The sequence below is a fragment of the Nicotiana tabacum genome, chromosome 4, assembly GCF_000715075.1.
Source record: "Nicotiana tabacum cultivar K326 chromosome 4, ASM71507v2, whole genome shotgun sequence".
In the NCBI taxonomy this organism is placed as follows: Eukaryota; Viridiplantae; Streptophyta; class Magnoliopsida; order Solanales; family Solanaceae; genus Nicotiana; species Nicotiana tabacum.
Genome location: NC_134083.1, coordinates 46,588,157 through 46,660,245, shown reverse-complemented (window position 1 = coordinate 46,660,245; position 72,089 = coordinate 46,588,157). Strand labels below are relative to the sequence as shown.

Sequence of the window (72,089 nt, the reverse complement as noted above, 5' to 3'; positions counted from 1 at the left end):
TGCCATAAGTCCATAACTAGGCAACTAGCAGTATAGATAATATAACATTAAATAATTATACATACAATAAATTGAAAGATGAACTGAAAACCACAAATAAATTGAAATAACTAGTATAACGAGCAATACATCCAGCTTCCTATAGAAGTAATGAAAAACCATATTATTTGGCTTAATTACAGTTCTCAAAAATATTGGCTAAAACTAAATAATACTCAAAACTTACATAGTTTCCTTTCCTCCTTGTGATCAAATTTCTAGTCATGAACTAGAAGGCAACTAGACTTCAACCATGTACCTTATACCTAAAATCGGTGTAAGGCAAACCTTGCATCGGTGTTCATCTTTTTTTTTTGTTTGTTGCATGTTGGTATCACTTCTTGAATTTGTTTATGTTTGTTACTAGAACTATGGAACTTCGTAACTAGCAATATAGAATTAGAATAAATTAGAATAGCTGATTTCATATACTTATGTAATTTGTAATTAATTAGAATTCACCACTTTCTCGTTCAAGACATGGTACGATACTGAAACCGTACCGAACCAAATAAGAAAATACCGAACCGTACCGAATTACTTTGGTACGCTATTTGATATACACAATTGATAAACCGAATACCAAAATACCGTACTGAAATTCTTAAATATTGTACTGATGTACCGAACGCTCACCCTTAGCGGGCGTCGATGTAGGAGATTGTGGCTTTGTCCTTGGGAAAACAGACATAGTACATATCGGGGAGACCCCAGAAGCAAGTCCCGAGGTGACTTGTTTGGAGGATACAAATATGCGTCATGTGAGGGATATGGTCTAAGGCGTGGTGAGCAGTGACGGCCTTTCTCTTCCGAGACGCGAAGAGGCCTCGTCTTCCGGGATTGCAGCAGAAGTGCCTTCTTCGACTGATGATAGAGGGAAGGTTGTTTCTGAGGAGGATGTTGGATCCGATTCTGACATGGATGTAGACGAGTTGAGGATGATTGATGAGGGGCTTGCTCAACTTGAAGTGAGGTTGGAAGGGGGTTCAAGGACTATTACGATTCTGATGGATCGTAATCTTCTTATGGATACTGAGAAGATTAGCAAGGCAAAATTCTTCTACGTCGAATTCCCCTTCCCTTGTCCGACTTTGTTATGAGATTGAGGGTATGACCCTCAAGACTATATATGACAATGCCCATCAAATAACATTGTTGTTAGTTATTTTCCTTAGGTTTTGTTCTTTCGTAGTCTCTAACTTTCTTCATTCGTTTTGTAGACGGTTGTCTTGGAGATTGAGAGTGCTCGTAGGGAGTAGAGTCATTATTGGGAAGTTAAAGGACAAGTACTTCCTATGACTTGAGAAGTATCGAGATCTTAGATGCCGATTTTGTGAAGGCAGCGATGTGCGCTGACTGAGGGAAGACTTGAAGGCAAGAGATGAGGAGTTGGTACGGGTAGTGGGAAGTGTAGCGTCCTGGAGGGGATGTTGAGGAGCAAAAAGGAAGAGCTTGAGCTTAGCAGGGGGGTCGAAGCCCAGTGCAATAATCTCCAAGCTCATGTAGTCTTGTTGCGAGGCCAGCTTAAGGAATGTCTATTAAGGGCGGAGGCTTTTAGTGGCAAAGTCGTTGAGAAGCAAGAGGAGCTAGGGAGGGCGAAGTCTGCACGGTCAGAGGCTTTGAGGAAGGTGGAGTCCCTTGAGGTGGTGATCCGGTCTCTCTATTCCGATGAGAAAATGATTTAACAACGACAAGGCTCAAAAAAAAGCGACTTGAAGTGGCTTCAGATTTTCCCAATGTTCCTCGGGAGTTATATAAGGAATGGATTCATGTCGAGGCCCAGATAGATGTATTTCAAGATTTTCATGCGGCGGGATCTGTTTTTGAGGCTGCCCTCAAAGATGCTCGTGTTAAGGCTCATAAATCTCGAGTCGCTTGTGGGTATGATCCCGCTACGCTTGAGGTCGAGGAGGAGGAGGGGGACAAGGGTGTAGACCAGCTTGAGGAGAACACCTGGTACGATACCACTTATCATGAGGGCAAAGGTGGCGATGGCGAGGGGGTAGAAATGGTAAGGGTATTGGTGGTCAGGGTAGCGACGCTGAGGACCAAGTTGGCGAGGGCACTGAAGGTCGTGATGGCGGTGACCAGTAGTTTTCTTTTGACTTTCTTGTGTATTTTTGTCGGCGTCTTCACGAGCCTTTGTAAACCGTTTAAGTACAAAATATCAAAGTTGTTCTTTACATCTTTTTCCCTTCATGTGGTGTATTTTCTATACTTGTATGTTTTTTTCTTCTATTGTTTGCTCGTTTTGCTTTTGTCTTTCTTATCGTTGTTTGTCTTTTAGTCGGTCGTGGCCTTGGAGCTGAATATTTATAGGTCGCATGTGTTTTTTTGTTGAGATATGGCCGAGAGCCGATAGGTGTTCGTTCGAGCGAGGTGGAACATAACCTTTTATTGAATCACGGTCAAGGGCCGGTAGGTGTTTGTTCGAGCTTAGTTGAACATGACCTTTCGTTAAGCCGTGGCCGAGGGCCGATAGGTGTTTGTTCGAGCGGGGTCGAACATGACCTTTTGTTAAATCGCGGTCGAGGGCCGGAAGGTGTTTGTTCGAGTGGAGTTTTGTTAAATCGTGGTCAAGGGTCGGTAGGTGTTTGTTCGAGCGGGGTCGAACACAACCTTTCATTAAATCATGATCGAGGCCGGTAGATGTTTGCTCCAGTAGGGTCGAACATAATCTTAATACGAAAAAAGTGTTTTGATAAGTGTAATTTTCTTATTGCTTTGACTTTGTTGCTTTGGTTACATACTTGGAAAAAATTACAGATTTTGGGTGTTGGCTGGTATTCCAGTCCCAAACCCACTCCCAGTCTACCTAGTCCCTTCATTGTTTGACTTGGAGAGTATTGAGAAGTCGAGCAATGAAATAGTAACAATGGTCCCACCCTCGCGTACTTCGACTCGAAGTGTTCCCCTCGCTGCCTCGTTAAAAACCTCCTTGAGAAAACCTAAATGGGACAAAACTCAAGTGAGGGAAAAAGTGTACGGCTTGGGGGACGCTTTATCTCTCAGAAGTTGAAGTATTTGAGGTGGCTGATGTTCCAGTTGTTTGGTAGTCTCTTTCCTTCCATTTTCTCTAGTTGGAATGAGCCCTTGTTCGCTTTGGCTGTGGTTTTGTACGGACCATCCCAATTTGTTCCCAGCTTGCCTTCCCGGGGGTCTTTGCTTACTTGAGTTTTGTCTTATAGTACGTAGTCTCCAAGTTTCAGCGGTTGGACCTTTTCATTCTAGTTGTAATAGTGTTCTGCTTGTTGTTTTTGGGCGACTATTATTATGTATGACATATCTCTTCGTTCGTCAATTTCGTCAAGTTCCTGCCTTCTGCTCTCATTGTTACTCATGTCGCTTTCATGGGAGTACCTTAGGCTAGGGTTTCTAACCTCGACCGGTATTACTGCCTCAGTCTCATTGACCAAAGAGTAGGGTATCTCTCTTGTGCTCGTCTTCAGAGTTGTTCGGTAGGCCATAATACTTTTGGTAGTATTTCTAGCCATATAAAAGTGAATGCTCCTGCTTCCACCTTGGGTAGGCTGAATCGGCAGATGACGTTTTTCCATATAAAAGTGATTACCTCTTGTTCCCGTATTTGGACGAATGCTCCTACTTCCACCCATTTAGAGAAATAGTCAATTAAAACCAAAAGGAATCGTACATTAACTCGCCCTGCTGGGAGGGGACCCACGATGTCCATTCCCCATTTGATGAACGGCCAAGGGGAGATGACTGAGTGGAGGTGTTCGCCTGCTTGGTGAATCATTGGGGAATATTTTTGGCACTGTTCGTATTTTCTCACGAAGTTCGCGGCATCCTTTTTCATGGTGGGCCAATAGTATCCCGCCAGTATGAGACATCTGACTAGTGCTTGATTGCCGGAGTGACTTCATGGACTTTTTTCGAGGATGCGCTGGGTTTGGTTCGGGCCCAAACACTTAGCCATAGTTCCTCTTGTATAGGTTGCTATGGAGGAGACTGTATCGGGCCGCTTGCATTCTTAGTTTCTTGGCTTCTTTTATATCTTTTGGGATAGTGTTGTGCTGCAAATATGTGATAATATGATTGCGCCAGTCCCAAGTTAAGTTTATGGTTTTTACCTCAACTTGGTCAAGTGATGAGTTAAGGAGGTGGGCCACGCTTTTATCTCCGATTGTGATATTTTTGGTAGCCGCGCCAATTTGGCAAGGCCATCTGCTTTGGCATTCTATGCTTGTGGGATATGATCGAGCTGGCATTCGTCGAACACAGGCAATAGCTTGCAGATTTCGGTCTGGTATTTTTGCAACCTTTGTTCCATGATTGGGAAAGTCCCTGTGACTTGGTTAACTACGAGCTGGGAATCACAACGGAGTTTCAACCGTTTCATCCCATACTTGAGTACTAGCCTTAACCCTGCCATTACGGCCTCATATTTATCCTTGTTGTTAGTCATATTTGGGCACCTTATAGATTGGCAAATTACTTCGCCTATTAGGACTTCGAGTACGAGTCCCAATCCGGACCTTGATACGTTGGATGCACCATCAGTATATAGGACCCAGAGGTCTTGTGTTTGGAGGGAATCTTGGATGACTTCCCTTTCGACTTCAAGCATTATTTTTGCACTGAAGTCGGCACACTTGTGAATTTATCATCGTTTGTGGATGGTATGTGATATCATGCTCGCTTAGATCGATGACCCATTTGGCCAGCCTCCCCGATATCTCGGGTTTATGCAAAATACTCCTCAGGAGAAAGGTCATGACGGCCGACATGGGGTGGCATTGGAAATAAGGTCTAAGCTTTCATGAAGCTACGACCAAGGCTATAGCCATTTTTTTGAGGTGCGAGTACCTCATCTCGGCGTCGACGAGTATTTTGCTAATGTAATAGATGGGAGATTGTGTACCTTTATTTTTATGGATCAAGACTACGCGTATCACTAACTCGGAGACAGTTAGATATACGAGGAACTGCTCCCCTAGTTCAGGGTTTGAAAGTAGGGGTGGTGATGATAGGTATGCCTTCAGTTCTCGTAGAGTCTGGACGCACTAGGAGTCCATTCGAGGCCTTTGTCCTTCTTACGTAAGCCAAAAAATTTGTGGCATCTATCCGACGACCGTGAGATGAACCTAGATAGGGTGGCGATTTGACCAGTCAACCTTTGGATTTACTTTTTGGTGGTTAAGAGTTCCGGTATCCCCTCGATAGATTTGATTTGGTTTGGGTTGACCTCAATTCCTCGCTGCGACACCAGAAAATCCAAGAACTTTGCCGAGGCTATGCCAAACGCACATTTCTCCGGGTTCAGCTTTATTTTGTACCGTCTGAGTATGTCAAAAGTTTCTTTCAAATGATCGATGTGATCCTCTGCCCTTTCGGACTTGACCAACATATCATCTATATATACTTCTATGGTCTTACCGAGCTTGTCTTTGAACATCTTTGTTACCAATCTTTGATAAGTAGCCCCCGCGTTCTTCAGTCCAAATAGCATGACCCTATAACAATATGTTCCTTAGTGGGTGATGAATGTGGTCTTCTCTTGATCTTCTTCCTCTATAATAATTTGATTATAGCCTGAGTAGGCATCCAAGAAACTCAATAGTCTGTGCCCGACTGTTGCGTCGATGAGTTGGTCGATATGGGGTAATGGGAACGAATCCTTCGGACATGCTTTGTTCAAGTCTGTGAAATCCACGCACATCCTCTATTTCCAATTTTTATTTTTGACCATCACTACGTTGGCAATCCACTTGGGGTACTTCGACTCCCTGATGGAACCGTTCTCTAACAGTTTTTTCACCTCCTCGCAGACTGCATTGTTGATGGAGAAGTTGAATTTATGCCTGACTTGTTTTACTGGGGGTGGAATGGGTCGACGTTTAATTTGTGTGTGGCGATTTCCTTTGGGATGCCCGACATATCTGCATGGCTGAAAGCAAACAAATTTGCATTAGCTATTAAGAATTGACTGAATTTACCTGGTTCCCAGAGTTTGCAGTCGATATAGGCCTTCTTGCTATGGTCTTTGAGGTTCAATTGGATGGGGTCGAGGTCTTCTATGGTCGAACCTGCATCCTCGGCCGTGTTGGGATCTATGATGACGTCCCCGGCCTCTTCTTGCTTCGACCTCGACCCTGTTAATTGCTATGCCTCTTTTTCTTTGTCTTTTTTCTGTTGGATGACCATGCAGTCCAAGGCAATGCGGTAGCATTCCCAGGATATGCGTTGTTCCTCGTGTATGCTGAATATTCTCCTTGGAGTTGGGAATTCAATTATTTGGTATAGGTTGGAGGGGATGGCTCTCATGGGATGTATCCATGGTCGCCCCACTATGGCGTTGTATGCGGTGGCCTGGTCCCTGATATGGAATGTCGTCTCCAGAGTCACGCCGCTGGCCAGGACGGGGAGTGTAATTTCCCCGAATGTTCGCTCAACTGCATTATTAAAACCGGTTAGCATGACGCAACGCTGCACTATCTTATCCTCGAGTCTCATTTGGGTAAGGACCCGGAATGGATAGTGCATGCACTGCTTCCATCGTACACCATGATGCATTTAATGTCGATATCCAAAATGCGTAAAGTAACAACGAGGGCATCATTATGAGAAAAAGTCAAATAGTAGGCATCCAACTCGTCGAAGATGATACTTTCTTAGAGTCCATCGTACCGTTCACGGGTGATAGACCTCTTGAGCTTGTGAGTGGTGGTGAACTTCACACCGTTGATAAAGGCGTCATCGTCACCGCCGATGATCATGTTGATAGTACGAACTGGCAATAACGGCTTTGGAGGGCCTTGATGTTCATGTCCTCTAGCGAAGTTGATCCTCCCCTTATCGCTTAACAACTATTTAAGGTGTCTGTCACGACCCAAACAACAGGGCCGCGATGGGTACCCGGTGCCTTACACAACCGAGTACCAACGTAGCATATCTTTCTTATCATACCGTCATGGGTAAGTGGGCCAAAAGGACCGTCATGAGATATCGGGAATAAAACATAAGGGAATACTAGACATAAGATGACCCAACATGATGTAGAAACTTATACATGTGACATACGGGCCTATAAGTCCGATATGATCATTTGTATACTCAAAACGTAGGCCGATATGGCCATACAAGTATCCATATATATATGATATTTGTCTACAAGCCTCTAAGAGTACATAAATATCATAAAGATCGGGACATGGCCCCACCATACCAATCAATACATATTCAAATCATACTGACCAAATATGCAGCTCCGGAGCAAGTGGAGTGCACAAACACCTTCCGCTGAGCCGATAGCCTACTAGGAGAACTCTCAACCTGTCTATTGGGACCTGCGGGCATGAAACGCAGCGTCCCTAGGCAAAAGGGTCGTCAATACAAATAAAGTACCGAGTATGTAAGGCATGAAAGTAGTATATAAAAGACATAAAAGAAACATGGAGTAAAGAAGTCAACCTGTAATTCTGGATAGCTCTGTGAATTATGAAAAATTTATAATGTCATGCATGTGCGTAAAAATGTCATACCATGCATAGGTATATGCGTACATAACATCATCAAGCCTCTGAGGGCATCCCATCATATCATCTCAGCCACTCTGGCGAAATCATCAACGTATATTAGCTGATCAGGTGGTGGTGCGTATATAACGCCATAACCTTTTCCCATATCCCATATACATATAATATACGTGTATATAATGTCAGCTGGTCATGGGTCAATATACATGTATAAATGAATCCAATGCATAATGAAGTAAGTCAATAAGATTTCTCGGAATGTCATAAGATCAATATGCCTTCGGATAAACTTTAGCAACTTATGTATTTTGCTAATACCCATGACCAGAAGATATAATAATATAACACATGGGGAATCAAGAACATAGTCACTCCTAGTAGTTCTATGAATAGAGTCATTTATGAAAGTTCTGTGTTTGCACGTTTTATTTGTATCATATGGATCATGCTAAAACGAAAGAATGGATAGCCTTAACATACCTCAAGTCATCAATGCAACTCGACAACAAGATTATGACAACTAGCATGCCAACCCTATAACAAAGAAATACGTGTACAACTTAGATGGTGGTGGTATATCACGTATCTCAAATGATAACTCGATTCTAAAATAAAATGGGCAGCATTTTCCCTGATTTCACTGCTCCCTCAAGCCTACTATAGGCGAGATACAGACATAATACAATTAGAAACTTAAAAACAACCCAACTACAATTCGGTATCTTCAATACAACAAAAACCTCAAATATACCATAACATAGCCAATCAATAAGTTATCAATTAGCCTGAAATTCCAACGACGAGCGGCAGCCTACTATCCTATCACATGTGGCGTTTCTCCATGCCCTTCATACTTCCAAACTTCATAATTAGCAGCACAATAGGCCAACACGAGTGGACTCAAAACAGTCTACTAAAAGTAAAATAAATCAAACTCACGGCTTTCGATCACCGTCACGTGAGTTCTAAATATTAGGAAACCAATTTATCAACTTTTATTGATATTTAAACACTTAAATACATAAGTGATACATTTATTAACTATGACGTACCTTACAAAACTCGAACTACAAAGAAAGAAAGAGAGAGGCGGTCTAATGATAGTTACATCGTGGGGATCGTTCTGATGTTATCGCTTCTCGATTTCGTATCCGGGATGTTAGTATTCTTTGAAACCCTATTAGAGAGCTCAAGGATAGGTTTTATGGTGTTCTCTGGTCTGGTTATATGTAAAAATGAAGATAGAGACGAGTTAAGACCTATATATCAACTTTTGAAAAGTCAAAGAGGTGCTAGCTTGGCACCCTCTCATTGGCCCATCTTCCGACGCTTATATTTTTTTATCTGGATGTCGTATGAATAAATGGTTAAGAGCATTGGAAACTACATTCAAAGACCTTCAATTTTTTATATAATATGTCACAAAAAAATCTCATTTAGCACACGAAATATATTTCTCAAAAAGCTCTGTTACAAGGCAAATCCTTAGTCGGTTTTTCCGCAACTTAAATCTGATTTTTCCCAAACTTTATATTTCATATAAAAACATCATATATATTCATATAATTAATTTTAAATCATTTAAATTATGATTAATAAGTCTCATATTCATCTTAACATACTTAAGACTTCGGTAAACCTTTATTATCCTTGTAGAAAGATTTCGTCCTTTTTGAGCTTACATTAGATAATCCTATAATGACAGTGATGTCTGAAGTACGGGGCATAAAAATATGTCCCCTTATAAACATTTGTCCCCAAATGATAATTCTTAAAGGCTTGTGAAAATGGGAGGTAACAGCATTAAATCACTTTATATACTTTCAAAGAGGATCTCATTTTCAAGCTTACATCAATTGACTTACGACGTACTTTCATGTACAAAAACATGGGGTGTAACATCATTTCCCCCTTTGGAACATTCGTCCTCGATTGTTGAGTGATGTATTTATCATTCTCATAACCTATGGCTCTTATGAATACTTTAATATTGTCATTTGCCATCTAGGCAACTGTTCTATGAATAAATCCAAAGGCCAGGGAATTCCGCCCTTTAGTCCTCTTTCTCACGCCACAACTCGTGGTAAGAATTATTCCAATCTCGTAACTATTGCTACCTTCTATCATGCAGTTTGTACGACTTTGTCCTTGCATGTGCACCTATACGACTCTTCTCTCATTTGCCTCCAGCTTTTAGCCAATCTCTAGGCCTCACTTTGTGAACATATACAAGACTACAACAAGATGTCCCTCTAGGCATCTATAGGTATACTGAAGTTCTTCGCTTGGTACTTTGTTGAATGCACCACTATTGCTATATTTTATTTTCTAGCCTTGGTTATCTGTCTTTATGGCTTTAGTTCATCTAGGTAGGTCATAACGTACTATAATACTTACTTCGGTTTATTATTACCGAGGTCTGCTACCCAACTTCGAGTTACTCTCCCAGGATCTGGTAATCTAAGCCTTGCTTCTTCTGGTCGGCTCGTATTAACCTGTGCTTTATTTCAGGTAGTCATTCCTTTGAAGCAGTTGCATGGTACTGGCATTTTGTAGACGTGGTTTGGTTATTCCTATTTGTCTCTATCTATTGTTGGGGAGGTATATGAAGGAAGGAATCAGTGGATTGAGGAATGAAAGCTCGAAGACTTTTCATTTCCACGATAAACTTTTAACTCGTACATTTTATGCTTCCTCATCAGCGTTTGGAATACTGCACACTCCAACCATTCAGTTCTATGGCCATCGAGAGCTTTTTCCCATGTTGACTTGCTTTGCCTTGCTTACCGGCTCGGAATGTTTCTCCAAACAAGGGATGCCTCATTATGCAAGAACCCGAGCTAAGAGCGGGGCAGTTCAATTAAGGTATAGAGAAAGCTCCAAGCAGCTACCATTGATCAACCTTATTCAGGCACATCAATCAAAGATCTTGCTTACCGGATAACTTTCCTGGTGAAGGAGAGAAAGTTTGACAAGCTAAGAAAGTCTCGTTGAAAGCAGGAACTCAGACTGTGACGACTATTTTCACTAGTTTCAAAGGCTTGATTGACCCTTGGGATTGAATTTTGCTAGGGGTGCCCTCGTAAAGACTAAAACCTCGTTACGCCAAAAATAGTAGAGGTGCGACAGCGCTTTGGTAGTGAGTAGAAACTTACTTTCTGTCTGGTTAGTAGGAATTTCTTGCCTGCTAAGGGATTAGTCCAAGTTAGACCGAGAAGTAAGAGTTTGTAATTGAAGTCGGGGGGGCTGAATAGAGAAATTCTCTTCCCACGTAGCGCTAAGAAGCAAGTTCTGATAGCATATGATGAAATAGCACAAAAAAAGTGTTACACGAATAATAGTGTTAGTAGTTCGTGAGGCTAATTTTGAGCTAGATAGTGGATTGATATTCACTGTAGCACTATCTGGCCTTGAAGATTAAGTTAGTGTACCATGAACTTCATCCCACATATTAGCCAATTTGAGTTTTACTCACATCTCGAATAAATTCAAGAACATATTCAAAGAAATTATGACCCCCAGTCGGAATGGTTTTTGGAGGGGAAGAAAAGTGCTATTTTGTCGCAACAACTATTGGGATTGGTCGAGTTCCAGCGGATTTCTCCCGAGATGAAAGAAAAATTGGCAATTTGTCTTTTCAGAGCTATCGCCTCAATAAAAAAATATTCTTGTGATAGGCCCCGTCCCTGGTCAAAAATATAGTGAAATAACCTTCCCTATTCTTTCCCCGGACCCTGCTACTAAAAAGGATGTTCACTTCTTAAAATATCCTATATACGTAGGCGGGAACAGGGGAAGGGGTCAGATTTATCCCGACGGAGCAAGAGTAACAATACTGTTTATAATGCTACAACAGCAGGTATAGTAAGCAAAATCAACGAAAGAAAAAAGTAGAGATATAGTAATATGGAGAAAACAAAATTGTATCAAGCACCGACAGAACCGGAAGCGCCCCTTCTTTCAAAGAGAGGAGGACGGGTTATTCACATTTCATTTGATGGTCAGAGGCAAACTGAAAGTTAAGCAGTGGGAATTCTAAAGATTCCCCGGAGGAAAAATAGAGATGTCTCCTACGTTACCCATAATATGTGGAAGTATCGATAAAAGCTCTTTTCATCATCAGAAACAACATAATTTCCGACCTCTTGCATTGCATTACCATAACGAAAAGAAAAAAGAATTCAAAAAAAAGAGATTGCTCTTGTGACTCAGGATGAACCTTTATCGACGGAGGAAAGGAATAGCGATGAATTCCTATAGAGCATCTAGGAAAAATCAGATTCAATCGGATGTGCCTTGAAGAGGACTCGAACCTTCACGCTATTTAACACGAGATTTTGAGCCTCGTGCTAAAGAGCCTGAAGTAGAGAAACCTACAAATAAATAAAAGAATACCTGTCAAAAGCTTCACCTCGGTAAGCCTTTGGAATAAAGATCGTCGAGCCGCCGACAACTCCCAGGGTTCACTAAAACAAGGGACACTCTGCCCCCTCGCTCCGCTTCATTTCGCTCGTTTTCTCTTTCCTTCTGCCTGCAAAAAAAGTTATGAGATTGTTTTTGTGTGCATTAGCGATCAGAAATCTCACTCACAGGCCTAAACGACGAGCAAACACTGCTTATCCCATATGTATAAATCTAAGCCCTTTAATGCTTCCTTATTACTGTTCATCTAAAGAATGGCATCATAACTTCCTCTTATACTTTGGAATTTTTATCCATCTATTGTTGAATCACCTTAATGTTGATCTATATATACCACTGATAGCTTGAGACCTCTTACGTAATACATTGTCACTAGGGCTCACGTCTCATCGGGAAACATCTGAAGTGATTTTCCTGATAAACCTAGGGGTGATACTATACTTCAATAACCGTATTTCATAGCATCCCGGCGTGATTCATCATATATGGGTATTCTAATCCCATGCAATTCATGAAATCCCTTTTCTTAAAATCATTACTCATTCAAAAGCCTAAACGTCATCCTCTTATCTATCACCATTATACCCTTATTCTACTACCAGGGCAGCATTTCATCTCTTTTAATTGCTCGTATTCATAGACTCCTCTGAGTTCCTTTAGACTGTACCGATCTTCCTATAACTTATGGAAACCATCAACTTTCTTTTTTTGATAGGCTTAATCTCGAGGCCTTACCTGTTCTCGTCACCTTCTCACTCACCTTTTCATAATCTTACTCTTGTCTACTTAAAACCTTGTCACTCTATCATACTTTATCTTGTGACCTACACATATCTATTTATACTACTCACAATTTTCCTTCAAATTGCTAGCACCATAGGTCCCCTTTCGTGCCTTCTCGATTGTCTTTAAATGTAAGCAATTACTTTTTCTGGTCATTATGCCACTTGTTGCATGAATACTTGGCTTATCTTGTTGCCCACGAATACTGGAATTTCATGTAACTCATATGATCTCAAATATCATCTTTTGATTTTTTTTTCTTTTCATTCAATAGCCACGATAGGTGCCACTTTCTTATGGAGTGCATACAATGTTGTTGTGAAACTGTTGTTACAAGACCATTTCTTCTTTATGTCACTATGCTTAAGTTGAAACCTTCTTCCTTATTTCCTCAGCTAGTCTTTCGGGGTAGTACATAGTGGAGACCCTATGACTCCTGTAATGCTTACGAGCTTATCACATCGCATACCCAAAAGAATTTTTGATGTTCTTACTCGCCTATAATTATCCTTAGTTACATACCTTCGCGCCATTGTGCTCGTAGGGTTACTTCTGAATTGAAATTTTGAATGTCTCCCCAGTGTCACTCTCTTTTATTTTGGGAACACTTATACAGTACCTTTAACTACCCCAACTATTATCTGAAAAATTTTCAACAATTGCAATCTCGTGTCTGCGAGACTAGATTCCCTATATTGGGGTTAACTATATTTATCTTGCACGATCTATTGATTTATTTGTATCCTCTGGTCTAGCCATAACCAGACTCTTCCTGAATCCACTACAGACTACTCATTGGTCCATTCTCATATCTATATTCTGTGGAACCCCTCTTGGGTTATGTCCTTTGTCTTAACTTACCTCTCGTACGAGCTCCTTATGTATCGAGTATTCATTCCCACGTATTTATCAGTATCATCTGGTGCAGATCCCTTACTGCCTCTCCCCGGCATCATGCTTGCATAATGTTCTGGAGTCGTATCATATCTGTAGGATCTGAATAAATGCAATCTCATTCCTTTTACCTTTTTACCGCACTCTTTCTTTAATATTCCATATTTACCTCTTCATCGTTGGCATCTTTTCACATCTTTATTGACATCTTACCCGCCTTGCGGTAACTCTTCTGTACCAAGGATAACTAAATTTCTTACGCACGAGGGTGACACCTAGTGTAACTGGCACACTTGGTCCCTTAAGCTTAACTTTGCTCACAGTGCTCACTTTAGGGAAGCGTCTTCCTAAATGACCTTTAAAGGTTATTCTTCTGTTGTCCATTCTACTATCGTCGGAACGTGATCTCTAAAATTCTCATGATGTCGGCTATTGTCAAATCATTTTATCCCTAATTCATAATCATTTTATCTTGTTCACTAGCTCATACTAATTTCTATTACTCTGAGGTCTAATGTTTCCTTCTGGTAATCATGTTGGAGTCACCAACTTATTTCTCGAAAGAAGGATATGACTTTATGGCTTATACTCTTCTATTGTTTCAAGCCATGTCTCCTATTGTCTTTTCCTTCACTTGACTATAGACTTTGTCATCGTGTCATATTTTGATTTACCGTTATCACTCATATATCACATCTTAATCATGATGCTTCATTTACTCTCTTTTTATTCTCCGGATAATATTTTTGTCTATCACTTTATTCTGAAAACTTCAACAAAATGTTCTTTCACTTTTAGCTCCCCTTGCTTCATCTCGCCGGCTCTTCAGAATGCCTAAGATTCTCCCTTTTTATTACTCGGGGAAGCCCTCATCCTAAGGTAATTATTTATCCCTTCTAGGATTCCACTGCCTATCTTCTGAAATTTCTGAACATTCTAGTATCCATATCTGACTGTACTATTCTAGAGTTCACCATCTAGGTGTCTCACAAGGAGATCTATTACCACATTTGCACTATCTTCGAAAATGTTATCTAATGATAATAATCCATCCACAATTTTGGGTTACTCTAACCCCAGCTGGATGCTGATATCTCATCATTCTCTTAAATTATATTTGTTAGCTCCCACCGGGCATAACTGAAATTAGAGTTGTCAAGTGAATATATCTTTGTTATTGTTAAAAGTAACTCAGAATGCTTATATTTCTTTGCCTGAATTGTAAATATTGATAATCTTCACTAATTGGGTACCTCGTATCCTTATTCACATTGCTTCTTTTACTTATTGAAACTTGTATCTACCTCCTCTCTTCTCTCATTGCTTTTTGCCATATGGGTGGATAGATATGCATGCCTTAGGACTCCTTATCAAGAAGCTTACACGTCTTAGTACACACATGATTTGCAGAAGACCTTACATTTACTCATCATAAGCATGATGCAAAATCGAGTTCCTCTGACTCAACTCTTCCACAGCCACATTCAATCTCTTACCAACTGTCTTTCTGGATGTAGATATCGTTGTATAACGAATAAAATAGAATTAAGGAGTTTGAATTTCTTACAACTGAGCTCTACCACACGATCTAGAGTAAGAAGAAAGAGTGACAATCCTAAATGCCCTGTAGCCTCCTGCTTATAAGTGTAGTGCACAACACACCCATAAACAAGACTCTACTAGATACGGCTTGTTGACTCCCTACAACGGAACTGCTCTGATACTAATTCTGTCACGACCCAAACAGCAGGGCCGCGACGGGCACCCGGTGCCTAACTCAACCGAGTACCAACGTAACGTATCATTCTTATCATACTATCATGAGTAAATGAATCGAAAAGGCCGTCATGAGATAACTAGAATAAAACATAAGAGAATACTAGACATAGGACGACCCAACATGATATAGAAACTTATACATGTGACATACGGGCCTATAAGTTCGACATGATCATTTGTATACTCAAAACGTAGGCCGATATGGCCATACAAGTATACATATACATGACATTTGTCTACAAGACTCTAAGAGTACATAAATGTCATAAAGGTCGGGACAGGGCCCCACCATACCAATCAATACATATTCAAATCATACTGACCAAATAGGCAACTCCGGAACAAATGGAGTGCACAAACACCCTCCGTTGAGCTGATAGCCTACTAGGAGAACTCTCAACCTGTCTATCGGGACCTGCGGGCAAGAAACACATTATCCCCAGGCAAAAGAGACGTCAATACAAATAAAGTATCGAGTATGTAAGGCATGAAAGTAGTAAGATCAATATGCCTTCGGATAAACTTTAGCAACTTACGTATTTTGCTAATACCCATGAACAAAAGATATAATAATATGACACATGGGAAATCAAGAATATAGGCACCCCTAGTACTTCAATGAATAGAGTCATTTATGAAAGTTCTGCGTTTGCACGTTTCATTTGTATCATATGGATTATGCTAAAACAAAAGAATGGATAGCCTTAACATACCTCAAGTCGTCAATGCAACTCAACAACTAGCGTGTCAACCCTATAACAAAAAAATACGTGTACAACTTAGATGGCGGTGGTATATCACGTATCTCAAGTGATAACTCGATTCTAAAATAAAACGGGCAGCATTTCCCCTAATTTCACTGCTCCCTCAAGCCTACTATAGGCGAGATACAAACACAATACAATCAGCAACTCAAAAATAACCCAACTACAATTCAGGATCTTCAATACAGCAAACCCCCCCCCCCCAAAAAAAATATTCCATAACATACCCAATCAATAATTTATCAATTAGCATGAAATTGCAACGACGAGCGGCCAGCCTACTATCCTACCACATGTGGAGTTTATCCATTCCCTTCATCCTTCCAAACTCCATAAATCAGCAGCACAATAGGCCAACATGAGTGGACTACAAAACAGTCCACTAAAAGTAAAATAAATCGAACTCATGGCTTCCGATCACCGTCCTGTGAGTTCTAAATATTAGGAAACCAATTTATCAACCTTCCTTGATATTTAAATACTTAAATGCAGAAATTAGACGTTTTTTAACTATGAAGTACCTTACAAAACTCTAACTACAAAGAAAAACAAAGAGAGGCGGTCTAATGATACTTACATTGTGGGGATCGTTATGATGTTATCGCTTCTCGATTTCGTACCCGGGATATTAGTATTCTTTGAAACCCTATTAGAGAGCTTAAGGATAGGTTTTATGGTGTTCTCTGGTCTGGTTCTATGTAAAACTGAAGAGATAGACGAGTTAAGACCTATATATCAACTTTTGAAAAGTCAAAGAGGTGTTATCTTGGCACCCTCTCATTTGCCCATCTTCCAATGCTTATATCTTTTTATTCGGATGTCGTATGAACGAACGGTTAAGAGCATTGGAAACTACATTCCAAGACCTTCAATTTGGTATATAATATGTCCAAAAATACCTCATATAGCATACGGAATTTATTTCTCAAAAAGCTATGTTACAAGGCAAATCCTTAGGCGGTTTTTCCGCAACTTAAATCCAATTTTCCCAAACTTTATATTTCATATACAAACATCACATATAGTAATATCATGACTTTTTAACTCATTTAAATCATTATTAACATGTTTCATATTCATCTTAACTTACTTAATACTTCGGTAAACCTTTTTTATAATTGTAGAAGGATTTCGTCCTTTTTGAGCTTACATTAGCTAATCCTATAATGACAGTGACGTCTGAAGTACGAGGTGTAACAACATGTCCCCTTATAAATATTTGTCCCCGAATGATAACTCTTAAAGGCTTGCGAAAATGGGACGTAACATAAATCACTTTATATACTTTCAAAGAGGATCTCATTTTCAAGCTTACATCAATTGACTTGCGGCGTACTTTCACGTACAAAAATATGGGGTGTAACAGTACTTTTGCCATTACATGTTTATGACTTCTTGTCCGAGGAAGATGTAATCTTCTATTTTGTGCCCGCGTTCCTGGTGGAACTCACAGAGGGTGTCAGATTTTCTAGTGTTCGTGTATAATCTCATCTCCGGCGGCCACTTCACTTTTGTTTCGAGTTTCTCAAGAGCGTAGATTATTTCTGTAGGAGGAACACAAAAATTGTGAGTAGATAATAAATAAGGCATGCCTCTTTCGTTCTGATGAGTCCCTGTGCTTGGCCTGGACGGTTCTTCATAGCGGAGGGAGGGTGCAGCAGCCGCCCTGACATATGGTTGGTGTCGTACCGTTTTAGGTCGCAGAATCGGGTGATCTCTTCTGGTAATATCTCTTCATTCTTTTCTGGATTTGGCTTGTACCGAGGTTAGCCTGTGAGTTGGTCTGTTGAGGTAGTCCTTGTCTGCTCGAACCTCGGTACAATAAGCATTGTGGATTTCGTCCCAAGTGGTTGGAGGATACTTCATCAATCGGCTCAACAGTTTTCTAGTTGCTCATGAACCATCTCTACTTAGCCCATTCTGGAAAGTTGGGACTGTCATCCCTTCAGATACGTTCAGTAGAGCCATCCTTACTCTATTGAATCGGGAGAGGAAGTCCCCCAGTCCCTCTCCCAAGGTATGCTTAATAGCAAATATGTCATTTACTCTTGCTCCGGCCTTCTTGGCTCCGGCATAGGCGGTAACGAAATTATCGGCCATTTCCTCGAAAGTTTATATGGAACGGGCTGGTAGATGTGAATACCATGTTAATATCCCTCCCGTAAGGGTTTTGCCAAACTTTTTCAGCAAAATAGAGGACACTTGTTCCTTAGCGAGGTTGTTTCCTTTCACGGCGGTGACGTAGTGAGTCACATGATCTTCAGGATCGGTCGTTCTGTCGCATATCCTGAGGTAGGGCGACATTTTGAAGGTCTTTGGTATGGCATACAGGGCTTTGTCATCGTTGTATAGCTACTCTACGAACCTACCGGCGTCCCTTTTCGGCAGCAGTTTAACAGCGCCCAGTATCTTGTCAACTCGTTCTTGGTGTTCTTTCATCTGGTCTCACATTGTATTTTTTCATTCTCCATTTCCTCCATCCTCTTTAGAATGGCAGCAAGGGCGTTGTCACCTACACTGTCAGTAATATTGTGAGTTATACCTGTTGTTAGAGGGAGGGGTCGGTTGCACTGCTCGTTTGTTTGTTGTACCATGCAAGCCCTTGTGGTTTCTACAGTCATGCCTGGAGTGGGCTTGTTGAGGACGCTCGCTAGCATGTGAGTTAGCCATGCTTCGAGGAGTTTTTTCACAGCTGGGGGCGTCCTTTTTTCTGCAGACGTGGAGGCCTATTTTCCGTTAGGTTTGTGATCCACGTCCAATCCGCACTCAAGAGTCGAATGATTGGAAACAGTTGTTGGAAGAATAGTATCCAAAAAGAGTCGGGGTTGATTTTCACAGGGAGTTTAATATGGGTGTTAGGGTATACACTTGATTAGAGCAAATGAAATAACTAAATTGAGCTTCCAAACAAAGAATTTTGTTTTCTACTTCTAAATTATCACTAACAATTATAAACTAATGAGAAGAAACTAGAAAATGAATGATTGCTTTTGTTATTTTTTACCAAATGGTTAAAAATCCTAGGGATGTGACCTTCACCTAGGTGTTCGCTTAATGGGTTAAGTACGTTAACACTTGTTTTATTGATCAGGGTGTATTATAGCTCTTAGCTCTATATTACCCACTCAATAGCTCACGGTCATAGAGTGATTTTGCCCAATTTGGCTTTCTCAAGCCCAAATGGGTATCAAGCTAAATAGTTGATAAGAGCTCAAGTCAGGTTTTCCCTATCTTTAGTTCCAGCCTTTTAATTAGGCTAATCAAATCCTTAATTAGTCTAATTTCTTGTTAACTAAGTTTTCCTAGACTAGGTCTCTCTTTCTAAAGTAAAAACCAAGTTAAAAAGGCATGAATCAATATTTGCAACCATTAATTCTAAAATTAAAGCATAAACAAGGCTAAATAATCAACGTCCAATCATAAACAAGCATTAAATTAAATACCCATAAGGTTTACACGCTAGGGTTGAGTCATAACCCTAGTAAAAGTCTAGCTACTCATAGTAGAAAAAAAAGAAAACAAAGAAGAAATACTAATTAAATTCATAATATAAGATTAAAATGATAAACTATGATGTTTAAATCTCAAAATGATCACAAATTTCCTAAAATGAAAAATTACAATGATTACGGCTGCTTGAACTTCAAAACTTGACCTAAAAATGTGATTCCCGTCTATTTATAGTGGCACAAAATTCGGGAGGTTCTGTGGCCGCACATTGCTTGGACTTGGATTCTGCAGCCGCATAATTTGGTCTGCGGCTGCAAGTCAGCTTCTGCGGCCGCACAATTCTTGTGTGGTCCGCACTTCAAGCAAGGCTTTAAGTTTTGGTCATTTGCATACTCTCTGAACATTTGAATTCTTGTCAGTGCGGACCCTGTTCTGTGGCCACACAATTCGTGTACGGTACGCACTTCTACTTAAAGTCTGCTGGGCTTCTTCACTAATTCTGCGGCCGTAGAGGGAATTCTACGGTTCGCACTTTCTTCTGCGGCCGCAGAAATACCTATGCAGATCGCACTTCTTGTGTACTGTGCCCCTTCTTGCCTTGTGAGTCGGAACACTCCTTTTTGAGTCGGATTTCTTCATGAGAGTCCAAATTTCTAACATTCCTGCAATTTGCACACTTTCATTAGTGTTGGGAACATAAATCAATACTTTCGAACTAAAACAAAAGCAAAAAGGTGCTAATAAGTGATCAAAATCTACACTTATCATTTTGTTATTCTGCAGTGTGGGGGAGGCGACCTCTCTCACCTAGAGGATGCGTTGGGCGTTATATCCTCACCTACTGTTTCACAACTTTCGTTGATGGCATTCACGAGGTTGGTTGGGAAGTCACTTGTTATTTTTTTCCTTTCTCCTTGGTTACCTGCCATGTAGGGTTTTGTATACGCAAAGAAAGAAGATCTCGGGGTTTTTGACGTTAGTGATTTGCATTAATTGTAGATCTAGAAGAAACTAAAAATTTAACTAAGAAATTCCCACAGACGGCGCTAAATGGTTTGACCAAAAAATATAGATAAGTTCAAATAATTAAATTTATATAAATGGGGGTTAATCTTAGCTAACAATAATATCCCTAAGATGGAGTTCTCGAAAGTGCAACAAATACTATGTAAGTATATTTGGATAACGACGGCAGTATGCAATAAATATTCGAGAAATCAAAGGCAATAATGTAGCATTCAATATCAATGAATAGCAATAAATGACATTTAAGTACATAGAATGAATGAGTCACCTAAGAAAGGATGGAATCGGTGAATGTTATTTCTGACAATGATGAGTGATGGATAATCCTTTGAATATCTGAGTTATTCTCGGATCTAGTGGAAAAGTGTAGACGAGAATCTTAGTGAAAAGGTGATGTTTGTATACTTGCAATGAGATATGATTCTCTTTCTCAAGTCAAAGTGTATTTTTACAAATGAATATCATATGTTCCCTATCATTGTGTCTCTTTCTATTTATAGGGAATATGTTCCTAAAAAACCTAACAGTACAAGTGCAAAGAATATTCACTAGAATATTCTCTTTTGTATCCTATTTCGAAACTAGTCGTTACAGCTCTGTTAAGGGTACTCGACCTCGGCCTCGATGACAACTCCTCGACTTCGGTCTTGCTGACTCTTTGACCGTGGCCTTCGCTGATATTTAGATTAATTCGACGCGTGGCATCCCAATGTTTTACTTATACCAATTCATACTAAAAATGAATTTTGACCCATACAATTATAACACAAATAAGATCCCTGAGTTGGTTGGTGCTATCTGTTTAGTTAGAATGGAGGATTACAATTTTAACTATAAATCTTAACTATAATTGACGTTTTCTATTTCACGTACATGAAAGTTTGTATAACGTTGTACTACTATTATTTGCCTTTTTTGTTAGCACAAATACTCTTTATGCCATCATAGAAATAATATTCTGGCATTGTCTATAATATATAATAACATGATTTAATTCGTCCAATCCACTTACAACTTATCAAAGGATGGATGACAATTTTCATTTTTACGTTTTCTCTATATCTTTTTTCATGGGAGCCTGGTAATCACAAGTTTAAGATGAAACATATTTGTTTCTTGTGTCCTCTTCTTTTTTCTAGTTCCTCTACTTGTTTGTAGCTGGAACTTTTCAACTTAATGTCTAATTATATTAAAACTACTACTTAGAGAGAAAGACCATCCCGTAATTATATTGTGATGATGAAGAATAAACCCAAATTAAAAGAGAACATTTTATTTTAAAAAACGTTGATTTTAGTTCTGCATATCATATATGCCCATCAAATCAAAGGAGTAAAGAAGAAGAAGAATTGTTCTTTGGAAGCATCATTACTTAGGACCTTCGCGTTATTAGCATTGCTTAATAATCATTGAAATATCCAGTAAACTATCTTTGAGTTCTAACCAAGTTTCATACGCAGGGCGGCTCTAAGGCTTTTGGGCCCCCAAAAATTTAAAAGCCCCGAATTTATTTTAAATTATTCTTCTTCTTCTTCTTATTATTATTATTATTATTATTATTATTATTATTATTATTATTATATACTAATAATTTATATAATTAATTAGTATAAAGAAAAGTGTTACAATATATTTTTTTGTTACTTGATTGGGGTTATTTTATACCAATAAATTTATAAATTATGATAATTTTTCTCCTCATTAATTAGTATATTTGCTTCATTCTTCAATTCTAATTTTTAGTGTAATTCGACATATTATATTAGGTTATTTATAATTTATTTTAGATATTCACTAAAAAGTGCTACTTAATCGAATGAACTATAATTATCGTTTAAATTGATGAGAAGGAGTAAATATTTTTTATACCGTCAATGCTCAAAACTTAAGCTATTACGTTATGTACGTTTATTTCTTTTTCTTGTTGATGTGATGATAGCTAAATCAAAATTTTCACTTTGAGTTCTCGACCTCAACATCCAATAGTCCACCACTTTTTTTGTGCTCTTCTTCCTTTTTTTTTTTGAAATTCGTTTTTTTGTCTAAAATAATTAATTTATTATTTAAAAAGCAAATTTTATTGTTAGTTGTCACGACGCGAAATTTTTCACCGATGGGACCGTGATGGCGCCTAACATTTCACTTGCCAGGCAAGCTAACGTTAGAGAATCATTAAACCAATTCCTTATTTCTATTCAGTAAATAACAATAATTAACTAAAATGAAATATAATAAGTGTAAAATATCATAAAACTGTATTAATTACTATCACCCGGATCTGGAGTCACAATTCACGAGCATTCTAGAATTTACTACAAGTAATAGTCTGAAAGAAATACAACTGTCTGAATGAAAGAAAACAGTAGGACATAAAAAGATAGACGGGGACTTCAAGGTCTATGAACGCCGACAGATCTACCTTGAGTCTCCGGACAGCGGACCAATAGCAAATCTCGATCAACCTGAGTCGGTATCAAAATCTGCATAGAAAGTGCAGAGTACAGTATCAGTACAACCGACCCCATATACTGGTAAGTGTCAAGCCTAACCTCGACGAAGTAGTGACGAGGCTAAGGCAAGGCACCTACAATCAACCTGTACAATTTAACAGTGTAAACGCAAATAACAGGAATGAAGAACTAAACAGGAAATGTCGGGAGGGGAGATATACTGAGGGGAATACATATAAAGAACTACAACAGAATGATCACCGGAGCAGTCAATATACCATGAATCAACAGGAATAGTGACTACAGTAAAGAAAAATGCACGGCATCACCCTTCGTGCTTTTACTCTCAATCTCACCATAAAATTAATAGAAACAGCATGGCATCACCCTTCGTGCTTTTACTCTCATATCAAGGCACGGCATCACCCTTCATGCATTAACACTCACAATATGGCACGACATCACCCTTCGTGCATTAACACTCACAATATGGTACGGCATCACCCTTCGTGCATTAACACTCTCCCTTACTATAATACAATGCATAAATAACAACAGGGAGATAGAATAACAAGTACAAACCTAACTTCAACATTTGATTTCATAATATCAATCTCAACTTTGAAATAAAAACTCAATTATCACCAGAAAATTTCGTAAACATGATAAAAACGATAATTTGAACAGCACCAGTATAACACGTAGCAATTGGGCATAGGAATAAGACAATATAAGAAAAACAGAGAAACATGGAAAACAAGTAAATTGGCGGCGCATAAGTACTCGTCACCTCACATATACGCTGCTCACATAAATTTCACTTAGCAAATAATCTAAAGTTCCCAATTCCCTCAAGTCAGGGTTAGACACAACACTTACCTCGCTCCGAAGGCTACTTAATTCTCAATCACAGCTTTTCTTTTGGAATTCACCTCCAAACCACTCGTATCTATTCAAAAATGACTCAATAATATCAAATATTTCTAAAGTAATCAATTATATTGCATAAATTAAATTTTTCAATTTTTTCTCCAAAAAGTCGAAAAATCGACTCCGAACCCGCTTGGTCAAAACCCGAGGTTCGGACCAAAATTCTTTTACCCATTCATCCCCGAGCCCGAATATGTAATTAGTTTTGGAATCCGACCTCAAATTGAGGTCTAAATCCCCAAATTTCCGAAATTTCTATTTTCTACCCTAACCCCTAATTCTACCATGAAAACGCTAGATTTTAGGTTGAAAATTCAAGATATGTAATGGGTAATCGAAAAAAAATGGTTTAGAATCACTTACCAACAATTTGGGGAAGGAATGACTCTTGAAAAATCGCCCCTCACCGTTTGGTTTTTGAGAAAAATGAGTTTTTTGGCAAAAATCCCGTTTTGGATTCTGTTAAGTGCTGGGCAACAGTGTTCATCGCGTTCGCGAGAGCACTATCGCGTTCGCGAAGTGTATGGGCTGCCAAGACTTCGCGTTCGCGAGGCAGTGCTCGCGTTCGTGTAGGCTACCCTTCCCTGGTCTTTGCGTTAGCGAGACATTGCTCGCGTTCGCGATGAAGAAAAGGTTGACTCCCCCTCCCAGTGCCTAACACTACGCGTTCGCGATGGGCTTGTCGCGTTTGCGAAGGGTAACGCCCCCATCGCTTTGCGTTCGTGAAGAAGAAATCCTCAGCTGCCCAGTTTACTCTTCGCCTTCGCGAGAGTACCTTCGCGAACGCGAAGAAGGACATGCCAGAACACAAACTCTGCAGAAAAACCAGATTTCCAAAGTCCAAAACATCCCGTTGCCTATTCGAAACTCACCCGAGCCCTCGAGGCTCCAAACCAAACATGCACACAAGTCTAAAAATATCATACGAAATTGCTCGCATGAGCAAATCGCCAAAATAACACCTAGAACTCTATATTTAGCACCAAATCAAATGAAATTCTCAAGAACACTTTAAAACTTCTATTTTCTCAACTGGTCGTCCGAATCACGTCAAATCAACTTTGTTTCTCACCAAATTTTACAGACATGTCTTAAATATCATAATGAACCTGTACTGGAATCCGGAACCAAAATACGGACCCGGTACTAATAATGCCAAATATCAATCAATTCTTAAAAACAATTAATTTTCAGACTTTTAATTTTCATCAAAAATTCATAACTTGAGCTAGGGACCTTCGAATTCGATTCCGGGCATACGCTCAAGTCTCATAATTTGATACGGACCTACCGCGACTATCAAAGCACAGATCCGGGCCCGTTTACCAACAATGTTGACCGAAGTCAACTAAAATCAACTTTTAAGGTAAAAATTCTTATTTTCATCAGTTTTCAACATAAAAGCTTTTCGGAAACCTGCCTGGACTGCGCACGTAAATCGAGGAGGGTAAAAATGAGATTTTTAAGGCTTAAGAGCGTAGATTCGAGTTCTAAAATATAAGATGACCCTTTTGGGTCATCATATTCTCCACCTCTAAAACAACCGTTTGTCCTCGAACGGACGTAGAAAAATACCTGGGCTGGTGAAAAAGTGGGGATATCTACTCCGCATATCGGACTCGGACTCCCATGTAGCTGCCTCAATAGGATGACCTCTCCACTGCACTCGAACTGAAGGGTAACTCTTTGACCTCAACTGACGAACCTGACGGTCTAGAATGGCTACCGGCTCCTCCTCATAAGTCAAATCCTTGTCCAACTGGACAGAGCTGAAATCTAACACGTGGGACGGGTCACTATGATATTTCAGGAGCATAGATACATGGAATACCGGATGAACTAAGGATAACCCTGGAGGCAACGCAAGTCGATAAGCTACCTCCCCCACTCTCTCGAGGATCTCAACTTGCCCGATATACCTAGGGCTCAACTTGCCCTTCTTCCCAAATCTCATAACACCCTTCATGGGCGATACCCGAAGCAATATTATTTCTCTAACCATGAATGCAATATCACGAACTTTACGGTCAGCATAACTCTTTTGCCTGGACTGAGCTGCACGAAGCTGATCCTGTATAATCTTGACCTTGTCCAAGGCCTCCTGAACTAAATCTGTACCCAATAACCGAGCCTCCCCTGGCTCGAACCACCCAACTGGCGACCTGCACCGTCTACCATATAATGCCTCATAGGGAGCCATCTGAATGCTCGACTCGTAGCTGTTATTGTAGGCAAACTTCTCTAATGGCAAAAATTGGTCCCAAGAACCTCCAAAGTCAATAACACATGCGCAGAGCATATCCTCCAAGATCTGAATAGTACGCTCGGACTGCCCGTCCATCTGAGGATGAAATGTTGTGCTCAACTCAACTCGCATACCCAACTCACGCTGAACTGCCCTCCAAAAGTGCGAGGTAAACTGCATACCTGGTTAGAAATGATAGACATGGGCACACCATGAAGACGGACGATCTCATGAATATAAATCAATGTCAACCGCTCCGAGGAATAAGTAACTGCCACAGGAATGAAATGCGCTGACTTAGTCAGCCTGTCCACAATGATCCAAGCTACATCGAACTTCCTCTGAGTCCGTGGGAGTTCAACAACAAAGTCCATAGTAATACGCTCCCACTTCCACTCAGGAATATCTAACCTCTGAAGTAAACCACCATGTCTCTGATGCTGACACTTTACCTGCTGGAAATTTAGGCACCGAGCTACATAGGCAACTATGTCCTTCTTCATTCGCCTCCACCAATAATGCTGCCTCAAGTCTTGATACATCTTGGCGGCGCCCGGATGAATAGAATACCGGGAACTGTGGGACTTCTCAAGGATCAACTCACGAAGTCCATCCACATTAGGCACACAGATACGACCTTGCATCCTCAAAACTTCATCGTCTCCAACAGTAACCTGCTTGGCACCACCGTGCCGCACTGTGTCTCTAAGGACAAGTAAATGAGGATCGTCATCCTGCCGATCTCTTATGCGCTCAAATAAAGAAGATCGAGTAACTGTACAAGCTAGAACACAGTTGGGCTCAGAAACATCTAACCTCACTAACTGGTTGGCCAATGCCTGAACATCCAATGCAAGGGGTCTCTCCCCAACTGGAATATATACAAGGCTACCCATACTGACTGACTTCCTACTCAAAGTGTCGGCCACCACGTTGGCCTTTTCGGGATGATACAATATGATGATATCATAGTCTTTCAATAGCTCCAGCCACCTCATCTGCCTCAAATTGAGTTCCTTCTGCTTGAACAAATACTGCAAGCTCCCATGATCAGTGAATACCTCACATGGCACGCCGTAAAGATAGTGCCTCCAAATCTTCAGCGCGTGAACAATGGCTGCCAGCTCTAGATCATGAACAGGGTAATTCTTCTCGTGAACCTTCAGCTGCCGCGAAGCATATGCAATAACCTTGCCACCCTGCATCAATACCACACCCAAACCAATACGAGATGCGTCATAATATACTGTATAAAATCCTGAACTTGTGGATAACACCAATACCGGTGCTGTAGTCAAAGCTATCTTGAGCTTCTGAAAGCTCGCTTCACACTCGTCTGACCACCTGAACGGGGCACCCTTCTGGGTCAATCTGGTCAACGAGGCTTCTATGGATGAAAACCCCTTCACAAATCGATGGTAATAGCCCGCCAAACCCAGGAAACTACGGATCTCTATAGTTGATGTGAGTCTAGGCCAATTATGGACTGCCTCAATCTTCTTGGGATCCACCTGAATACCCTCTACTGATACAACATGACCTAAGAAAGCAACTGAACTCAACCAAAACTCGCATTTTGAGAACTTAGCATATAATTGGCTGTCTTTCAGAGTCTGAAGAATGATCTGAAGATGCTGCTCATGCTCCTCTCGATTGTGGGAGTAGATCAAGATATCATCAATAAACATAACCACAAAGGAATCCATGTAGGGTTTGAACACCCAGTTCATCAAATCCATGAATGCTGTTAGGGAATTTGTCAGCCCAAATAATATCACTAGAAACTCATAATGCCCATACCGAGCCCGAAAAGCTGTCTTAGGAACATCGGATGCCCTAATCCTCAACTGGTGGTAGCTAGATCTCAAATCAATCTTTGAAAACACCTTGGCACCCTGAAGCTGATCAAATAAATCATCAATCCTCGGTAATGGATACTTGTTCTTGATGGTGACTTTGTTCAACTGCCGATAATCTATACACATCCTCATCGATCCATCTTTCTTCTTCACAAATAACACAGGTGCACCCCAGGGCGAGACACTAGGTCTAATGAAGCCCTTATCAAGCAAATCTTGCAACTGCTCTTTCAATTCTTTCAACTCTGGCGGGGCCATACGGTATGGCGGAATGGAAATGGGCTGAGTGCCCGGAGCCAAATCAATGCAAAAATCAATATCCCTATCGGGTGGCATCCCCGGCAGGTCTGCAGGAAACACCTCTGGAAACTCACGAACAACCGTCACTGAATCCATGGAAGGAACCTCCGCACTAGAATCGCGGACATAAGCCAAATAAGCTAGACACCCCTTCTCGACCATATGCTGAGCCTTCATATAAGAGATAAACCTGCTGGCAGAATGGCCAAGATTCCCTCTCCACTCTAATCGAGGCAACCCCTGCAAGGCTAAGGTCACCGTCTTGGCGTGACAATCTAATATAGCATGATAAGGTGACAGCCAATCCATACTCAGTATGACATCAAAATCAACCATGTCGAGAAGTATAAGATCTACACGAGTCTCAAGACTCTCAATGGTGACCACACATGAACGATAAACACGATATACCATAATAGCATCTCCCACCGGTGTGGACACATACACAGGAGCACTTAAAGAATCACAGGGCACAACCAAATAGGAAGCAAAATAGGATGACACATAGGAGTAAGTAGATCCTGGATCAAATAGAACTGAAGCATCCCTACTGCAAACTGAAACAATACCTGTGATAACAACGTTAGATGACTCAGCTTCAGGCCTGGTTGGGAAAGCATAACACCGGGGCTGGGCCCCACCACCCTGAACTACGTCCCTGGGGCGACCTCTAGCTGGCTGGCCTCCACCTCTAACGGTCTGACCTTCACCTCTAACTGTCTGGCCCCTACCTATGGCTGCCTGACCCCTGCCTCTGGCTGGCTGAGCAGGTGGTGCAGCAACTGGTACCGGAACCATGGCACGAGAACTCTGATGTTGTGAGCTGCCCGTTGCCCGAGGGAAAAATCTGGCAATGTGCCTCGGATTACCACAAGTATAACATAACCTCGGCTGCTGTGACTGCTGACCTTGAAACTAACCCTGTCAACCTGAATAACCACCATGATAACTCTAGAGTGGAGGTGCACTAATAGGATCTGGTGGTGCACTATAGGCTAGCTGGTCGGAATAATGCATCTGAGGGCCACGACCACCTGAGGCACCGTGGGATACCTGGAGCACTGAATGAAACGGCCTGGGAGGATGGCCTCTACCGAAAGTACTCCTGCCTCTAGATGAGGCACTGCTGAACTCACCGGAATGACGAGGCCTCTTTTCAGACCCCTGACCTCCCTGAGTAAGAACCATCTCGACCCGTCTGGCGACATTAGCAGCCGCCTGAAAAGAAATCTCACTCCCAGTCTCCTTAGCCATCTGCAATCTGATAGGCTGAGCAAGTCCATCAATAAACCTTCTCACCCTATCTCTCTCTCGATGGGAAGCAGAAGAATAGCATGACGGGCCAAATCTAAAAAATGGGTCTCATACTGAGTAACCGTCATACTGCCCTGTTGGAGACGCTCAAACTGACGGCGACGCTGCTCTCTCAATGTGATAGGCAGAAACTTCTCTATGAAGAGCTGAGAGAACTAGTCCCAAGTAAGAGCAGGCGACCCAGCTGGTCTGGTCAACAAGTAATCTCTCCACCATTTCTTGCCAGAACCAGTCATCTGAAATGCAGCAAAATCGACCCCATTGGTCTCCACTATACCCATGTTCCGTAGAACCTCGTGACAGCTGTCAAGATACTCCTGGGGGTCCTCTGAAGGAGCACCACTGAAGTGAACAGGAAAGAGCTTGGTAAACCTGTCCAATCTCCATAAAGCCTCAGAAGACAAAACTGGCCCATCTCCGACCTGTGCCGCAATAACCGGTTGAACTAACCCGATTGGCTGAGCTGCTGGAGCCTGATACTGGGGAGCTATCTGCTCCGGAGCGAGAGTGGTTGGAGTCTGGGCTCCTCCTCCAGCCTGAGATACTGCTGGTGCCATAGGAAATGCGTTAGTCTGGGCCACACTCTCCATAAGGCCCACCAAACGGACCAAAGCGTCCTGAAGTACTGGGGTAGCAATGAACCCCTCCGGAACCTCAGCTGGTCCGACAGGAACAGTTTGGGCTGGAACCTCCTCATCAATCTCTATCTGAGGCTCCACTGCTGGAGCTGCTGCTCGGGCCCTAGGCTGAGCCCTACCTCTGCCTCGGCCTCTGGCACGGCCTCGATCTCGACCTCTGCCCCGCGTAGGAGCTTTCACTGGAGGCTCTTGCTACTGCTCAGCTGAGGAAGCGGTACGTGTTCTCGCCATATGCGAGAGAATAAGAATAGAAGAGTTCAATCAGTATTGAGAAAGCAAAATTGCATGACAAGGAAAAATAGATGTGAAATTTGTTCCTAAACTTCATAGCCTCTAGAAGATAAGCACAGATGTCTTCGTACCGATCCTTCAGACTCTACTAAGCTTGCTCGTGAATCGTGAGACCTAGGCAACCTAGTGCTCTGATATATGTCACGACCCGAAATTTCCCACCGACGGGACCGTGATGGCGCCTAACATTTCACTTGCCAGGCAAGCCAACGTTAGAGAATCATTAAACCAATTCCTTATTTCCATTCAATAAATAATAATAATTAACTAAAATAAAATATAATAAGTGCGGAATATCATAAAACTATATTAATTATTACCACCCGAATTTGGAGTCACAATTCACGAGCATTCTAGAATTTACTACAAGTAATAGTCTGAAAGAAATACAACTGTCTGAATGAAAGAAAACAGTAGGACATAAAAAGATAGACGGGGACTTCAAGGTCTGTGAACGCCGGCAAATCTACCTTGAGCCTCCGGACAGTGGACCAATAGCAAATCTCGATCAACCTGAGTCGGTATCAAAATCTGCACAGAAAGTGCAGAGTGCAGCATCAGTACAACCGACCCCATGTAATGGTAAGTGTCGAGCCTAACCTTGACGAAGTAGTGACGAGGCTAAGGCAAGGCACCTACAATCAACATGTACAATTTAATAGTGTATACGCAAATAACAGGAATGAAGAACTAAACAGGAAATGTCGGGAGGGAGACATACTAAGGGGAATACAAGATAAAGAACTACAACAGAATGATCACCGGAGCAGTCAATATACCATGAATCAACAGGAATAGTGAATATAGTAAAGAAAAATGCATGGCATCACCCTTCGTGCTTTTACTCTCAATCTCACCATAAAATTAATAGAAACGGCACGACATCACCCTTCGTGCTTTTACTCTCATATCATGGCACGACATCACCCTTCGTGCATTAACACTCACAATATGGCACGACATCACTCTTCGTGTATTAACACTCATAATATGGCACGACATCACCCTCCGGGCATTAACACTCACAATATGGCACATCATCACCCTTCATACATTAACACTCTCCCTTACCATAATGCAATGTATAAATAACAACAGAGAGATAGAATAAGAAGTACAAACCTTACTTCAACATTTGGTTCCATAATATCAATCTCAACTTTGAAACAAAAACTCAATTATCACCAGAAAATTCCGTAAACATGATAAGAACGATAATTTGAACAGCACCAGTATAACACGTAGCAATTTGGCATAGGAATAAGACAATATAAGAAAAATAGAGAAACATGGAAAATAAGTAAATAGGCGGCGCATAAGTATTCGTCACCTCACATATACGTCGCTCACATGAATTTCACTTAGCAAATAATCTAAGGTTCCTAATTCCCTCAAGTCAGGGTTAGACACAATACTTACCTCGCTCCGAAGGCCACTTAATTCTCAATCACAGCTTTCCTTTCGGAATTCACCTCCAACCCACTCGTATCTATTCAAAAATGACTCAATAATATCAAATATTGCTAAAGGAATCAATTATATTGCATAAATTTAATTTCCCAATTTTCCTCCCAAAAGTCAAAAAATCGACCCTGTGCCCGCTTGGTCAAAACCCGAGGTTCGGACCAAAATCCTTTTACTCGTTCACCCCCGAGCCCAAATATGTAATTAGTTTTGGAATCCGACCTCAAATTGAGGTCTAAATCCCCAAATTCCCGAAATCCCTATTTTTCACCCTAACCCCTAATTCTACCATGAAAACTCTAGATTTTAGGTTGAAAATTCAAGAAATGTAATGGGTAATCGAAAGAAAATGGTTTAGAATCACTTACCAACAATTTGGGGAAGGAATGACTCTTGAAAAATCGCCCCTCACCATTTGATTTTTGAGAAAAATGAGTTTTTTTGGCAAAAATCCCGTTTTGGATTCTGTTAAGTGTTGGGCGATAGTGTTCATCGCATTCGCGAGAGTACTGTCGCGTTCGCGAAGTGTATGGGCTGCCAAGCCTTCGCGTTCGCGAGGCAGTGCTCGCATTCGCGTAGGCTACCCTTCCCTGGTCTTCGCGTTCGCGATGAAGAAAAGGCTGACTCCCCCTCCCCAGTGCCTAACACTATGCGTTCGCGATGGGCTTGTCGCGTTCGCGAAGGGTAACGCCCCCATCGCTTCGCGTTCGCGACCAAGCCTTCGCGTTCGCGAAGAAAAAATCTTCAGATGCCCAGTTTACTCTTCGCGTTCGCGAGAGTACCTTTGCGAACGCAAAGAAGGACATGCCAGGACACAAACTCTGCAGAAAAACCAGATTTTTAAAGTCCAAAACATCCCGTGGCCTATCTGAAACTCACCCGAGCCCTCGGGGCTCCAAACCAAACATGCACACAAGTCTGCTAAACATCATACGAACTTGCTCGCGCGATCAAATCGCCAAAATAACACCTAGAACTCTAAATTCAACACCAAATCAAATGAAATTCTCAAGAACACTTTAAAACTTCTATTTTCTCAATTGGACGTCCGAATCACGTCAAATCAACTCCGTTTCTCACCAAATTTTATAGACATGTCTTAAATATCATAATGAACCTGTACCGGGCTCCGGAACCAAAATACGGACCCGGTGCTAACAATGCCAAACATCAATCAATTCTTAAAAACAATTAATTTTCAGACGTTTAATTTTCATCAAAAATTCATAACTTGAGCTAGGGACCTCCGAATTCGATTCCGGGCATACGCCCAGGTCCCATAATTCGATACGGACCTACCGGAACTGTCAAAGCACGGATTCGGGCCCGTTTACCAAAAATTTTGACCGAAATCAACTAAAATCAACTTTTAAGATAAAAGTTTTTATTTTCATCAGTTTTCAACATAAAAACTTTCCGGAAACCTGTCCGGACTGCGCACGCAAATCGTAGAGGGTAAAAAATAAGATTTTTAAGGCTTAAGAACGCAGATTCGAGTTCTAAAACATAAGATGACCCTTTTGGGTCATCACATTAGTGTAAGTATTTTATAGAATAAATTTAAGGGCCTCTCAACATAGTTTCGCCTTAAGCCACGAGATCCGTTGAGTCGCCCCTGTTCATACGGCGCCGTCAATACTTATTACAATTAGGAGTTTAGAACTACGATTATACCTAAGGTTATATTTTTATACGCTTATATTTATGTATAATTTGATGTTTAAATCAAAGCTTGTTGGATTGTGAGAGTAGTACAAAAATCTCGACAAACTCTGAATACTCTATATGGCATCCAAACAGCAAAAGTCAAAGTCGGCTTGTTCAGATGATGGAGGATAAAATTTCATCTTTGAGAGGGAATAAATGACTTTAATTTTGATTATATACTATTCAACTAAAATACATAGTTTTTGAAAATGTTCTAGGCTCATCAACTGAAAGAAAGTTACTGAAGAAAACGCGTCATGATTGTGAAGTTCTCGTTGAAATGAATTTCTCGAGCAGAATAAAATTAGCTTTTTACATATTACTTATATTTTACATAATTAACAGAGAAGTAAGGAACAAAGCTCGTGATTATAGGATTCGAATTGTTACTTATTATCCACCGAGTAATGAGTTATTTTATTAGGAAAACCTTGAAATGGAGTTCGTGATTTATAGCGTGTTTGACCAAGCTTCTCCAAATTAAAAAATATTTTTTTTTTCAAAAAAAAGGTATTTTTTTCCCAAAGTTGAAGTGTTTGGTCAAGCTTTTAGAGGAAAAAAAGTGTTTTTGAGTAGAAGCAGAAAAAAGTAGTTTCTCTCCAAAAACTCTTTTTTTGAAAAACACTTATAAGAAAAATACACTTAGAAGCAGTTTTTAAAATCTTGGTCAAACACTAATTGCTGCTTAGAAATGCTTTTCAAATAAATTAGCTAAACACAAATTGCTTCTCACAAAAAGTACTTTTGAAAAAAAATATCTCTCAAAATAAGTTGATTTTTGCAGCTTGGGCAAACAACTCCTACATTGTCATTAACAAATAGTCACTTTTCAACTCCTTTAATTAAAAAATAGCTACTATTCTCGAGTGTCAAATTTCATTAGTGGAACTCCATGATATTATCCTTGTAATTTTAGTTGTGAAGTTTTAAAGTCCAGGACAATAGCTATTTTTCCAAGGAAGTTTTATAACTTTATCCACAAAAACTAAACTAATTACCCTTGCCTACCCATTGATTTTTCTATCTACCAAACCCTTCCTACCCATTGCAGCTTTTGTGGGTAATTGTTTCTTTTTCTTTTTTCTCATTTTCTTTTTTATTTCTTTACCTTTTTTTCTTTTCTTTCTTTTCTCCTTTTATTTTTTCTTGTTTTTTTTTCTTCCGTTCATATGTTTTTTTCTGGAATTATATTATTCTTTATTTTCTTTTTTCACCATAATCTGGTTTTATACTCAATTTGGCTCGTTTCTTTTCATTTTTTTATTTTTATTTTTCTTTCCTTTTGTTTATTTTTTTAATTTCCCGTTCCTTTTCTAATTTCATTCAACTTTTTCTAAAAAATTTCCTTTCTTTCCCATATTACTATTTTATGTCTTCTGACACCTATTTCTTATACAATGAATATTATTTTTATGGAACTCTATCAAAAAGTTCATTAAAGAAAACATTTGCAAGGACCTAGTTGGAAGAATAAAAAAAATTAAAAAATGACTTATTTATTATGGTATACTGTTATATTATATTGTATACTATAACAGTATAATGTTACTATAACCATGACTTTAACTTTGCATAATAGCACCTAGATGATTTAACAAGTAGCAGTCGAAGTATACAATTATGGTATATTATATACTATTACTACATAGTATATTGCATAATTCTTATAGTATTTTGTTATGGTATATTGTATATTATAAAGTATATTGTTGTAGTATAGCTATATACTCCTACAATATATTGTATACTGTAGCGGTATACTATTAGGTAACTATGTTCCTCTTCGATTATTATAGTAAACTATTGCAGTATATTGTATAATATAACAGTATACTGTTGCAGTATAGCTATATAATCCTACATCATATTGTATACCGTAGCGGTATATTGTTGGGTAACTACGATCAAATTTCAGTATGAAATTCCAAAAGGTACTATAAGCAATATTTAATAACACCCACTTTGAATTAAACAAGGAATCTTCAAAATAAAAATTTTAAATTCAAAAGTTTCAAGCCCAATAATATTGGATATTCAAATACATATAAAAATGCAGATCCGGGAAGTTTACTCGAAGGTACTATAAATAATATTTTATACCACCCACATAAAATCAAACAATAAATCTTCAAAATAAACTTTCAAATTAAGGAGCTTCAAGCTCAACGATGGTGGGTCTTCATACACACATAAAAATCAGATCTGGTAAACTTAATATATTAAGTAATCGCATGTGCTACTTAAAATAAAGAAAGACCAAATTATTTAGTTATCAAATTGTAATAGCTACTAAGTAACCTTGTAAAAATTAAGCAGGTTGTTTTAATATTTTGTACTTCAATGCGAAGGCAAATAGCTAAAGGGTAGGCGGGGTAAATAGTCTGGACCGCACAAACAGTAAAAGTAAATAGTTTAGGCTTGAGTATTAAAAATAAATAATTTGGGATTAATGAGTACAAAGTAAGATTGTTTCCTTTTCAAATGCATGGCTGAAAGTTGCCAGTTGATACTATTTCTCAAAAGGCCTTTACATAAATACCCGGCAAGACTTCTATTTGTACCTCGTAATTTTTATTTTTTATTTTGTGGAATGAACCATATTTCTTCTTTTCGTAGAAACAAATTATCATCAGGTAAGCAAATATGTCATGATTCCAAGAATCTATCTATTGACTTTAAGGGCGTGGTTGGCCACCATCAAAGTGAAGTCGGGACCTAAAAGATCGAATGGAACAATATATAAACAAGTAAATCTCTTATGGGTTCCAAGGTATTTCTTTATTTATTAGGAGTTAAGGAATTTAGGTCTTGACTCAGGAGGAAGAACTGATAATAGAAACAAAACCATCCATTTTAGCTCTATATTTGTTTTAATAAAATGCTTAGCCAATTCCACGCGTCTAACCAAAAAGTCCTTTCTTCTTCTAATTTTTCAATAAGCTATACACTAACTATATATTTTTATACATAAATTATATATACACTTAATATTTTTAATTTAAACGATTGTGTATATATCTATTTAAGTTAATTCTTCTTAAAATAACAAGCAACTACCGGTGAGAATCGAATCATTAGGGTACAGAAGGCAGCAAAGCCCAGGCCCATCAGGAAAGCCTGAAAGCCAAGCCCAAACAAAGAGCCTTTTTAACGGCGCTACGATCAGAGAGGAGTTTCTCTATTGCCGCAGTGAAACCCTAGAAGCAGAGGAAAAAGCAAAGGGAGAGAAGAGAACAAGCAGTAACAATGGCGGCTACACATGAAGTAAGAACACTGACGACGAAGGAGGCTGACATACAGATGATGTTGGCTGCTGAAGTCCACCTCGGCACTAAGAACTGCGACTTCCAAATGGAGCGTTACGTTTTCAAGCGCCGCAACGACGGTAATACTCTTTACCTCCGTTATATAATATTCTCTTTTTCACTCTATCTAGATCCATGATGTTAATCCACTACCTCTTAGCTATATCTAAATAGTTGGTGTTTGCATAAGGTATAATTCTCCAATATTGTTTTGGTGCTGGTATCAGAGGATTTGGTTATTGAGATACACTTGGTTAAGCTGCTACATTTGTAAAATAGGATAATAGTACTTATTTAGCGGTTTGAAGAAAAATATTAGATCCATATACCTAGAGGAAACTAGTACCTATGCTTGAATGAAGTAAACAATATTCGGCTTGATAGTAAGCGATATGTTTTTTCTTAGTTATGCTCAGAAAACAAATACTTTGACCTTAGAGTACTAGCACATTCTGGCCATCAGTGGGCGTTGCAATCTGCTTATTATTTATATTTATTTTTGTTTATGGACTATACTATGATGATTTTCATTTCTAGAAAGATAGCTTGCGTGATTAAATGATACAGAATGAAATTATTTTGTAATGCTATCTTAGATCACTTGTGATTCTTATATCTTTTTATTGATTTATTAAGATTAAAAGATTAATTAGACTTCATAATCATGGTATTAGCAAAGTGATTTATTCACTGTGTTTATCAATCTCTCTATATACCTTTGACTGATCTTTATTTCTTAGGTATCTACATTATTAACCTTGGAAAGACATGGGAGAAGCTGCAAATGGCTGCTAGGGTTATTGTTGCTATTGAGAATCCAAAGGACATAATTGTGCAATCAGCCAGGCCCTATGGACAGAGAGCTGTCTTGAAGTTTGCTCAATACACTGGTGCAAATGCCATTGCTGGCCGTCACACTCCCGGTACTTTTACCAACCAGCTTCAGACTTCATACAGTGAGCCACGACTGCTCATTCTCACTGACCCAAGAACTGATCACCAGGTTGATATTAATTCTGTAGCATCGCTTGTTTCCTTTTTGGCGTGTGGACTATTTATAACCAGTTTGAGTCCTTTGCTTTTGCAGCCTATCAAGGAAGCTGCACTCGGGAACATCCCAACTATTGCTTTCTGTGACACTGATTCACCAATGCGCTATGTTGACATCGGTATCCCTGCCAATAACAAAGGGAAGCACAGTATCGGTGTACTTTTCTGGCTTTTAGGAAGGATGGTACTGCAGATGCGCGGTAGCATTCCTCAGGGGCACAAGTGGGATGTCATGGTAAGGACTAACTGGAAGCATTTCTATTTTCTCATAAAAAAATTCCTAACTAGTGTACTGATTTTAGTTGCTCTTCTGAAGTTAAAATAATAAATTCAAGTTTCATTTGCATTAATTTTGTATTTTGTAGCAGTTAAACATCTATTTTTCTCATATTTAATTTCTTTCTGCTGTAGGTGGATCTCTTCTTCTACAGAGAACCTGAAGAGGCAAAGGAGCAACAAGAAGAGGAAGCACCTGCCATTGCAGATTATGCAGAGTACGGTGGTGCTGCGCTTGGTGGTGATTGGTCTAGCAACCAAATCCCTGATGCTCAATGGGCTGCAGATGGCGCACCTGCTGTTCCTGCAGTTGCTAGTGGCTGGTCTGGAGATGGAGGTTAGTGTCATATTTTGTGGTATTAGTTTTTAAATCCATTGGTCACAGGTGCTTTGGGAGGACGTGGCTTTGTATTCTTTCATCTTATTTTTTGTTTTCCAATGTTTTAATGTCTCTGCTTTTTATGGGAACCTAATTGATGTTCGAGTTTCCGAGATTCTCTTGTGCTAGCATCTGCTGATGATTTTATGTACTTTTTCTTCCATTATAACTCCATATTGTCATATTTTTCAGGGGTAGAGGGAGGCTGGGACGCTGCAGCTCCTCCTCCTGCTCAAGTTGCTCAAGTTCCTGGAGCAGAAGTGATCCCTGCTCCAGCTCCTACTGGCTGGGAATGAGACTTGCTTCCTTTAGAAAGTTCTTTTTGATTAAGATTAGATAATGTGAGTTTCTATGACAGACGGTTTTGTTCACAATGCAAGTTATAAAATTTTGGATTTGGTGATGTACTAAATTATTTTAATCATTTGTAGCATGTCTTTCCAGTTAACTTTTCTTGAGAACCTTTTCTTGTGATCAAGCTTTTGGATAATCGTAGGGGTGGGCAAAAGTTCTAATCGGTTCTGCAATTTGAATTACTCAAAAACTATTTTGAGCGAGTTAGAACTGTGATTGATGCAGTAAAACGGTGTGATGGTTTGGTATTTGAGTTTGTTAGCTGGCGAGAAGTATATCCCAGCTATAATTTTCATTCGCGATGAGGGTAAGAAGTTCCCTAAATCTATATTGCCCATAGCCGTTTGCTTAAGGCCCTTTTTTTTTTCCACTTAAAGCTTTTATTACCTTAGCATATGCGATACCGAAAACTCGCGACGAGCCATTTATTACCTTAGCATATGCGATACCGAAAACTCAATATTATGAACGTGCAACATGAAAGTGCTACGCTTATTGCTAAGCAAAAAGAAAATGATAATCTTGCATTTCCATTGTTACGTGTTTCTTTGATGACCTCTTTGTATCAATTAAGAGCAAACGTGGGCAACCGGAATCATTGGCATTTTTCTGACCAAAGAGTTTAAAGCAAGTAAACTTGTGTGACTGTGTGGTTGAGATGGGTCCCTATTGGGGTTAGACCTTTTACAATTGAAAACATATCTTGGTCCAACGGGATCAGGCCCCACGACTGAGTATGGAGCCTTACTTTCCTCAAGCTGTTTCACATGGTCATGAGCTATTGAATTGGTGCAACTGAAACTGTGTATAGCCTAACAAAACAGCCCTTTGGAAACACTGACCTATGTTTTCCCTTGTGCAATCAAACTGAACTGAGGAAACTGCAAATTTACGAATATTCCTTGTGGCTTCTCATCCTTTCCACTAAGTGTCTCCCCTTCTCTTCTATGTGACGCTTCTTCTCTTCAAGTTTTTCCCCCATTTTTTTCCGCAAACCATGCATCCTAGCCCTTGTCCCTGTTCTTTTTGGTTTCATATCATCTTCTGTAAAATGATTTTGTTCCTCTAGATGAGAAGGTGACATGCTCTCTGAGCTCATGCGATGAGTCACTCTCTGTTCTTCATCGTGCTTCAGCAAGGGGGCATGCAATTCTGATGAAGATTGGCTCTTATGAACTGATAAATATGCCTGTGGATCTGACAACCTGCCTTGTTGTGTATCTCCGTGAAGTTTCTTGGGATTTACGTGCTTTCTTTCTGGACTACTAGTGAGGCTTCTGCTATTGAAACTAGGCTTACCCCTAGGAACTGAGCAGAATATGTGGGGATCCAGTGACTTACTTTTTTTACTAGCCCATCCAACTCCGTTAAGTCCTCTTTCAGCATTACTTCTCCTATCGGCTTCAGCTACTTGGGTTGGGTCGATGCGTGCTTCTGGTTTGTTGGCATTACCTGCAGATTTGTTATTAATCCATATATATGGAGCATCTTTTACGGGAACCCAGTCATCCTTTTCTGCTATCATCCAAGGGATGCATACATTCTCACAGTGTGGAAGTACGACAGTTTCACGAATAGCAGCCTGCATCAGTTGTAAAAAGCACCAGCTCAACCTCTAAAGAAAATTTAACCAATGTTTTCATAGAATATCCAAATTTAAGAAAAATAACAATATATATGGAAACATTGCCGACATGTCCACTGATATAGAATCTAGAAATTGATTCCTCTATTAAGTTTTTCTATAGTAGTCAGCATGGTGCAAAAATTTCTAGTCATTTCAATACATAAGTGCTACAGAAAGGTAGAAGGAAAAAGAACTAAAAATAATAGAATAGTTAACCACGCTTGGTGTATTCTACCTGCAGGCTGCACACTCTCTATTGGTGCATATAAAGTGCCATCATTCTCTCTCCTACCTAAAATAAAGTAATTGGATCACTCTCCTATGCTTCCGATAACTCGAAGTAGCTTCTTTTTCTGTAGTTCTCTGACTAGACACCGTAATTATCTATACAACAACAACAACAACGACCCAGTGTAATCCCACAAGTAGGGGTCTGGGGGTAGTGTGTACGCAGCCTTACCCCTACCTTGTGCAGGTAGAGACGCTATTTCCGATGGACCCTCGGCTCCAAGCAAGCATGCAAATCACGACAATATAGAGAAGAAATGCAGTAGTGTAAAACTGTAATTATCTATCTGAGACCAATTTAAATTTTTGCCTAGACAATTATCAACTTGTAGATCTTTTGAGGTGGATATTTCGATTGTGCCAGTTACCGCCAAACAGCTGTTATGGTGCTTTAAGTTGAAGGAGATAGGAGAAAAATAAAAGATGGGGAATAACACTCTCTTGTATGAGATTTTTGGTCGGTTGTCGGGAGTGGGGAATGAACAATTGTCTCCTAAATTTCAGCCCATTTTTACGTACATTGTGCCTTTGGCATTCACAGCAGTCGTCACAAGCTTGTGTAGCTGACTGGCAACCTCAATTTACTTTATGAAGGGCATTCAAATAATAGAACAGATTAGTTTCAAACTAACCTTAATTCGACTGATTAGGAACAGAGAAAGGTGTCCACTTGAGATCTTACGATCCCCAACAGAAGAGTTCAAATGGATGTCAATATCTGGCATCGATGTGAATCCAAACCATATCTGATCTGAAGGTGGTGGCTTTACATACAACCTCAATGTTCCTCGTAGAGATGCAACCCTAATCCCCAGTGAGAGTGGAACCTGAAATGTTGAAAATACAATTGGTTAGAAAACGACAAGCTTATTCCACTTGTTACAGCAGATGAACAAAAGACATATAAGATAAGATTTTCCATTCACTGCTGCAATAGGAAAAAATCAGTGAAGCACAAGTTTCATGATTGTACAATGAATCGATCCCATTTTCATTTGTGATCCATTTCACCACATTTTATTTCCCACCTTGCGTCCCCATTTTAACTGCCGTTTTCTATTCTCATCAACTAACAAAGAGAAGATAAAAGCCAACTGAATGACATGAGTTTAGTTCCCTTCTCTCAGTAGCAAAATAAGGAAGCCATTATTATAGAAAATATGCGCAAAAGCTCAAGAAAGCACAAAATAGTTATATTGCTATACCCTAACCGTGGACAGCTAACATTTTCATCCAAATATACCAAAAGTAAAGCATTAATTTTCTTCTCGTGTGCATTACCTCTTAAGCACTATTCAGAGAATTATGCAATCGGTTCAGAAGTATCGTAAGAACTCTAGTCTGCTTCAGCTATTGACATCTACCAACGAGATAGATATTTAAACAGAGCAGAGCTAGGAAGTCAATTTCAGGGAAAAGCAAGGTTGAATTGCTAGAGATAAGCAGAATATTGTAACCAACCTGTGAAACCTGCTTGGCCACAGAATGTAAAATTGATTTCCATTTAGATCCAGGAGGTGAGCCACTAGGTAAGGCATTAGAGCTTCTGCTTGCATTTGAAATACCTGATTGATATACTCTAGATTAGTAACTGATTAAAACAAAATTATTTTCCCAAAAGGAAATATTTAAAAATAATAGATTAGTTAACAAATTTACTTTTTCTATAAAAAAAAATAAAAATAACAGGCAACTACTACACCCGAACATTGAATTATTCAGAATAACTAACCAAAATTTCAGAACATAAACAAGATAAAGAGGTTTTGCTACATACGTGCTGGTGTATCACCTCCATCTCTTTGGTCCATCTTATCCACGTGGTCGTTCGAGTGCTTAAATTGTTCATCAAATTCCTCAAAACCTTCTAACAAGTCTGATTTGACATCATCAACAGCTCTTGAATCTATACTTGCATCGTCCCCTTCATGTAAATCAAGGTCCTGAACTTCAAGCCTTGTCTCAAGATCCAATATTGCACCACCAGAGTACTGAACATCTATTTCAAAAGCCCAGACCTCGTTCATGTCTGAGGGAAGAACCCTCATTGCATGTATATACGGAGGGAGGTTACCAACATCAACAGCTGCGCAGGTTACTTCACCTATGTAACTGGGGCTACGGATATTGGAGAGAGTTCTCTACAAGTAAAGACCACACTGAGTTATAGCTTATTTAGACAAAGAAAATTTCTCTTCAAGTGATCGTAAAACTTTATCGCATTAAAATATACACATGAAGCTTCAAAGTAAAATGCATTAACAACTTCTCGTCCTAAACTGATGACTTCTCTCAGTGTCATACCAAAGTTCATTTTCTTACACACAAAACATGCAGCTTGACTTCAAATGCTTTAGGATTGAGGCATAGTAGTAATGCTAGTAATTTTGGTTAATGTCCGCGAAAGGCAAACACAAGTAAACAAGTCAATCTCTACCTTAGTCAACAAAAAAGGTTTTAAAGTATGACAGCAAATAAGTTACTTTACATCTCACAATGAAGTAAAAGAAGGACATCACAAACCTGAATCCGTTCTTGCAAAGAACTTTTCATCTGCTCATTTCTTTTAGCATCAAAGAACAACCGTGATATTAGCAAATTCCAACAAAGGGATCCTTCGTCACAAAAAACCCTGTCATCAGAATCTGCATCAGAAATGACAGAGCCAGTAGAGGATACAATGGACGAAGGCGCTATAACATCCTCATTGCAAAAATCAAGAGGCTTTCTTGTTGAAGCAACTTTCATAACACCACTGGCCAAGTCAAGATCTTGGAACGAATGAGTTTTCTCACTCATCTTACGTTCTTCATAACCTGATTTTGTACTGCAGTTTGCCTTATTTTCTGGAGCATTCTTGGTAGTTTTCTTGGCAAATTTTTTCAGAAATTGACGAACTTTTGACGAGGAACCATCAGGCTTGCTTGATTTATCAACTAATTCAGCACCAAAACTAGAAGATGGTTTCATAAATGAAGGATATCCTGCATTTAATCTTGTCAAGTAATTCCCGAACTCTAAGTTTAACTTCGCCAACCACTTTAGTTTTTCTTCATCCTCGCAAGAAGCAAGACGAAGGGCTTTGCACCATGATTCCTTCTCCCAAGACGTCTCAAGGTAAATGTAAAACATACTACTTCCTTTATATATAGCAGATGCCCCATTCTCAATTTTAATTGGGTATTTTTTTGCCCTGTAACAAAAATTGAAGCACTAAGCTATGTTAGTTTATCCTTTCTGATAAATAATTAGAGAAGCATTTTACTTAACGCGTGGCAGATTTTTTTTAATAAGATATAGAAGATAATTTTCTAAGTAAAAGGTTTTCCTTAATTACCTTTTCTAATGAAGTTAAAACCTGTTTGAATATTGGTTACAGCTTGGAATTCTAAGATAAAATTGCTAGAACAAAGGAGTACTCTGTAAATATTTCAACCTTCTGAGCTTGAGGCGAGTAACTCAAAAGTACCTAGCATCTATGTTGCTCTCACTCTCTAAAAATGTTTCTGGGTGAGTGTTGCGGCATCATTTTGGAGAGTCTGGGCAACATAGCCTAGCATAACAACACACAATTCAAAAAGGTAAAGTCAATCATGTCTCAACTTACCATTTTCTAGAGGACAAGCTTGAAGCAGAAACAGCCGCAACCATGCAACCTTTGAGTGGAATTTCAGTACGGGAACCATCTGATTCTGTTAGAATGAGAGAGTGATCCTTGATTTTACCAAATTTCTGAACAGGTATTACCTCTAAGATCTCTTTCTGGGCCTTTTGCTGCTTTGTAGCTTTGTCCACATTTGAAACTTTTGGGATTCTTTCAGATTCTAGAACCCATACTTTCCCCTAGGAGATGAAATATACATAATATACTATAAGTTAAATTTATCAAGTCCATTGAGGAAAGGACAGGTGCTTGAATAGGAAAAGAAAACTCAATCTGAATGATACAATACTAATAAACATGAGCATTTGGACCAGACATGTTCCCGGACAAATATCCGCACAGAATTATAAATTCTAATTGCAAATCATTGCTGATTAAATACTAATCTTCTCACTAATTGTGTAAGTTCATTTAGCAGTAACTATAAGATGATATCTTCATTGTTTTCTACTGTAGTGCATGATTAGAGTGGTCTTTACTGTTTATGAGATTATATTTGGAATACTCTCAGAACTTGAGAAGCACAAAATTTACTTTGAAGTATTAGTGGTACAACATTGGGATGGTCTCCACCTAGAAATGATAATTTTCAAAAAATAAGTATTGTGCGACAAAAATGTGCAGTTTGTGTGTTGCAAGTTTGGTTCCTTATACAACAACTAGCACACCTCAATCCTAAGCTAGTTGGGGTCAGCTATATGAATCCTTGATCTTGGCCTAATTCTGCAGACTCTTTGATGAAATAATGACAAGTAATTATTCAATACCAGAGACCAAGTCCTTGTGACCAGTGACCGCCCAACGGAGCCTCAATTCAAGCCCTAGACCGCTCGACAATCGTTACATTCACAGTCCAGATACTCAATTCAGACAACAATATGAAGAGAATAAACCATCTTGAAATGGGGGCATAGTGAAAGAAGTACCAAGTAAAGGGTGCGCGATCAACAAATCACATACTCCCAATTTACGTGACACATTTTCTTTTTTAATTTGTCTAACAAAATGACATCTTTTTAGGTTTGAAAACAATTAACTTTAAACTTTTTATTCTACACAAATGTCTTAACTTATTTTAGAACAAAAGTTTCAAAAGTCTTTTTTTTTTCCAAAATTAGGCGATAAGCGAAAAAAAGTGATACCTGCCTGCTTCTTATAGAAAGAGGGATCAATATCTCCAGCAAAAGGCAATGACTCTTCAGTTGGTTTTCCTTTACCTCCTTGACGAGAAAGTCTTCTCATAAAACACCATATCAACATTACAATTCCAACAGCTTCCACTGCAAGAACCGTTACCCCTCCAAGAACAAACACTGTTAACATCAGCATCATCCTTTTTTGTCTGAAATTCCCCCCTCAGACAAGAACAAGAAATTTCACCAAATTTTGCAATGTCAGTACAAACCCATTTTTTAGACGAATCTCCAATTCTATAGGGGGGAAAAGCCAAAAAGGAGAGGTAAATCAGTTATTGGAGACACGATTCCTCATGCAGGGCAAGAGAGAAATGGGCGCTTAAGCTTTGCTGTAATTAGAAGCAACCGTTAACAATATTTGGCGGAAGTTACGCTTATATTTTACTATGTTTTATTTTATTGAAATAGAAAATAGTAAGATCGATCAACCTTGGACTTGCACGCCAAACGGAGTTGCGGTATTCGATGTTCTATATATAAACCAAAAAACAATCATCGTAATTTCAAAGTACATATTATTTTTTTATTATGCTTCCAAAAAGAAAGGAGTCAGCGTTCAATGATAACTTGCTAAGCAAAACTGACACTTGGCTGTTGAGAAAAGAATTGCTATTTTGGTCCCCAGATCATATTATTCCTTTGGGAAAAATTGCTATTTTGATCCCTGAATTATTATGTTATTTCAATTTTGTTTCTCTAAATTATTGACTATGTACCTTTAACCTTTGATTAATTTAAATGTGTAATTTTGATCCTTAAAATTAACTGGAGTTAAATAATAGACATCAGAAGATTATTATAAAAAACATCAAATAAATAGTTTTAAAAAGTCAAAAGATTTATACTTTAAACATATAATTTTGATCCTTAAAACTAACGAAAGTTAAATACTTAAGAAAAATATTATGAAAAATAGCAAATAAATAGTTAAGAAAAAGTCGAAAGGGAAGGAAAATAAAATTTTCATCTGAATTCTTTATTTCTAAACTATCCAAAATTAGCTCCATTAAATCGTATGGGGTAAGGTAATTCAAAAGACAAAACTCCCAAATGTCCAAGAACTATACAAAAATAACAATAAGAGACGAATAGCTATAAAATAAATAGAAACATGCAAACCTTGTTGCCTAGTATGTACATGAAAATATGTAAAATTTGGGAGTTGGTTTAGGTAGTCATTGCTGGTAACCCTACCTTGAATGTCTTCTCAGTCGATATCTTTTACTTATGCTAGGATTGTATATACTAAGTAGAGGTGGCAAAATGATTAAAAGAAAATAGTTATCTATCTATATTATTTATTAAAAAATGGGGTGGATAATGAAAATTTTAACAACGGGTCGAATATGGATAAGAACCATATTATTCACTTAGAAAATGGATAAAATTGATAACTAATGAGTTAACTTTTACATTTGTAAAGACTCAAATTGGGGGTTCCTCAAGTTTCGAAGACTAGGAATTCTCCCAAAAGTAATTATATTCAAGAAGCCATGGATAATATGGATATCCATATTATTCGCCGGATAATCTATTTTTTTATCCGTATTAAATATTGATCGGGTCGGATAATTTATCCATTTTTAAAAATTACCTATTTTCGACACGTTCATATCCAATCTGACCCACCCGTTTGCTACCCCTAATACTAAGAGAGTCAAAATATGTGTTAATAATTTCTAATAGCATAATTATCTTTTCTACCAAAAAAGCGGCAATTACTAGGCCTATTGGGAGAATATATCCAAGTTATTTAAGAGCAATTTATGCAAATACTCATTGAGCTTAAAATAATTACCCTTCTCTACCCAATTGAAAACTATTTACAATATGTATCTACCCAGTTAAAACTAATTATCTAACCTAGTTTAGCTTGGTTCGGCTTGGCTTAGCTAAAAAAAAAGGTAGGAAGAAAACTTTATGGGTAGGGGTGGGTATTTGCAAAAGATCCCCATTATTTAAAGCTCTTGTTTTCCTTTCTAATTGAAGTCAACAACAGCAGGAAAGTTACAATAAGTTTTTGGTATGGGCATAACCAAGCCCACTTTTATTACTCCACTATAATAGACTGAGGACCATAGATAGAAATAAAATGTGAATTTTATTAAATATCATATAAGGGACCAAAAGAGGAATGTACTCATTTAATTGGTACTACTACTCTTACTGAGTGTGGCCCAAATACAATATCTGACAATGGCCTTGGCCCAGCCTAATGAAAAAGCCCAAATGTATTTGCTAACTTGTTGGCAAGGACTATGTGTATACACGTTTTACATGAGCATGGCTCAATCTCCATAAAAATAGCATGGACCGACCATTTTTTAAATCGGTAATTAAAAAATAAATAATTAAACTAAATAGCCGTCTACCTAATCTCATAAATAAAAGATAGCCAGAAAATATATAATATATGTATATTCATGTATAATATATGTAATATTGTATATAATCAAGGTATAATATATGTATATTGGTTAGAAAAAGTAAATATTGAATCTGGTAGGCTATTTGTGTAACAATCCCGCTAATAATTCTAAAATTAATGAAAGTTAGCCATTTTGTAGTAAGTTGGACAAATTTATCCCTAAACTATCTATATCTATATCTATATCTATACTATATTAAAAGCACGAATGCTCTTAGTGAAATGTCGTTCGCCTTTTTTACCCTTAAAAAATAGATTTCACATTAGACAAATTTGGCATTTCATTATATTTCTAATTTTTAGGATTTTTAAATTAACTATTTTTTTTATTAAATATTTCCTTATTTAAATTATGTAAGAACTCCTAATATTTAGGACTTTAAATCTTTCCATAATATTTTTTATAAATAAGGAATCATATTACTTCTAAAAGAATTAGAGGAAAAAGATTATTCCAGAAAGAAATACATATCCTTTAGGATTCCTTTACGAATATTGCCGTAAGAAAATTATACTTCCTTTTTTAAAAACACATAATATTATATTCGTTAACAACACATAAACTTATATAATTGTATTATATTATACTAGTAGTCGTACCCGCGCGATGCGCAGTTAATATTAATTAAAATAAATTGTGATCGGGTTGGTTTGAACATATTAGATCATATTACTTTAATAAATTTCAATTGTCATCTTATTTGTCAATATGATATACCCAGTAATAAAATTTCTATTAAATTAAAGGGACTTATATAGTCATTGAATAACTTTTTTATTCTATATTTTTCTTTGTTTAGTATTTTTACATTGTTAATAGAAATTTTTATTAACAAATTACTTTGTTTAATATTTTTGTCTGATCGCTCTCTTTTTGTAATATAAGAGAAGATATATATTTTATTAACCTTGACATATTTTTTATTTAAAATTTTATTCTGTTGTTGTCAATAATATTATTATAAAATATTTTATTTTATTATTTTATAGATATTTAAATTCAAAAATAATAACCAATAACTAATTATTAACTACCTATGCCATGTGGTTTTTTTTTAGGCTGCCACTTGGCTTAAGGAGATGGCTTTTTCCTCTCCTTTTAATAATAGATAGATAATTTAAAAACTCCAACTTGAGACTACTCTCCAATTTGAATGCATATTTTTTTTTAAATTTTTGTTTTTTTATTATAAAATATTTTATTTTATTATTTTATAGATATTTAAATTCAAAAATAATAACCAATAACTAATTATTAACTACTTATGCCATGTGACTTTTTTTTTAGGCTGCCACTTGGCTGCCTTTTTTCTCTCCTTTTAATAATAGATAGATGATTATCTTTATTCTTAACTCAAGCGGATAATAAGAATAAGTACAAATATTATGTGTTCTTGGCTCTTGGGTAGGAAAAAGAAATTTACTCTGTTTTGTGAAGAACGTGCAATAAGCAAGCAACTCCTTCTATGACTAAAATATTTATAACAAATAATATCTCAGTAATTTAATATTACTTTAAATTTAAAATTCTTTTATCAAAATTGTAAAGAACACGTAATAAGCAGGCAACTTTAATTTATATATATATATGATATACTAAAAGGATGAAGTCACTTAGCGAAATATTGTTCATCTTTTTTACACTTAAATTAATGTTGCGCTAGACAAAATAGTCATTTAATTTTTCTCCTAATATTTAGAGAAAAATATTTAATTATTTTTTTAATATTTAGAAAGAAGTTTTCTATTATAATCTAATATTTAGGACTTCTTTCCATCCTTTTCCTAAAATCACAATGCGTAAGAAGAAAATTGATGTTTATCGAAAACTTTGAAGAAAAAAAAAAACTTTGACCACTTTCCTCTTCCTTTTTGACAACCCATGGATAGCCTTAAGTTACATATGTACTTGCATCTCACACCACTACAAAATTATATAGCTTGAAAATATAATTCCTACGAGTAATTTAATTTTCTCAAATTATCCCTAAAGTGTTTAACAATTCATATTTAAATAGAAACTAAATATACGGAGTTCAAATAGTCCAATATGAAATGTAAAGTAAAATAATTGATCTACATGTTGAAAAAGAAAATTGAATATTCCTAAAATATCTAACGTAAATAAAGAAAAAGTAAAAAACAAATTCCTAAATTTCCAGTCATAAATAAATGAGAAAAATACTTTTTTCAAGAAGGAACCAAATTTTCGTCAATTCCTAAAATCCTAAGTTAAATAAAATAGAAAAATATCTTTTCAATTCCTAAAATCCTAAGTTAGTAGACTAATCTAGTGTCATTGTTATAAGATTGTTTTATTTTGTCAATCTTCATCAGAGACCGACAACCAAAGTTACTGGTCATAAAGCCCATAGGCAGTTCACCTTACTCTAGGTGTTCAATGGTGGAGCACTGGTAAAAATGCTGGACTTCAACAAAAAGCTGCTGGAGTTTGAAGCAAAAAATATTGGAGTCTATTAAAAAATGCTGGAAAGTTCAGAAAAAAAAAACTGAAGTTTATGAAATACAAGCTAGAGTTCATGAAAAAATGTTGGAGTTCACGAATAAATACTGAAATGCAAAAAAAAATAAAAAATACTTGAGTTCATGAAAAAATGGTGGAGTTAATACTGGAATATGCTGGAATTAAAAAAAAAATGTTGGAGTAGATGAAAAATACTGGAGTTTAAACTTAAACAAGTGAAACTCAGGATAAAACACTGGAGTTTGAGAAAGCAAAACAGTTAAAAAAGTGGGTCTCTGCCATTTTTTAGTCAGAATTTGTGGCTTATTTTTTTAGTTAAAAAAGTTAATTACTTTTGAATTTGTGGCTTATTTTCAAACACCAGCGATAAAAATTTGTCTATTTCTGAATTTTACCCTCCATCTCTATATTCTTCCATTCTGGGTTCATAAGATGCCAGCATGTACTATTGTACCCACGGCATAATATTAGTAAAAATTGATATAATAGCAAAACAATTAAATATCTTTTATTAAAATTACACCATATTAAATATTATAGTTGCCGTTCTCGGTTCATAAGATGCCAGCATGCACCCAATGCAAAATATTATAAGATCAATATAATAGAAAAATTATTAAATTGTTAAGAAACTAAGCTCAAAGTAACAATATAAAACAAGAAAATAGATAAAAAATGTAGAGAGGAAAGAGATAACTTTCTTATTTCATCAAGTATTTTTCAAATGTGTACAATACATCCTCTATTTATAGTATTACATAGAGGTATACAAAAAAATGTCATAAACATGACATTAAACATTTGAGATCATGGAGGAAGATCATGGGGAGATTATAGAGGTATGAGAGTTACAACCATAACTCCATAAGTATTGGAGTAGTGAGAGTTATGGAGATAATGGAGAAGAGTATTGTGTTACTCATTTATGAGTTATGGATATCCATCATTATAAAATTATTTATAACACTCCCCCTAGGATTTCCATAGATAATGTGCCTCATTAAAATTTTACTAAGAAAAATCATGTGGAAAAAATCTTGGTTAAGGAAAAAGAGTACACATATCTTGTAATACGCATTGTTTGCTGTCTCGTTAAAAACTTTGCTAGGAAAACCTAGTGGGATAAAACATCAGCTAAGGAAAAAAGAGTGCAGCACGTATCTTACTCCTCCTGATGAAAATATCACTTTACTTTTCGAAGATAACGCATTTCAATCCCGTATATCAGCTTCTCAAATTCTCGGGTTGGAAATGATTCATTGAACAAATCCAACAATCTGTCGAAGATCATGACTGAAAAGTACTTTGGTGAAATGTGTTTTATTTTGTCGCATTCAATGTATCCTTCTTCCAATTGAGTTAAACAAGCAACATTATCTTCAATATTATTGAAGTCTTCTTTTTCAAAGAAAAATCACACATCTGTTGTTTGTTGAGTCACTTGCTTTATAAGTTACTAATATCTTGGTATGACTTGAATCAATTATTGACAGCCTTTGTAGAATATCATAATATTATAATACCCTCACATGCAAATAGATTGCTTAAAGAACTTCAGCCCTACATTTGCTTAATCAACAAAACCTTGGTAATATTTGTTAGAATAAACAAATCTATATCAAGAATTCTTTTTGCAATATAATACTAATCGTATTCCAATATCTCCACATAGGAATAAAACTATATCTGACTAGCATATTATTACACTCTTGATTCTAGCAAGATACATTAGTGCACCAATTACAATAGACACAAAAATAAATTATGTACACCATGATTTCTTTAATCCACATAAGGATTTGCTGAAACTTTATTTAATAAATTTCTTGGGAACCTTAATATGCTTCATAACAATTTAAATCCTTCAATGATTTTTATATATGCATATCAATTTTTTCCAGACCAAAACCTGAAATGACTGCATCCACCATAAGAGAACATGTTTCCATATAATCAATGCCAGGATATTTACAAATCTTCATGTGCCACAAGTCGACTTTATGTCTATCGACTTGATTTTTCATTTAACTTTTCGCACAAGAGCACATTTATACCTTTAATGGCTTTATACTTTCAGGTGTTGGGACTATCCGTCCAACTTCATATTTTTCAAGTGAAGTCAATTTTAATTACGTATTTCATTGACCAGTCATTTATCTGTCCATATTCTATGATATATTTGAGCTCAAGATCCTCGTCAATATTAATAAAACTAAGCGCTACATTATATCAACAATATCGTCAACGATCATTTTACATCGGTTCCGTCATCACTCAATAAAGACATAACTTATCGAGATCTCATTATTTTCAGGTACCTTAGCCTCTCCCATGAGGTCTTATAAAGTGTTATGTCGTGGTGCTCTTATAGAGCACTTGCCTCCTTAGTATGACCATCTTGATCATTTGCTCCACTTCTTCTTCAAGGAGTTTTATCTTTGGAACAAATTAGTCTATTATGCTTTATGCATGTCATAGACTCTGTCCATCATGGACATTATTTTAGTTGGAGCATTAGTAGCTAAAATATGATATTTAGCTTTGGGTCAGCAAATGCCCCTAGTAATATTTTGCAAATGAATTATCACTTGAACTTCAAGTTCACATTTTCTTGTACGAGGATCCAGATGTACTCATAATAATTCATTCCACGTATCACTTTTTCAGCTTTCCATTTTCTCTACCTAATGTTGGGATCACCAACACATTTTCCAACCTTTTTTGGGAACCCACCTTTGTGCATTGTGGTGGGATAATTAAATCATATAGCACATCTATATTTCTAGATGGAAATTATTTGGTTCCTGACATTGAACCAATTGTGATAGGGATAATTTATCATAACTTATTGGTTAGATGCGTACAAGTGCTGATATATATTAAATAACACATATCATACCAAAATTTTATTTGGGAGTTTTGTTCCATAACCAATGGTTTAGCTATAATTGGAGGTATACAATTTCTGCTAAACCAACTTGGATTTAAACCAGCATTATCAAGATAAATTATTATAATTTATATTCAGGAATTGTGCTATAATAATTTGAGCAAGCAACCTTGCAAAATCCAAACTGCAAGTTGATAACAAATGCACATATGACCATAGAATAGATGCATCTATTAAAATTATATAATAATAAACGATCCACATGGCAGGTGACTGAGCCCATATATTTATCACCTTTTATTTATTCCAGAAATTAATGGATTCAATCCCAACCTTTTAATCCCAACCTTAGCTGGTATATCATGAGAATAAGTAGCTCAAGAGAATTCTTGAAGAATCTTCTATTTCTTCAATATATGCTAATGTGAATTCTCAATTAATTTTTGCATCATAATTGAATCGGGATAGCCAACCGGTCATGCCAACTGATATTTGTTTCAGTAAACCTCTAGTTTACTTTTGGCATGTGATTGCATCATCATGCCTATACTTATGTAGTACAAATATGTCACGACCCAATTTTACCTATAGGTCGTGATGGCGCCCAACACTACAACTAGACAAGCTAACTTAATAAATTAAGCATATATTGACAAAATTTAAAACCAAGAAAATAATAAAACCCAAATTCTACCAATGTGTGTGCCAAGAGCTCATGTCACAAGTGTATGAGCATCTAGTAGATTATACAAAACTTCAAATACTATTTGAAATAAAAATAGACAGAATGAAAAATATAAGAAGAGACACTAGTAGCTGCAGAACGGCTCAGAAAGGCAGCTCACCTGTCACGACCTAAAATCCATTAAAGGTCGTGATGGCGCCAGACACCGCTGTCAGACAAGCCAACAATACATACTTAGCTTAATTACCCATTTTAGTATTTTTGAAATCAAAATTTCTCCAATGAAATAATAAAGATAAAACTCATAGAGTAAATGATAAATACTTTTAACAACTAAATTTCTAAACAATTCACAACCATTACCAAAACCCGATGTCATAAGTGCATGAGCATTTACTAGGGAGTTAAAATAAAATACAGCATCTGTCCGGAATACAAATTAGACAGGAAAAATATAATAACTCTGAAAGAGACTCTGTTGGCTGCGGATCGTAATACATAATGCAGCTCACCTATGTCCCCACAATGTTTAACCACACCTCTAGGCCGCTAGAAATATATGCATCTGCACAATAAAATGTGCAGCAAGTATAGTATGAGTACGTAAACAATGTGTACCCAGTAAGTATCAAGCCTAATCTCGAAGTGGTAGAGACGAGATGGCCGACTTTGATACCCACTAAGGGTCAACAATAATAAATGGAATAAATAATAATTATTCAACTCAACATGATTCACAGAGTTAACAATAATTTTATTCAACTAGCAGAAATAATAAAAATCCTTAAAATGCAATAATTTTCAATCTATTAATTAAATCCTTCAATTTCAATAAAAAAATTCTAATTTATCAAATAGCTTTACAAGCTGCAATTCAATTTCAATAAATTTTTAATTTATCAAATAGCTTTACAAGCTGCAATTCAATCTCAATAAATTTCCAATTTATCAAATAGCTTTACAAGCTGCAATTCAATCTTAATAAATTTCCAATTTATCAAATAGCTTTACAAGCTGCAACAAACTGTCCAAGTATCGTGTGATTATTATTATTATTAAGCACGATTTCTGCCGAGGTCGTACGGCCTGATCCAGAGTTTCGTGTACACTGCCGAGGGACGTGCGGCACGATCCATAGATGCATCTATCCTGCCGAGGCGTTCGGCCCGCTCCACAAGAAAGGAGGACATTTTTTTATGTACCTACAGAAAGAGAGTATATTCATTACAAGATAAATTCGGGAGAATGAACAATTCCTTTTAATAATTAATTAATTTAAACAGAAAATTCAAGCATATGAGATTTCCATCCTTTAATATTTTTATCTAACAATTCACAACATATATATAAATATATCAAATAATTTAATTAAGTAAAGACTACCATTTACACAAGTAATTCATGCTTTTGAGTCCTAAACTACCCGGACTTTAGCATTAATAGTAGCTACGCACGGACTCTCGTCACCTCGTGCGTACGTAGCCCCCATAATTAGCAATAAATATTTAATTTAATCATTTATGCGGTAATTTTCCCCTCATAAAATTAGACAAGAGACTTACCTCGTCTTGCTCCAATTTAATCTACTAGTAGGCCTTTTTCTCGATTATCCAACTTCGATTGACTCGAATCTAACTAAAAATAATTCGATACAATCACTTAAAATTATAGGAATCAATTCTATAAGGAAATACTACATTTTCAATAAAAATCCCAAAATTAATTTAAAATTCGTCTGTGGGGCCCATATTTCGGAATCTAGTGAAAGTTATGAAATCCGACAACCCATTCAATTACGAGTCCACCCATACCAATTTCACTCAAATCCGACTCCGAATCGATACCGAAATCTCAAAAATTCGTTTCTATGAGATTTCTAAAAATTTCCCAAATTTCAATCTCAAAACACTAATTAAATGATGAGAACAATGATATATTTATATTTATAGACCAAATCTAAGTTAGAATCACTTACCCCAATATCTTTTTCTTGAAAATCTATCAAAAATCGCCTCTACTCAAGCTCCAATTTGTTAAAAATGGCGATTGAGACGAATGCCCTCTTTTATAATTCTGCCTAGGCAGCCCTCGATTATGACCTTGATCCATGGCCTCGATCATGGACTCGATCCTCGGCCTCGACCGTGGCCTCGGTCATGGGTCTCGATTTTTGGGAGCTCGATCTTGGAGGAGCTCGATCTTGGGAGCTCGATTTTGGGCCAGGATTTCCAGCAGAAAGGAAAAATTGCAGCAGCTGTTTTAAGTCCAACTTTTGATCCGTTAACCATTCGAAACTCACCTGAGGCCCTCGGGACCTCAACCAAATATACCAACAAGTCCTAAAACATCATACGAACTTATTTGAAACCTCAAATCACATAAAACGACGCTAAAACCATGAATTATGCTCCCATTCAAGCTTAATGAAACTTAAAATTTCCAACTTCTACATTCGATGTCGAAACCTATCAAATCAACTCCGATTGACCTCAAATTTTACACACAGGTCATAAATGACATAACGGAGCTATGAAAATTTTTGGAACTGGATTCCGACTCCAGTATCAAAAAGTCAACTCCCCGGTCAAACTTCCAAAATTAAATTCTTGTTTTTAGCCATTTCAAGCCTAATTTCACTATGGACTTCCAAGTAAAATTACGATCACTCTCCTAAGTCCAAAATCACCATACGGAGCTGTTGGAATTATCAAAATTCTATTCCGGGGTCGTTTGCACATAATTCGACATCCGATCACTATTTGAACTTAAACTTTTAATTTTTCATCAAAATTCTATATCTCGGACTAGGGACCTCGGAATTTGATTCTGGGCATACGCCCAAGTCCCAAATCACGATACGGACCTACCGAAACTGTCAAAATACTTATCCGAATCCGTTTGCTCAAAATATTGACCAAAGTCAAACTTGGCCTTTTAAAGCCAAGTTAAGGAACCAAGTGTTCCGATTTCAACCCAAACACTTCCAAATCCAGAACCGATCATCCCCGCAAGTCATAAATTATTAAAAGCACATACGGGAAGTTTTATTTAGGGGAACAGGGTTCTAAAAGTCAAAACGACCGATTGGGTCGTTACATTCTCTCCCACTTAAATATACGTTCGTCCTCGAACGTGCTAAGGAGTGTTCAGGAGTTATCCAAAATTACTGTTTAACACCTCGTGCACCTACCCGTGCTACCACACCCAGTTGAGCACATTAACTCGAGCCATTATGAAAATTCTCTCCTTTATTTAGGCAAATAAGCCTTAGAGCCCAATTCTAACATCCAGAATTCTCCACCATGCCTGTTTCCCACCTATGAACGTCGTATCAATCACTACACGATGCACCAATACAGGATTGCATACCTTTGTTGAATTTAGACCATGCACCGCATCATTCACATGACTATAATAACATCCTCCGATAACAATAGCCAAAATTCCACGAATATGATATTCACAACACACCTCATAATACATATAAGTCATGTTCCAACTCTTGAAATGCTTCCGCGGTGGAAGAAATGTGTAGAAATTCATAACTAACTGTCGAGTCAACAATTATTGAGTTTCTCCTTTTGACAAGAACCATTGCCTCATTATAACCAAATAATGGTATTTGCTCTTTATTATACTTCATATAACCTGATCGCACTGATCCCAGATCCAATAATTTCGTCTCCCCCAGCATGAGCTACTCAAGCAATAAGCCACCTCAGACACGGAAAAAGCCTCATATGACGCCACAATGAGCTAATAAGTTACGGACTCGATTGAGATATATAAGGAAATCAAACTCCGGGAAGGATTTCTCAACCCACATGACTAATTAGACAACTGAAATGGTGTCATGAACCTTCCTCAAAATATTTAGGACACAAACACCAAAAATAGAATATAGGGGCCTGTACTCAACATCACACTATTGCGGCGTGCAACCCGATCCACACATGGCACCGTTGCGGCGTGCAACCCGATCCAAACAACATACCCGTGGCGGCGTGCCATCCGATCCGCATAAAAAGAATCTGTAAGGAAATACTTACCGAGCTAGAATGCTCATCACAACAAAACATCTAAATATCGGACACAAGCACGCTAAGTGCATAATACCATCCCTGGAAGGACCGACAACACCATACGCTACAAAACTCAAGCACAACTAAGGTGCGATATATGATCTGAATCTCGAGAGCCATCCTGCTCACATAACACCATCGCTACGCGGAACCTCAACACATAAGAAATTTATCAAGCCGTTTCATAACTCACACGGCACAATATAGTATTACATGAAATAACCGACGACAAAACGATATCCAACGTCCGAATACTCCTCCATAGGGAGCTTTTATGCTGAAATGAACACATCCGGCCTGATATAGAGCCCGTATTCATATTTAAATCCATCCACAGACCTCAAGCCAATTCTGATCGCACCGTACTAGGCTAATAACCTTTCAAGGATCCATAATAACCCCTTTTCCCATAACAAACAAGAATAGCCATCATAAGCGGAACAAACTTCCACAGTCCATAACCAAATGAACCGAGCGCCCTCCAGGCATAAATTCTCGAATCAGCGATATTACCACAATCTTCATACTTGGTTTCAATCTTCACTCAATCAAGTGACTACATGTCACTCTTACACAATCTTTCCGTGAGACACGCTCCCACGACCTTCCGCACCAGGTAACAAGTCTGCACATCCATGCTACCGGTTACACTAATGCTGTAAATCATATCAAGAATCCACAAATCAATACACAAGGTCTCTTACACCTGACTTCGACCTTAGATGATGCCAAAAACAATACCATCTTAATTTAAACATCTAAATCCCTTTCCTGCTCATCCGAGCTCATGACATCCTTGTCAACACCGAAGCGAAATCTTAAATCCTCAACTTTCGAATCCCATGCTACTTAGTGCACTTAACCACGCCAATGCTCAGGAGTACAAGAATTCCATGATAACTCCCGAACCACTAATAGGGTAAACACTTCATCATATAGAAACCTTCTTCTTAACTCATTTCAAGAGAACCATTGCAACACGTGACTGAATTCCCATATCCATAGAAAATACCGGCCTCAAGAAGTGGTCTAAACCACCATAACTCTTCTAGGATCCCTCTACACATAAGATGTCATAATACTTGAATTTCTCCAAATAAAATCAATTACAGCGACCGACAAGCCTCGCACGTACCGCCACAAATCACATGCATAATTCAATGCGCTGAAGGAACTGATCATTGCCACCATCGTGTCGATTCAACCATTGTTAGCCGATCCGTCTTTTCTCAATTTACTCTCAACTTGCCTTAGAAATAATAATAGCTCCATTCATTACATCACGAACTCAAATCCGCACTCATCCCAAGTGACCTTATTTCACGAGACTATGCTATTTCAAAACCTACTAATTATCTCATATCCCTTCTTGTGCGCACTTTTTACATCTTCAACTAGTACGCCCATTATGATACTTCTTTTATGAATCCGAAGTTATTTTCTTCCGTTTATCTAATGCTACACCACAACCTGAAGATAACGCAGAGTACTCTAATCCCCGTTTCATAATCTACTGCAAAAGCTCGATACTCAACCATACTACAGACTCGAGATCCTTAGACACCACACTTTAAATTTTTAAATCCACTAGGACCGTTATTGAGAGTCACTTGCTCTGACTTGTTCCCAAACATGATCAATTCCAAGGCCCTGCTAGCACATGGACACTTTATCAAGGAAACATCCGACTATTTCACTTTCCTGTGCATTACATCTATACGAAGCATAAACTCTAAGTCTTCCAAAAACCTGAATATGAATTGATAAGGCCAAATATGGCACACCTTCCCCAAATCCTTTGTTCAAATTACCACCGATATTTTCTTTTCTTAGTTGCAATGAACCACTAATACACTGATAACCAGAAACCGCACAAGTTGACACTACGCAATCCAATCATAGACGGTGGGGCTCTCCCACTTAGCTTAAAGCTACAATTACAAAATTTTGGAATCCACCGAGATTCTTTCTTCATCGTTGACATGATCCTGCACACGCAACTTTCCAAATTTCTCGAAATCCTTCTATTAACCTTTAATAAACACTCCGAACCACTAGCCATATTTATATATTAAATCTCTTACCGGGTAGCCAGTAAAATTCTTCGCAGAAACTTCGTCAACACCACGCGACCGCTAATCTGCTCACAGGAGATAACCCACCTGTAGAAATTACATGCCGACATATTCCAACGTCGTTGCACTAGGTGAAATTACTATGAAATCAGTAGATCATCCTGAGTTCAAGTTCATTCACCAGCTGCACCAGTCCGTTCACTCCTCATGGACGTCAACTAAAGGTGCGGCAATACATTCCAATCCAAAGTCATGTTGTAGCCTTCTTCATATCAAGCAACTCCCTCATGTTGTATCCAATCTCCCTCGATATAGCAGCTAATATTACAACTTAAGTCCGTAGACCTAGTCACTGCCCATTCTACATCCCAAATCACTCCAAACTTTCCTCAAGACGTGTAATCATCCTACCACGTAACCCATATACTACCTTGCCACTCTCCCACTTTGGTCAACCATCTCCTTTAAGCAACTACTCAACTTCTGTTTTCTTACATTTGGCCTTCTTGGAACCTAACCACCACACGAGACCTTCCACATGTCCTTCCTCATCCTTCGCTGCCCAGTTGTTGCCTTAACTAAAAATCAGTCTCTATAGCACTCGAACCAATGGGTCGTTACCAGCTTTAAACCTTTTCGAGGATCATCCTTCTCGAGACATCAATACTAGGAACATTGCTTCGACCCTGAACCACTGCATACCGCGATCTCTAACAACTGTTTCCCCTATACCAATTCCTAACACCCCGCCGTGAAGGCGGGTTGAAGAAAACTATAACACCGGCAAACCTTAATGCATTTAACAAGGCGATGACACCACATCAAAATTGAGAACTCTACTACGCTAAAAAATATCAGGCTTCGTTACTCCATCAACCTCAAACCTGAACATTCATAGTCTGATTGCCTTTTCTCTGCTGGAAATAAAACATGGAACCTCTGAATCATGTACTGGGAAAAATATTCTTTCAAGTCGTTTACTGCCCTGACACATAGACAGACATTCTACCATTACATAAACACTGTGCGATAACAACGCATGAATCATCATAACAATTAATGCCAAATCTCAAAACATTAGGTAGTATTGATACTGAACTGAAATGATAGAGCGGCCTTCCGTAAGGCGATGACAATAGCCCAATTAATTATATAGGAAGAAGCATCCTACACTACATCTGTAGTACCATTAAAAATTTCCTCGATCCCCAATTTATAACAAGCGCTTCACATTGCATAAGATTGAATAGGAAGGAAATGTAGGCATAAGACTCAAAGGAAATCGAATCGCACGATGAGGAATCAAAAAGGGAAGTATTCCTAACCGCCATGTAGCCTCTTGAAGATAAACACAGACGTCTCCGTACCGATCCGCAAGACTCTACTAGACTTGCTCATGACTCGTGAGACCTAATTGAACCTAGTTCTCTGATACCATGTTGTCATGACCCAAAATCCATTAAAGGTCGTGATGGCACCAGACACCGCTGTCAGACAAGCCAACAATACATACTTAGCTTAATTACTGTAACGACCCGACTTGTCGTTTTAAGAATTTATGCCCCGTTTAGTGACTTAAGGTCTCGAGCAGCTTCGCAATATATATTATGACCCATGGGTGTGGTCGAGTTTGATTTACTAAAGATTCGGAATTAAATTAAAAGAACAATCCTTGATTTGAAGCTTAAATGGAAAGAGTTGACCGGAGAGTCGACTTATGAGCAAACGACTCCGGAATGAAATTTTGATGATGTCAATAGCTCTGTATGATGATTTTGGACTTATGAGCGTGTCCGAAAAATTATTTGGAGGTCCGTAGTGGAATTAAGCTTGAAATGCCGAAAATTGAATTTTTGGGAAGTTTGACCGGGGGGTTGACTTTTTGATATCGAGGTCGGAATCCGATTCTGGAAATTTGAATAGGTCCGTTATGTCATTTATGACTTGTGTGCAAAATTTGAAGTCATTCCAGATTGATTTGATGTGTTTCGGCACAAGTTATATAATTTTAAAGTTCAAAGTTCATGGATTTTTTATTTGAAGTGTGATTCATCATTTTGATATTGTTCGATGCGATTTGAGACCTCGAACAAGTTTGTAATGTGTTATGGGACTGGTTGGTATGATTGGTTGAGGTCCCGGGGGCCTCGGGTGTGTTTTGGGATGGTTTCAGATTATTTGGAGCTGTTTTGGAACTGCTGATTCTGGTGTCTGGTTTCCTTCTTCGCGAACGCAAAGAAAGTCCCGCATTCGCGAAGAAGAAATTTTGGGGTTGCTGGATTTGACCTTCGCGAACGCGAGGCAAGGTCTGGTCAAGCTTACGTGAACGCGACGCAGTGGTCGCGAACGCGAAGAAGGAAGGGGAGCCGGGACCTTGAGCCATTAACCCTTCGCGAACGCGACGCATGGACTCCGAACGCGAAGAAGGAGGGCAGTTGGCTACCGCAAACGTGAGAGCTCGAACGCGAACGTGATGCTGTGCATGGTCAGGCCTTTGCGAACGCGACACTGGTCACGCGAACACGAAGAAGAAAAGCCTGGGCAGTGAGTTTAAGTTCAGAAACTGGGACTTCATCCCATTTTCCATTTTTGACGGATTGGAGCTCGGGATGAGGCGATATTTGGGATATTTTCAGAGGAAACAACGAGGTAAGTGTTCTTGACTCAATATTGGTTAAATTACCCGAATCCATGATTGTTTTTAACATTTAATCGGTGAATTAAGTTGGAAAAAATTGTGAAAACCCTTTTGATTCAATTTAAGATTTGGAGGTTGAGTTGTTATCAGAATTGAATAAAATTGGTATGGTTGAACTCGTATCAGAATGGGCGTTCATATTTTGTATCCTTTGTTGGGTTCCGAGATGTGGTCCCCACGGGCGATTTTTGTGTTAAATTTTGGATTTTTGTAGAAAATTTGTATTTTCATATGAAATTTATTCCTACAATTTTTATTGATTGAATCTAATTAATCATGACCAGATTCGAGCCGATCGGAGTCAGAAAATCGAGGAAAGGGCATACTACTTGACTGATTGAGCGCAGTTTGAGGTAAGTATCTTGCCTAACCTTGTGTGGGGGATTTTCCCCTTAGGATTTGAGTGATCTATGCCGATTGTAGTCTGTGTACGTGAGGTGGCGAGTTCGTGCTCAGACTTATTTGTGGAAAGTTGGCCTTTTAGGGTTCTTATGTTCTTATATTCACCGTGTATGATGTTGTTCTTGATACACTTAAATTCCTATTTGCTAGTTTTACCTTTACATGCTTTGATTAGAGATAATTGCTTTATGATTCAATCTTACTGCCTATTTGACCTTTATTCGACGTAACTAAAGATTTTACCTCTTCTATCGTCGTGCTATATTTTTTCATAACTGCTTATCTTTAATTGAAACCATTATTTTCTCATCCTATAATTGTTTAGTCTTAATTGGAGTTATGATTATCTTCCGTTACTTATCCTTACTTGAATTGTTGAATATTCCTCGTAATTTCTCAACCTCAAAACGAGTTTAGATAACCTATATCTTAGTTGACTTGCCATTATTTGGAACTATTTGACTCGTGTTGGCTTCTTACCGTTGACTTGAATATTGTGGGATCGTTGCTATATTTTGTTTTGTTTTCCCTTGTTAAGTTGTTCTCCTTGTGCCTAGAATTCTTCACTGTGGTTATTCCTTGTGAATGAGTTCTACCGTTCTTGTGATTTAAGTTCTTGAGTTGATTTGCTCGCCGTACCTTGCATCTTTGTCATTGTTGCTTTTGCACTTGTTGTGGTGAGGTACGCGGTTTCTGTCGTGTTATAGTTGTTATCTATGTTGTTTGCACTGGATATTTAAATTGGGACTACAGACGTATTCTGGGAGATCCCCCTGTCTTGCATATTTACTTTGGGACTACGGACGTATTCCGGGAGATCCCCCAGCACAACATGTTTAAATTGGAACTACAGACGTATTCCGGGAGATCCCCTTGTCTTGCATATTTACTTTGGGACTACGGACGTATTTCGGGAGATCCCCCAGCACTGCATATTTAAATTGGGACTACGGATGTATTCCGGGAGATCCCCCTGTCTTGCATATTTAATTCGGGATTACGGGACGGTATCCCGGTAGATTCCCCTGTGGTTATATCTGTGTTTGGAGCTGCTAATCTTCCATGCTTAAGTGTCACAGGGTGACTTATACTCGAAAGATATTACTAGAAATGTTTATATTTGAAAGGTTTTTATCTTGGAAGAACTATATTTGAAAGATATTTATTTTGAAGGAAGAATATTTCAAAATAAAATAAAATAAAATAAATTTCTTATTGGAAAGGATTATATTCTAAAGACCTTAATTTTAAAACTTACTGGTGAAAGTATACACTTGAAGGATTTGACTAATTTATTGGGGTTTGTTGGCTGAGTCCTGATGCGAAAATTTTTGCAGTTGCTGAGTTACTACTTGCCTTTACTGTATTGTGATTTTCGGATTTGGGTTGTGCTTTCGTTCATTCTTCTATGTCTTATTCTGGTGTTCTGCTGTTACTTGTTGTCTTTTCTTCCTTATTGCAGTTGTTATGTCATTAGCCATATCGTGGGGTCCTTAGATAGATGTCATGTTCTGTCATCCCTATACTTATACTTGTTCAGTTTATTAGACCAGTGGGTGTCTTGACTAGTCCTCGTCACTACTTCACCGAGGTTTGTCTTGATACTTACTGGGCGCCGCTGTGGTGTGCTCATGCTACTCTTCTGCACATTTTTGTGCAGATCCAGGTATCGATCGTTAGTAGTTGTGCGGATCCTTGCTGAGGAGACTCAAGGTAAACCTTCCGTTGCATTTGCAGGTTTCGGAGTCACCTTCCTATTTTTTTATTTACACTATTTTTACTTACTTCCGAACAGTTGTATTTAGAAGTGATAGCAAACTCTGTAGAGCTTATGACTAGTACTACTGGTTTTGGGAAATTATAAACTTTATAAACATTTCTATATTGAGACTATTAGATTTCCTTTGTTATTGTTATTACTCAGTAAATATTAGGGTTACCTAGTCCCTACGACTAGGTGCCATCACGATACCCAACGGAGGGGGAAATTGGGTCGTGACAAGTTGGTATCTGAGCTCTAGGTTTATAGGTGCTACAAGTCATAAGCAAGTTTAGTAGAGTCTTGCGGATTGGTATGGAGACGTCTGTACTTATCTTCGAGAGGCTACAGAACTATTAGGATAATCTCACTTCTTTCATTCCATCGTGCGGGTTCATTGATCTCGAAGTTTGAACTTTTATCATTCCATTCTCTCAAGATGGTAAAGACACGAGCTGCAGTTGCTGATAACGTTACCCCGGAGCGGATGTCGCTAGAGGCAGAGGCAGAGGCCGACGAGGAGCACGTGCCGCAGCCAGAGTAACTCCAGAGCAATAGGTTCACATTGGTCAGGTTCCGGCTATAGTACCAGTATAACCCGTTATTCCGGTTCAGTCTGAGGTCAGGCCAGAGGCATAAAAAAAAACAAAAAGAACAAAAGAGGCTTGAGAGGTTTAAGAAGTATAACCCACCTACTTTAAGTGGCACAGCTTCAGAGGATGCCCAAGGATTTCTAGAAAAGTGTCACCGTATTTTTCGCACCATGGGTATTGTGGAAGTGAGCGGAGTTGCCTTTACTACATTTTAACTGTCAGGCGCAACGTATCGGCGGTGGCAAATCTATGAAGAAGGTAGACCAGCCGATGCAACACCACCAACTTGGCTTAATTTTCGGAAATGTTCTTGAACAAGTTTGTTCCCCAGACTCTCCGAAATTCATGACGCACAGAGTTTGAACGGTTGCGTCAGGGCACTATGGCAGTGTCAGAATATGCTATCAAGTTCAGTGAGTTAGACCATCATGCACCTATCTTAGTTCCTACAATCAGAGAACGGGTCCGCAGATTCATTAAGGGACTCGATTATGATATTAAAATATGCATGGCTTGAGAGTTGCAAACTGATACTCCATTTCAACAAGTAGTGGAGATTGTAAGGAAGATTGAGGGTGTTTTCGACGAGGAAAGGGAGTCTAAGGAGGCCAAAAGGTCTCGAAGATCTGGACGGTTCAGTTGATTTTACTCTTCTGCTAGGACCCATTATAGTGAAGGCTAGAGCAGTCGGCCAGCTCAGTCCGCACATCATACTACTCAGAGTGCTCCAGTAAGTTCTTGCGATGCACCACCGACACGAGATTCCTATAATGGTTATTCCAGTTATCCGGCACAGACTCAGTACGAGCAACCGTGAACTCAGAGGGGTTGTTATGAATATGATGATACTAGGCACATCATAGAGATTGTCCCAGACTTGGGAGGGGTGGATTTCATCAGAGCACTCAAGCTACGAGCTTTATTACAGTTAATACTCCAGGTGAACTGTCAGTTAGAGGTGGAGGACAGGCGGGTAGTGGGCGCCTAAGAGGTGGAGGCCCGACCCGTTGATTTAATCACTATGATTTGCCGGAGGCCAATACACCAGATGGTGTCGACACAGGTACACTCTTGATTTTTTATTATAAAAGGATATTTTCCTTAATTTGATTCGGTTCTGAATATTGAGGTGAGTCCTCCTATTATGCTCCACTTATGGTTGAGCTTCGTAAATTTGTGACCCACTTATATGTTTATCCCTGTTGGGAGATTTAAAGATGTGAACCCGTGTCTGTCATTATATTTTTGGTACATAATTGAGGGCTATAAGCCCAAAAGTAACTCTTGTTATTCATTAAAGTGGGTTCAATGTGTTTCAGAATAATTGATTCTAATTTTTATGAATTATATGCCCTACCGATAGGAGGGTTCATTATGTGTTGTGAAAACTGTTTATGAAATATATATTGAAAAGAAGAAATAAAGGAAAAATTTAAATTTCAGTTGGCACAATGTGCAAAATACTTGTGATTCAGAGCGGAGGATGAGATCCTCGCATTTTTACATGATGTGAATTATTTAACCCGGGCTTCAAGCCGCAGTGGAAGTTATATAAGGACGAGGTCCTTGTGGTGAAATATTTATGAGTTTAAAATTCTTCCTTTGTGAAAAATTAATTTGTACAATAATATTAATAGGGAGTCATGCCTGTTAGGCTTTTCTGATATTCTTGTATATTTTCTGTGCATATTCAGCCATTTTCGTGCTGTGCATATTGAGTTTTAGCCTATGAGATGAGTGCCCAGGTGGCGTTAAATGTGACCCAGTAATCCGAGTAAGTAATCATGAGGTCTTCATGCCTCATATTCTGTTGTCAGTATTGTGAAAATTCGAAATGAGGTGGATGATGCTGAAATTTATTTATGAACAGCTTTTAAGACCAGAGATGTGGTGATGAGTGTACATATGATGTGCATCATGCCGGATATCATTATGATAATGCAGTGCTTGTAATGCGGAGATTAGTGTTATTGATATATACATTGTGGTGCTTTGTTGGGTTGTGGATGTGTTGTTAGGAGTTGTTTGGTATTACTCTGGCAGGTGGATAGGCCCAATTACAAGGGAGACTCTGCCAAAATTTCTGAAAAATTTGGGAGTTAGTAAAATTTGAAGGATTGAGAATTGCAAAAGAAGAGATAAATATGTTATGTGTTTAAGGGCGAATGATCCTAGCTGGGGAATAATGCAGTACCCCAAAGAAAGTTTTGAATTACTTCAACACTATCGAGAAAATTGATGTGTGTATATGCACGAGTTGCTATAGCCAGTTGAGACTAATACTGTGCGTTGTTGTGAGAAATCAGGCCTTTTGAAAATATTGGAGCGTAAGAAAATGGCCTTAAAGTTTTCAAGTATGGATAAAAGAAATAATCTCAAATGAGATGATGTTGTCATGCTTATGTCAAATGCGGTAGCGTGGAATCAACCGTGAGTATATGTGTAAAAGTAAAAATCATCAATTTGGTAATCTCAGAATAATTCTTAGAACGTTCGAGGATGAACGTTTGTTTAAGAGGTGGAGAATCTAATGACCCGACTTGTCGTTTTAAGAATTTATGCCCCGTTTAGTGACTTAAGGTCTCGAGCAGCTTTGCAATATATATTATGACCCGCGGGTGTGGTCGAGTTTGATTTACTAAATATTCAGAATTAAATTAAAAGAACAATCCTTGATTTGAAGCTTAAATGGAAAGAGTTGACCGGAGAGTCGACTTATGAGCAAACGACTCCGGAATGAAATTTTGATGATGTCAATAGCTCCGTATGGTGATTTTGGACTTAGGAGCGTGTCCGGAAAATTATTTGGAGGTCCGTAGTGGAACGCGAGAGCTCGAATGCGAACGCGATGCTGTGCATGTTCAGGCCTTCGCGAACGCGACACTGGTCACCCGAACGCGAAGAAGAAAAGCCTGGGCAGTGAGTTTAAGTTCAGAAAATGGGACTTCGTCCCATTTTCCATTTTTGACGGATTGGAGCTCGGGATGAGGTGATATTTGGGAGATTTTGAGAGGAAACAATGGGGTAAGTGTTCTTGACTCAATATTGGTTAAATTACCCAAATCCATGATTGTTTTTAACATTTAATCGGTGAATTAAGTTGGAAAAAATTGTGAAAACCCTCTTGATTTAATTTAAGATTTGGAGGTCGAGTTGTTATCGGAATTGCATAAAATTAGTATCGTTGACCTCGTATCGGAATGGGCGTTCATATTTTGTAACCTTTGTTGGGTTCCGAGACGTGGTCCCCACGAGCGATTTTTGGGTTAAATTTCGGATATTTGTAGAAAATTTGTATTTTCATATGGAATTTATTCCTACAATTTGTATTGATTGAATCTAATTAATCATGACTAGATTCGAGCCGATCGGAGTCAGAAAATCGAGGAAAGGGCATACTACTTGACTGATTGAGCGCAGTTTGAGGTAAGTATCTTGCCTAACCTTGTGTGAGGGATTTCCCCTTAGGATTTGAGTCATCTATGCTGATTGTAGTCTGTGTACATGAGGTGGCGAGTGCGTGCTCAGACTTATTTTTGGAAAGTTGGCCTTTTAGGGTTCTTATGTTCTTATATTCAGCGTGTATGATGTTGTTCTTGATACGCTTAAATTCCTATTTGCTAGTTTCACCATTACATGCTTTGATTAGAGATAATTGCTTTAGGATTCACTCTTACTGCCTATTTGACCCTTATTCGACGTAACCAAAGATTTTACCTCTTCTATCGTCGTGCTATATTTTTTCATAACTGCTTATCTTTAATTAAAATCATTATTTTCTCATCCTATAATTGTTTAGTCTTAATTGGAGTTATGGTTATCTTCCGTTGCTTATTCTTACTTGAATTGTTGAATATTCATCGTAATTGCTCAACCTCAAAAGGAGTTTAGATAACCTATATCTTAGTTGAATTGCCATTATTTGAAACTATTTGACTCGTGTTGGCTTCTTATTGTTGACTTGAATATTGTGGGATCGTTGCTATATTTTGTTTTGTTTTCCCTTGGTAAGTTGTTCTCCTTGTGCCTAGAATTCTTCACTGTGGTTATTCCTTGTGAATGAGTTCTACCGTTCTTGTGATTTAATGTCTTGAGTTGATTTGCTCGCCGTACCTTGCATCTTTGTCATTGTTGCTTTTGCACTTGTTGTGGTGAGGTACGAGGTTTCTGTCGTGTTATAGTTGTTATCTCTGTTGTTTGCACTGCATATTTAAATTGGGACTACAGACGTACTCCGGGAGATTTCCCTGTCTTGCATATTTACTTTGGGACTACGGACGTAATCCAGGAGATCCCCCAACACTGCATATTTTAATTGGGACTACGGGCATATTCCGGGAGATTCCCCTGTCTTGCATATTTACTTTGGGACTACAGAAGTATTCCGGGAGATCCCCCAGCACAACATGTTTAAATTGGAACTACAGACGTATTCCGGGAGATCCCCTTGTCTTGCATATTTACTTTGGGACTACGGACGTATTTCGGGAGATCCCCCAGCACTGCATATTTAAATTGGGACTACGGATGTATTCCGGGAGATCCCCCTGTCTTGCATATTTAATTCGGGATTACGGGACGGTATCCCGGTAGATTCCCCTGTGGTTATATCTGTGTTCAGAGCTGCTAATCATCCATGCTTAAGTGTCACAAGGTGACTTATACTCGAAAGATATTACTAGAAAAGTTTATATTTGAAATGTTTTTATCTTGGAAGAACTATATTTGAAAGATATTTATTTGAAGGAAGAATATTTCAAAAATAAATAAATAAATAAATAAATTTCTTATTGGAAAGGATTATATTCTAAAGACCTCAATTTTAAAACTTTCGGGTGAAAGTTTACACTTGAAGGATTTGACTAATTTATTGGGGTTTGTTGTCTGAGTCCTGATGTGAAAATTTTTGCAGTTGCTGAGTTACTACTTGACTTTACTGTATTGTGATTTTCGTATTTGGGTTGTGCTTTCGTTCATTCTGCTGTGTCTTATTCTGGTGTTCCTCTGTTACTTGCTGTCTTTCCTCCCTTATTGCAGTTGTTATGTCGTTAGCCATATCGTGGGGTCCTCAGATAGATGTCATGTTCTGTCATCCCTATACTTATACTTGTTCAGTTTATTAGACCAGTGGGTGTCTTGACTAGTCCTCGTCACTACTTCACCGAGGTTAGTCTTGATACTTACTGGGCGCCGCTGTGGTGTGCTCATGCTACTCTTCTGCATATTTTTGTGCAGATCCAGGTATCGATCGTTAGTAGCTGTGCGGATCCTTGCTGAGGAGACTCAAGGTAAACCTGCCGTTGCGTTCGCAGGCTTCGGAGTCACCATCCTATTTTTTTATTTACACTATTTTTACTTACTTCTGAGCAGTTGTATTTAGAAGTGATAGCAAACTCTGTAGAGCTTATGACTAGTACTACCGGTTTTGGAAAATTGTAAACTTTATAAACATTTCTATATCGAGACTGTTAGATTTCCTTTGTTATTGTTATTACTCAGTATATGTTAGGCTTACCTAGTACCTAAGACTAGGTGCCATCACGATACCCAATGGAGGGGGAAATTGGGTTGTGACAATTACCTATTTTAGTATTTTTGAAATCAAAATTTCTCCAATGGAATAATAAAGATAAAACTCATAGAGTAAATGATAAATACTTTTAGCAACTAAATTTCTAAACAATTTACAACCATTCCCAAAAACCGGTGTCACAAGTGCATGAGCATTTACTAGGGAGTTAAAATAAAATACAACATCTGTCCGGAATACAAATTAGACAGGAAAAATATAATAACTCTGAAAGAGACTCTGTTAGCTGCGGATCGTAATACATAATGCAGCTTACCTATGTCCCCACAATGTTTAACCACACTTCTACGCCCACAAGGCCGCTAGAAATATATGCACCTGCACAATAAAATGTGCAACAAGTGTAGTATGTGTACGTAAATAACGTGTACCCAGTAAGTATCAAGCCTAATCTCGAAGTGGTAGAGACGAG

The 72,089-nt window shown here is 38.3% G+C and overlaps 2 protein-coding genes across 3 annotated transcripts; one reads left to right on the top strand and one right to left on the bottom strand.

Annotated features, from left to right (window-relative positions):
* Nucleotides 1-37,016: 37,016 nt before the first annotated feature.
* LOC107816512 (small ribosomal subunit protein uS2) lies at nucleotides 37,017-39,313 on the top strand. The gene is made up of 5 exons (XM_016642233.2): nucleotides 37,017-37,236; nucleotides 37,897-38,159; nucleotides 38,244-38,441; nucleotides 38,618-38,819; nucleotides 39,054-39,313. Exons 1-5 carry the CDS (start codon nucleotides 37,098-37,100, stop codon nucleotides 39,155-39,157), a joined length of 906 nt encoding a protein of 301 aa, XP_016497719.2. The 5' UTR covers nucleotides 37,017-37,097; the 3' UTR covers nucleotides 39,158-39,313.
* A 487-nt stretch (nucleotides 39,314-39,800) lies between these two features.
* On the bottom strand, nucleotides 39,801-46,527 carry LOC107816513 (uncharacterized). 2 transcript variants are annotated; one of them, XM_016642235.2, is made up of 7 exons: nucleotides 45,937-46,527; nucleotides 44,738-44,973; nucleotides 43,654-44,323; nucleotides 42,908-43,271; nucleotides 42,592-42,695; nucleotides 41,763-41,957; nucleotides 39,801-40,797 (listed from the first exon to the last, which is right to left on the bottom strand). In XM_016642235.2, exons 2-7 carry the CDS (start codon nucleotides 44,779-44,781, stop codon nucleotides 40,105-40,107), a joined length of 2,070 nt encoding a protein of 689 aa, XP_016497721.1. In that variant the 5' UTR covers nucleotides 44,782-44,973; nucleotides 45,937-46,527; the 3' UTR covers nucleotides 39,801-40,104. The 2 variants fall into 2 exon arrangements, with proteins under 2 accessions (XP_016497721.1, XP_016497720.1); XM_016642234.2 differs by having other exon boundaries at nucleotides 45,941-46,526.
* Nucleotides 46,528-72,089: the final 25,562 nt, after the last annotated feature.

What these genes read in the sequence shown, in the direction of transcription:
- LOC107816512 (XM_016642233.2), top strand. Translation starts at nt 37,098, where the DNA reads ATGGCGGCTACACATGAAGTAAGAACACTGACGACGAAGGAGGCTGAC. An exon ending in ACCCAAGAACTGATCACCAG is followed by an intron (nt 38,160 to 38,243) that starts GTTGATATTAAT and finishes TTGCTTTTGCAG; the next exon opens with CCTATCAAGGAAGCTGCACT. An exon ending in TGGCTGGTCTGGAGATGGAG is followed by an intron (nt 38,820 to 39,053) that starts GTTAGTGTCATA and finishes CATATTTTTCAG; the next exon opens with GGGTAGAGGGAGGCTGGGAC.
- LOC107816513 (XM_016642234.2), bottom strand. Translation starts at nt 46,126, where the DNA reads ATGATGCTGATGTTAACAGTGTTTGTTCTTGGAGGGGTAACGGTTCTT. An exon ending in CCTCTTTCTATAAGAAGCAG is followed by an intron (nt 44,974 to 45,940) that starts GCAGGTATCACT and finishes TTCATCTCCTAG; the next exon opens with GGGAAAGTATGGGTTCTAGA. An exon ending in TGGAGGTGATACACCAGCAC is followed by an intron (nt 42,696 to 42,907) that starts GTATGTAGCAAA and finishes TATATCAATCAG; the next exon opens with GTATTTCAAATGCAAGCAGA.